The following is a 72,089-nucleotide window of genomic DNA, read 5'->3' on the forward strand; positions in this document are numbered from 1 at the left end:
TCTATGAGCAGTGATGGTGATATGCTCTTAGTTTCATCTAGTTTAGATGGTCTCATGAATTCTTGGATCTTAGATTCGGCATGTTTTTTATCATATAACGCCCACTTACATATTGGTGAATTCTGGTTTTATTCTAATGGGAAACGATGCTTCATGCAAAGTTGTCGAAATAGGGAACATCAGAATCAAGATGTATGATGGTGTGGTGAGGACGTTATGTGACATGAGTCATATACCAGAGTTAAGGAAGAATTTGACTTTGTTAGGCTCTTTAGATTGTAACGGGCTTAGTTTCAATTCTGAAAGTGGGATAATGAAGGTGAGTAAGGGTGTTCTCACTGTGATGAAGGGGCAGAAAGTACCGAGAAATATCTTGTTGACTCTACGAGTCCAATCCGTTTTTGATAATAACAAATCACTTGGTATTTGATCTGTGCATGGAGTTTGTGAATAGGAACTACAGGAACAATATTAAGCATGCATGGAACGACTACGAGTCATGGAAGCCTTCAAGTAAAGCCAACAAATCTTGGCAAGATCCATGGAACTCAAGAGTACGAGAATCAAGATGCAAGCGGCAAAGTTCAAAGAACATCTTGGGAATGGGTATTTGGAACTTATGTGCCTACATTGTCATATGATTTAATTTGAGGCTCAACATAACTTAGAATAATTTTAGGATTCATGCATTTCATGTACATCATTAGGGAACTTCCATGAACTAAGAAATGTTTTTAAAATCATGGAAAATTTGTTTTATAAAAGACCCAAGAAAAGAAGCAAAGCAGAATTTTAAACTGGAAATGAATAATTGAGAAAAATGGGACTTTGGTAGCCTGAACTCAACTTTAGTCGCCTGAAGAATTTCTTCAGTTTCCTGAAGATTAAGTTCAGTAGCTTGAAGAATTAATGGGAAACACAGAACCTGACAGAGGCACTTCGGTCGCCTGAACTGAGGACCTCAGGCGCCTGAACTTGTCACTTCAGGAGCCTAAACCCCACTTCGGTTGCCTGAAGTCGCGAGAAAGTTTAAAAAATAATATTTTTATTAAAAGAACTCGCGAACTTTTTCTTTGATCCAACAGTTGAGATCAATTCTAAGGATAAGACACTATATATGCTGAATATCTAAACCCCAGAACAAGAAGTTAGACACACAAGAAAGAGAAGAACACACCTTGTTGAAAGAATGTTGAAAATTTGCTCCTATTGCTATACGTTTGCCTACACTTTAATCTCTAATCTTTGACTTGGGCAAATCAACTCAGATTCTCAAAGGGAACTTGTTTACTCAACTGTACTTCAATCTAGTATTGAGGGTTGATCTTTCAAGTTACTATTCTTAAGAACTTCTCATCTCATCTCATTACGTGCTCTTGATTATCATTAGAAAAGTTTTGATCTTGAGTGTGCATATTCGTACAAAAATTGATTTTTGAAAAGATCATTACTTAAGAAAGCTTAATTAACTTGGTTGATTGATTTTTGATTCAAGAGTATATAAATATACATATATATCATTCATTGAGCTTATTATTGAAAAACCTATTTTGATTAAAAGGTTGATCTTGAAAGTACCTATACATATACATAGTTATTCTAAATAAGATCATTACTTGATTTAAATTGTGTGGTTGATTGAAAGGTTTGATTCAAGTGTGCGGTTTCTAAAGGAACTACATTTTAGTTATATTAACTACATTCAAGTTTTTGTTAACAAGTTCACTTCAAATATATTTGTGCATTTTTTGCAAAGTGAACCAAGAACCCTAGTATACTCCAAAACATTTTAAATATATCTTTACTTGGGAGTTTTGATTAAATAGGGATTTGTTTGTTGAAGCATATCATACATTAAAACGATTGTATCGTTTTCATACATTAAAACTATTGTATCGTTTTCATACATTCATGAGCTTCAAGCTATATAATATGTTAATGTATTAGGAAATTGAATTGTACTCACAAGCTTTTGTTAGAAGCATTGTTTTGAGTATTATTTTTCAGATTTTGTTATATACACGGTTCGGTGTGTGAACCGATGTGTGAGGAGAGAGTTGTATCTCTTGTAAACAGCGGAGTAGGAGGGAGCTATGCCTCTTGTAAGCAGCAAATTGTAAGGAAAGCTCTATCCCAATTTAAGGAGCAGGGATTTAGTGAATCCTCGAGTGGTTGCTCAAGGCGAGGACGTAGGCCAAGTCGGCTGAATCTCGTAAAACTATGTTTGTCTTCTATCTTCCCTTTACTCTTTAAGTTTTAGCACTACATTTAAATTGTGTATATTGCATGTATAGATTGGATAGCCTTACACATACCTAATTGAGTAACAAGAAGTTGTTGGTAAATATATAAGAAGGGTTTAAGAGGTAAATAAATGTCAAAGAATTTTTTAAATACCCAATTCACCCCCCCCCCTTCTTGGGATTACACCTAATTCAACATATCTATACACTGCTACGTGTTGGCCTTACAAGGCTTAAAATCTTGTTTTGATGATAAAAAATCAGAAGAACTTAACATATTTGATTAAGTGATGATATTTTAGGACTCAAGTATGTGAATATAAGGTCAAATGCTCACAAGGATCATTAAAAGCTAATACTCCAAAGAAAGATGGTCAAATAAAGCTTAAAGAATTTTAAGGCATGGATTCAAAGATGATATAATAAAGCTTGAAAATCATGAGAACATGAATATTAAAGAGAACTTGCTAAAAGCTTAAAGTATATTGAAGCTTGAAAAGAAGATGGAGTCAAAGAAAGACAAGCATGAAGACTTAAGTGCTTAGAATGTCAAAGTCTTAAGAAGTCTTGATGTAAGTACTTCATGTTTAAATATCTTATGGAAATATGTTGAAAGCTCTTTAGGGGTGATTATGGACTTAAAGACCTTATTTAAAACTCTGGAAAATGTATTATAAGAAATCAAAGCAAGAGAGCAAAAAGAATTTTTTGAAAACTAAAATGAAAAACCAAAAAATGGTCTACCCGGACAACTGATGTACACTGCCAGAAGACTGAAGAGTTGCCTCAAAAGTCTTCTGAAGAATTTCTTCAAAAGACTAAAGAATTAGTTCAGTCTGCTAGAGATTTTTCTATTGGAATACAGAATAGGAAGTATACCCTCAAAAGACTGAAGCCTTAGTTCAGTCGTCTGACCCTGTGTCCGGACTAAAATTTTCAGTGTTTTAAGGTACTTCAGAAGACTAAACCCGACACTTCAGTCTACTGACACTGTTAATGGATAATTTTTTAAAATGTTTTAAAATTCAAAGAATGGTTTCCTATGCCCCAAAATTTATGGAAACTTAAAAGATACTCCAAGTAATCTTGGGCAACACGAAATTACTTTTAGAAGCCTACAAATACATGGTTTTAGCAAGTTAAATTTTCCAAGAAACTAAAAAATCAGTTCATAAGCTGAAAGCCATCTTGGTCTCTAAAAGCTCTCTCTTGCTCTCACTCTTGCACAACTGATTTACTGAGAATTCTGAAGTGCTGAAGCAACATTCTCTAATCTCTATACTTCTGAGTTGCTAATTCTTATCTAGAAAAGATCCCAGTGATAAATTCTCTTGAGCTTCAATCTTATTTTAATTTGATATTTGAATATTGAAGTATATAGTATTTTAAATTGTAATAATATGCTCTTTGTGAGAGTGTTATTGTACGTAAAGATTATCTCTTGTTTCTTGTAGTTCTTTGATGATTCCAGGTTGTTCGATCATTGGACCGAACGTGAGGTATCGCCTAGAGAGGCATTACTCTAGCCCATTGAAGGAGTGACTAAGCGCGGGGTATTGCTTGTAACGGTTTGTTCCGCCCAGAAAGGAATGGTATAGTGGAATGTATTGGCCTAAGGCGAGGACGTAGGCTAGTGATAAGTCAAACCTTGTAAAAAACGTGGTGCCACTCTCTTTCCTTACTCTCTTTACTTTTCAACATATATAAATTGTGTGGTGTATGCAAAGTGCAGGTTGCTGAAAGTTGAAAATTGAGATTAAGAAGAACTTTTAATATAAGAAAGTACATTTTGATTAAACTTTTGCAAAAACCCAAAAGGGAGTACGTTGTTTAATCGTTTGTGAAAATCTTAGTTAAGAGAGAGCAAATAAATTTCATTCAATACAGGGCTTGAAACAAACTCATATATTCACAAGGCAAAAAAAAGCTAAAACTTGTCAAAGAGCTAAATACCATATCTTAATTGGGTATTTTGTGATTGATTATTTTAGTTGTTGATTGTTTAAGTTTTATTTACTTATGTTGTGATTGGTTTGTGGATTGAATAATTAAATAAGCTTTTGGTGTGTGTTTGATAAACTAACAAGAGGTTAAGAATTCATAAAAAAATTAAATTAAAATTTTTAATAACCAAATTCACCCCCCCCCCCTTCTTAGGACAACTCCTTAACTTTCAATTGGTATCTGAGCAGGGTTGTAGCAAATCCTAACTAGAAGCTACATAAAGATCTATATGGCACACTTAGGAGTAGCCCCTTTGGAGAGGGTCAATTCTCAACTAGGTCTCCCATCTTTTGTGGTATAAACTATACTTTTTGAAAACAAAGAATGAGGATATATATTCAAACCATGGATTGGAAAGCTTGGAAGGTTGTCACACATGGTGACTACATTCCTACTAAAATTGTAGATGGCAAAGAAGTTCCTAAAGAAGAAAAAGACTTGACCAACAATGATTACAAAATGATGCAAGTAAACTCTAATGCCATGCATGCACTATATTGTGTTTTAGATGTTAATGAGTTTAACAGGGTCATAGCATGTAAGTCAGCCAAAGAAATTTGGGACAAGCTAGAAGTAACCTATGAAGGAACTATAGATGTTAGATATAGTAGAATCGACATGCTCACAAGCGAGTATAAGGCTTTCAAGATGAACACGGATGAAACCATAATAAATATGTATACTAGGTTTACACATATCATAAATTCCTTAAATGCTTTATGAAAAATAATACTCCACTTATGAGATGATCCATAAAATCCTTAGAGGTCTTCCACCCATTTGGGAACCAAAAGCCACAACTATAACGAAAGGAAGAAATCTTAAAAATACATCCCTAGATGAGCTCATAGGATCCCTTCTCATGTATAAGATGGCTATGAATGAAAGAAGTGAAAAATCTAAAGCCCAGGAATCCATTGTTTTTAAATCATCAAACGAAAACTCTAGTGATGAAGATGAAGAAGAGATTGATGAAAATGAAATAGCCTTCATATCCAAGAAACTTGCAAAAATTCTTAGAAAGAATAATAAATTTACAAGAAAAATCTGAACCTCAAAATCAAATGAAGAAGAAGAAAAGGAAATTAGCAAAAAGAAAACAAAGGCTGAACCTCCAACATGCTATAATTGTAAGAAAGTAGGACATATAAAATCAGATTGTCCACAACTTAAGAAAGATTCCAAAAAGGAAAGGAAAAAGGCAATGAAAGCAACTACATGGGATAATATGAGTACAAATAGTTCAGATAATGAATCAAGTGACCAAGAGGTTGCTTGCTATATGGCATGGGACGATGATGAGGAAAGCTCCTCATCCAAATCAATTAATGACTCTTGCAATGATTCATCTGACGAATCCAATAATGAAAGTATACCATTTTATGAAGAACTTCAAAATGAACTATTCAATGTGCATAAGATCTTAGTTAATGTGACTAAAAGATATACATCATTGAAAAATAAGAATGAAGGTGTAATGAAAGAGTTGGAATCTCTAAGACTTGTTGAAAGAGAAAAAGATTTAAAAATCAATAGACTAGAAAACAAGAATGAGAAGGTAATAAAAGAACTAGAAGATTTAAAGTTCAAAACTTCTATGGATAAAGAAAAAGACATATATTTTTGAACTAGAAAATAAAATTACCAAGATGTCTCAAAACCAAGAAAAGCTGCAAAAAATGGGGTAAAAATACTCTAACCTTAAGAATCAATGATCTAAAGAGGAAAAATGAGGAACAAGCTAAAATAATTTACAACTTCACTAAAGGAAAAGAGAACTTTGATAGAATGATTAGTGCACAAAGAATGTGTTTGAATAAAGAAGGCATAGGGTTCAATGGAGTTAAAAATACAAGGAAAAAGAACGTCTATATGGGGTACTTTACAAAAGCCTCCAAAGACTATGCTAGCACCTCCTCTAATACTTATACTCACACTACATGTTCTCTATGTAAAAAGAAAGGACACATTAAGTTCGAATGTTCATTAAAGAGAAAAGATGTGAAAATTAGACAAGTTTGGAGAAAAAAAGAATCAACTTCTTCTAAACCATCTAGACCCAAGAAAGTATGAGTACTTAGATAAAAAGCCTAGTTCACAAATTAAGGACTCCAAAGATATTAGGATTAGTCATTTCCTTTTAGAAATTAAGAAAGCTACCTAATCCAATTCAATACAAGGATAATGAACTAGTTGATATAAAGAAAAGCTTATGAGATAATTGACAAATCACAAAATGTCATTGGTAGCCTCAAAATCAAGATAACCTTAATTGAACATGGCTTATCTTCAACGAACAAGGAAGCTATATGTCTCAAAAGGCAATGCTAAAAAGACGCTTGAAGCCTAATAATTTGATAAAGAAAAAGAGGGAAGAATTTATGCTTGAGAGAAAAGAGAAAATTTAAGAAGATGAGGATTTCAAATGACTAAGCTTGGAAGCTCTGACGATTGAACACTGTAGCACTGAAGGCTCAGACGACTGAGCCTGGACCTCAAACGACTGAGGTGCTACTACCTATTTAGTTTCCTAATTATAAAAATCTTCAGAAGACTAAACTAAATCTTCAGACTTCTGAGGTCGTGGGAACTATTGACGACTATAACATCAAGACAAATAAAAATAAAAATGACATTATTGGCCAAAATCATAGGATGATTTGTACAAGGCTTTAACTTAGAAAGTATTAAGATTTGAAAAGCAATATGAATTTTGGGAATTCATATGAAATCAAAAGAAAGAAAATCTGAAGCAAATTGAGCTTCTTGGATGAGTATTTTGATTAAGGAGAGTTATTTGAGCAAAATGAGAGGTAGTTAAGCAAAATGAGAGATATTTGAGAATGAGAGATACTTGAGCAATATGAGAATAATTTGAACAAAATTGTAGAACAATGTACAAATGATAATAATATGCTCCATGCTTATATGATATGTTGATATGTTGCATACTTACATGCTAAATGTTGATATTCTGATATGAATGTGGTGAGATACTAATGAAATGATAATATGAACTAAATACTGAGCTATGACTATGCTAAAATGCTGATATAAAAAGAGGGAGAAAGTTTAGCAAAATTTAAATGTGAACAAATTAAACATGAGCATGTTATGATATTGATATGATATTGGTATTATTCTTGATATTGGTATCCATGGGCACTTACATGAAATAATTGATATTTGAGTGTGGCATGATAAATTTAAAAGCACAATTGGTATCTTCATGAATACATAGTTTACAATTCACAAATGAAAGTCTGAATTTATTGAATATAAGATACATTTCATTCAAGTGGAGTTAGACTTGTTAAATAATGATATCATGATTTATGAAAATCATTGAAAATTATGATATACAATCTTTTGTATTTTTTTCATGCTACTTTGAGACCTTTTGTTAATCTTATTATGCATGATTGAATGCAAAGTTTCTGTTTTGAGCCTTCACTAGATCTATACTTTTGCTTATAGTTGCTCATTGTCTTAATATTTATACGTTTTTCTTGATATCTTACTCTTTTTGATTGATGTCAAAAAGAGAAGAAATTTTAGGCAAAAATTGAGCATGATACTACATACTTAAGTTAATATATTGGCTCAACTATGAAAGTACTTGATCTTACATGATGTGATTTTGATATATGAGCATGATATTGAAATTAATATTAAAATTTATCTTGATATTGCAAATATTGTTAAGTTGATGTTTATTGTAAGGGGGAGTCTTTTTAAGGCTTACTCAATTTTTTACAACTTGTTTGTCATCGTCAAAATGGGAGAGATTGTTGGTCTTAAAAGGCTTAAAATCTTGTTTTAATGATAACAAATCAGAGGAACTTAACATATTTGGTTAAGTGATGATATTTTAGGACTCAAGTATGTGAATATAAGGTCAAATGCTTACAAGGATCATTGAAAGCTAATACTCCAAAGAAAGATGATCAAATAAAGCTTAAAGAATATTAAGGCATGGATTCAAAGATGATCTAATAAAGCTTGAAGATCATGAGAACATGAATATTAAAGAGAACTTGCTAAAAGCTTAAAGTATATTGAAGCTTGAAGACAAGATAGAGTCAAAGAAATACAAGCATGAAGACTTAAGTGCTTAGAATGTCAAAGTTTTAAGAAGTCTTGATGTAAGTACTTCATGTTTAAATATCTTATGGAAATATGTTGAAAACTCTTTAAGGGTAATTATGGACTTAGAGATCTTATTTAAAAATCTGAAAAATGTTTTATAAGAAATCAAAGCAATAGAGCAAAAAGAATTTTTTGAAAACTAAAATGAAAAACCATAAAATGGTATGCCCAAACAATTGATGTACATTACCAGAAGACTGAAGAGTTGCCTCAAAAGATGAAGTTTCACTTCAGTCTATTAAAGAATTTCTTCAAAAGACTGAAGAATTAGTTCAGTCTACTAAAAATTTTTTTGTTGGAATACAAAACAGACAGTATACCCTCAAAAGACTGAACCCTCAATTCAGTCGTTTGACCCTGTGTTCAGACTAAAATTTTTAGTGTTTTAAGGTGCTTTAGAAGACTAAACCCTACACTTCAGTCTACTAAATACTGTTAATGGCTAATTTTTTTAAATGTTTTAAAATTCAAAGAATGGTTTCTTGTGCCCCAAAATTTATGAAAACTTAAAAGATACTCCAAGTAATCTTGGGCAACATGAAATTACTTTTAGAAGCCTATAAATACATGGTTTTAGCAAATTAAATTTGCCAAGAAATTAAAAAATCAGTTCATAAGCTGAAAGCCGTCTTGGTCTCTAAAAGCTCTCTCTTGCTGTCACTCTTGCACAACTAATTTGTTGAGAATTCTGAAGTGCTGAAGCAACCTTCTCTGATCTCTATACTTCTGAGTTGCTAATTCTCATCTAGAAAAGATCCTGGTGATAAATTCTCTTGAGTTTCAATCTTATTTCAATTTGATATTTGAATATTGAAGTATATAGTGTTTTAAATTGTACTAATCTGCTCTTTGTGAGAGTGTTATTGTACGTAGAGATTATCTCTTCTTTCTTGTAGTTCTTTGACGATTCCAGGTTGTTGGATCTCTTAGAGAGGCGTTGCTCTAGCCTATTGAAAGAGTGACTAAGCATGGGGTATCGCTTGTAATGGTTTGTTTCGCCTGAAAAGGAATGGTATAGTGGAATCCTTAGGTGGTATTGGCCTAAGGCGAGGATATAGGCTGGGGATAAGCCGAACCTCGTGAAAAAACATGGTGTCACTTTCTTTCCTTACTTTCTTTACTTTTCAACATATATAAATTGTGTGGTGTATACAAAGTGCAGGTTGCTGAAAGTTGAAAACTGAGATTAAGAAGAACTCTTAATATAATAAAGTACGTTTTGATTAAACTTTTGCGAAAACCCAAAAGGGAGTATGTTGTTTAATCGTTTGCAGAAATCTTAGTTAAGAGAGTGTAAACAAATTTCATTCAATACAGGGCTTGAAACAAACTCATATATTCACAAGGCAACAAAAGCTGAAACTTGTCAAAGAGCTGAATACCATATCTTAATTAAGTATTTTGTGATTGATTACTTTAGTTGTTGATTGGTTGGTTGATTGTTTAAGTTTTTTTTATTTGTGTTGTGATTGGTTTGTGGATTGAATAATTAACTAAACTTTTGATGTGTGTTTGATAAATTAACAAGAGGTTAAGCATTTTTAAAAATAATTAAATTCAAATTTTTAATAACTCAATTCACCCCCCCCCTCTTGGGACAACTCTTTAACTTTCACTAGGTACTATAGTTGTAGCTGCAGCTGCAGCTATAGAGTCTGAGTCGGATAGCATTGTCTTATGACATATGCGGTTAGGGCATATGGGTGAGTATGGAATGAAGGAGCTTCATAAGAGAAATCTTTTGAAGGGGTCAAATCATGCAAGCTGGATTTCTACAGGTACTACGTGCTTGGGAAATAGAATAGGGTTCAATTCATGGCAGCCACGCATAAGACGGAGGGAATCCTTGACTATATTCATTCAAATGTTTGGGGGCCGGTTAGAATAGCATCATGAGGAGGGCATATGCATTTCATGAGTTTTATCGATGATTACTCATGAAAGGTCTGGGTGTACTTTATGCAGCATAAGTTAGAGACATTTTCCAAGTTTTTATGAGAAGCTAAGGTGGAAAACTAGATCGGGAGAAAAATTAAGTGCCTCAAGGCAGACAATGGCACTAAGTACACAAATTCGAGCTTCAAAGAGTTGTGCGAGCAGCATGGCATAAGGAGACATTTTACAGTATGGAAGATACCACAACAAAATGGTGTGGTGGAAAGAATGAATTGAACCCTAGCTAAAAAGGGTTCGGTGTCTCAGGTTGAATGCTGGGCTCGCTAAGAATTTTTGGGCTCAGGTAGTGAGTGTGGCTTGTTTCTTGGTTAACCGATCACCAAGGGCATCACGAGATGGGCAATTTTCTGAGGAGGTGTGGATAGGTTATGAGGTAAACTACTCCGATGTGAGAGCATTTGGGTGTCCAGCCTATGTGCACGTTCCTAGTGAGGAGAGATCAAAGCTTGAGGTGAAGTCTAGACGGTGCATATTTCTAGGATATCAGAAATGGGTGAAAGGATTCAAGTTGTGAGATCCGATGGCAAACAAAATGATGTTCAGTAGAGATGTCGTTTTCGATGAGATAGTCATGTTGCATCGTACTTAGGAAGAAGAATAGAAACAAATGCCAGAAAACTACAGTAGCAATGAACGTGTGGTGTAGGTTGAATTAGAGACTCAAGGTGGAGCTTCCAGAAGAAAGGAGTTTATTATGATGAAATCTTCTCCCCTATGGTTAAACACACTTCCATCAGGGTAGTGTTGGTTTTGGTGGCACATTACAACATGCATTTGGTGCAGATGAACGTAAAGACAACGTTCTCCATGGTGATTTGAAGGAGCTTGTTTACATGTTACATCCAAAAGGGTTTTGCCTACTTGGACAGGAGCACTTGGTTTGTAAGATGAGGAAGTCATTTTATGGGTTGAAGCAGTCTTTGAGGCAGTGGTGTAAACAGTTGGACTTCTACATGGTCTGGATTGGCTACAGGAGGTGTGAGTATGATTGTTGCGTCTATGTGAGGAGTCTTGAGGATGATTCACTCATATTTATGTTTCTTTATATTGATGACATGCTGATTGTTGCAAGGAATATGACTGAGGTAAATCAGTTGAAGACTCTTTTAAGTAAAGAATTTGACATGAAAGACTTGGGTATGGCCAAAAGGATTCTTGGGATGGAGATTTTTAGGGACAGAGCTATGAGGAGATAGTTAGTTATCTCAGGACAGCTAAGTGGAGAAGGTGTTTGAGAGGTTTAGCATGGATAATGCTAAATCGGTAAGTATACCATTAGAGAATCATTTTAGGCTGTCTACTGCATAATGCCCAAATACAAACGATGAGGTTCGTGACATGTTAAAGGTTCCCTATGCCGGTGCAGTGGGGTGTCTGATGTATGCTATGGTATGTACAAGACCGAACCTAACGCACGCTATCAGTGTAGTAAGTAAGTTCTTTTTTAATCAGGGTCAATAGCATTGGGATGTAGTCAAGTGGATTCTCATAAACTTGAGGGGTACAACAGGCTATGGCATTATGTTCAATAGACAACAAAGTGATCCATCAGTGGTAGGTTATATGGATGCTAACTATGCAAGGGACTTGGATGGCATGAGGTCTACCACAGAGTACGTATTCACCCTTGTGGGAGGACCTATTTGTTAGAGGTCTAAGGTGCAGTCACTCGTTGCTTTATCTGCTATTGAATCCGAGTACATGGTAGTGGCTGAGGTTGCCAAGGAAGCGTTGTAGCTTACAAGATTGGTCAAAGAGCTGGGTATCTAACAAAGTGGAGTTCAGTTGCGTTGTGATAGTCAAAGTGCCATCTATTTGGAGAAGAACCAGGTGTATCATGCACAGACAAAGCACATAGATGTGCAGTTTCATAGGATTAGGGAATTGGTTACTTCTAGTGAATTACTACTTGAGAAAGTTCACACATCTGAGAATGTATCTGGTATGTTGACAAAGCATGTTACAATGGATAAGTTCAAGCATTGCTTTGACTTTATTAACGTCTCCAAGTGCTAGATGGGAGGCGTCCCAATCTATTGTCCTAAGTGGAGTTGCAGGTTATGCTTTCATATTTCTCCTAAGGAGTGAATATTCACGAAGGTAGAGATTGTTGGAGTATGCAGCTCATATTGAGTGGAATACATGCTCATGGAAAGCAAGGTGAAGCAAGAGCAAGAGCAAGAAAAAGGAACCGTCGACAGTTGGGTTGACGGTTTGCTCTCAGGGGATAATCATTTACGGTTTGCTCAAACCATCCACGATATTGTTTGTTGATGTTTACGAGATTTGAATCGAAAAGATCATTAGACTGGGGATTTTGGAGAATTTTCTTCCAGGGATTACCACAGGATTACTTTAGATAATTTCTAAGCCTTCTGTATGCATAGGGTTAGCATATAAACATTATTTTGTAACCCTTGTTTGATACAATAGTGAAAATCAGCCGCTTGCTCCTGTGGACGTAGGCACATTGTCAAACCACGTAAATTCTTTGTGTTGTGTGATTTATTGATTTCCTTTATTATCTTTGTGATTGATTGTTTAGGCATTGCTCATCATTGATTATTGCGTTACACGTTCCGATTCAATTTGTGTTTCCCCTGCACATTGGTGTATACTTTGCACAACAATTTTTCAAGTTAAGTTTTACGATTTTCCTTCCAAAGAAATCAAAGCTTCATTTTTAGAAAATTTAACTTTTTGATGGACCATCCCTTACGGGGCTATTGGATTGATTAAAAAACATTTTTTTCTAAAAGGCAAAATTAATGTTTTCAAGTTGGGTTTTATGGTTTTCCTACCAAAGAAGCAGAATCATTCAAATTCAAGAGTTTTTCTCAAAAAATACCTAGAAAATGATTTTAAAATGGAAATTAAAAATGTTTTTGGGAGCTACAAATAGTTTAATTCCTCTTTAGAGGAAATGTAGATAGTCTACTCTATAGATTCATCTATACCAATCAAAACAAATGAAGTTGCTTTCTTCTTCTCTTTATTTTCTATATATTTTTTGAATGTATTTATGTTTTAGAGAGGCACTAAGTAGTAGGGTTTTCATGGGATAAAATATTTTGTGTAGACTATGAAAGTTTTTTTTTCAAAAGGGTTTAAGGGCTGGAATATTTCTAAAAAGAATAAATAAAATAGAAGAAAATTTGCAGTGTGCAGTAAATCAACCTAAGCAGGCAATCAACACCTTCAACGACCTAATCCTACAACTTAAAATTTCAAGTTTTTAACTATTTAAAAAAAAAATACTTTTGAAAAAAGGGAGATACATATACAAAAGATAATTACAATAATCATGCATAGAATATGTGCTAATTCTTTGAATTCCACTCAAAAGAAAATGAAGGAATTAGTGAAGAGATTGAATTGTGCTTTATGTAACCAACTTAGAGGATTATATTTTTTTTGAAGCTTCTATATCAATCTACTAAGAATCGAATCTGACTATAATATTTTACTTATTTTAAAATATTTAATCATCTTAAACTCAATTAAACAAACCTTCTAGACATGAGCCTACTTGAGTGACTTATAAGGACTTCAAATAAGAGGTTTTAAATTCTTAGAGACCACATAATTAGTATATAGTAGATGTTCGGGATTTCTTGGCAATTACAACAAAAGTTTTTGATGTCTATAATTATTTTTTGAGTTATTTGTAAGCACAATCAATGAGTTCAAGTGCTCTTGAAATGGGACACTTTGATTCTCTCTTTTACCTTGAATGCAAGCTTATAGAGTAATTTTAATCAAGTTTTGGAACAGCGGGAAATTCTCTAGTTTCTAAAAGCTAGTCTTCTTCAATTATATAAGAAGCATGAAAAAATTGAAAGACTTTGTACTTCTAATGAAGTTTGGAAGTTAGATCTTGAGGTTTTGAAAGCAAAACTGTTTTGCTATTTCTGGAATTTTTTTGGCTACTAAGATAGTCACATGCACCCCCTCCCCACTTTTGAGTATTGATAACCACCGTAACCTACATCCAACGGAGTCATTAACTTCTATCAGTGAAGTCTTAAGAGAATAAGTTTTTATAGATGTCAAATCCATTTATGGCCCTTTGCTTTCATGGATTTTGAGTGATTTCTTTAAGAACCTACTATGCGATGATTGGAGATAAAATTTTCAATCTTGTTGAGATTTTGAGAACGTAGTTTCCCTATTACACTTTTCTAAACTCTAATTGTCCTTATTTTAAAGGAAACAAGCCTATATTCACCCTCTAGATTCACATATACAAGTGAGTGCAATGTGTTATGTAACTCTAAAAGTGTTAGAAAACATTTTAATTTTTACTTGGGACATTATTAGTCCCCTCTAGTGACCTTTATCCCAAGAAGTAGCACAAATAACATCTTTGTTGGTAAAAAAAGAATTTGCATCATATGAAGAAATCTAGAAGCTAAAATCTTTTTGTAGGTTTCAAAATTGATCTTGAGAAGGCCAATGACATGGATAACTAGGAGTTCTTCAAGAATACATTAATGGAGTTTGGCTTTTTCTGTAAAAAAACTACTGATTTAATTATTTTTTGTTTTAAAAGTGTTGCCCTCTCAATTTAGTGGAATGGATCTAAGGTTCCTAGCTTTACCCCTAATAGTCCTTAGCCAAGGTAATCCCCTCTCTCTTCATCTTTCTATAATTTGTATAGTATGATTGATGTTATCGTACCTTTAAAATTTATAGCTCAAGCAAGATATATCTCTTTAACTCTCCATGAGTTATGTAACGTTTTTACGCATGAAATTTAAAATGCTCAAGTCAAGGGGCATGGTTTCTTCAATGGTCTTAGGGAGAACAAAAAATTAAATCAATTTTGTTTTAGACATTTAGATTGAAATTGTTTTAGGCAAATATTCGAGCTCTAGTTGTTTTTGGTCGCAAAAAAAACAATTCATATGATGTTCTATTTAACCAAACTAAAAATAAAATTAGTCTTTACGAAATCCATCATATTGAACCTACAAGTGGAGTGGCCTTGATAAATCCTACTTCGACTACTATCCAATTTTTACATGATACAAACATCATATAACTTCCTCAATTAGTTTACGACTCTACATATATTAAGTTCAAAGAATTTATTTGATCCCCATCAAATACAAAAAGGGGGATTCATGTGCTAAATTAAGAAGAAAACAAAAACAAAAACACAAAGAATATTTGGGGGAGGGGGGGATTAGGCATTTGACAAGCTCATTGAAAACATGGCAATATTGGAAAACTTTAAAAAAAATATATATTGATCACTTTCAAATATCATGGAAAAAAAAAACAAAGATTAAAAACAAAAAAAAAAAAAGAAACAAAAAAACATATTAAAAAACATAATTAAATGTAGTTACATTTTTTTCCATTAAATTAAACAACAACAACAAAAATATGTTTAAAACAATGAAAATGTAAAAAAAAAAATTATAAAATATCATAATAAAAATAGAATTTAATTATAATTATTTAAGATTATTTTATTTTAAAACATTATTTTTACAGCTCTAAGAATAATTCTATTGAATATGACAATTAAAAATGGTAAAAATATTTTTCGATCAAATTTTACAATTTTTTTCAATTGTTTACAAAACTCATGGAGATTTTCATTTTAATTATAATTTAAATTCACAAAATTATTTTATTTTATTTTATTTATTGAAAATTGGTTATAGATGATTTTAATCCATAAAAGTTAATTCTAGCTATTGAAATATTGTGACCATAGATGTTAACAATAATTGAAAATTATAAATAAAAAAAATCTATTTTTTTTTTTGTTACAAACAACAGAAAATCAATAAATCAAAATTAAATTGGCAACATAAATATTTGGGAACTAACTTATAGTATATTTAGTCATGGAGCCTACTCATTCTACTCATGTGTAGATATCCACCATAAAGAGTTTTAAGAACATGAAGGACAACTACCGCCATTGGATCAGAAATTAAAATCTCCCTCTTTTTGGCATGATTGGTAGGATGAAAAACTTCGGCAATGAAACTGTTTCTTAATGAATGACATAAATGAGGACTTGTTAATTAGTGGCACCATCACAATTGGAGTGAGGAATTAAAATGAACCATTGGACTTATCATTTTTCTTGGATTACGTACCGAGTTTTCACGTGTCCATTTTACGGTCAACGTGACTAATCCCGCGCCCCTTGAAACCAACCCCACAGCTCCAAAGAGAGGTAAATTTCAGGAATCCAGGGGCGGAAACGAACCCGAGAGGGTTTGAATACCTAACCTCGTAAGAGGCACTCCCGCAACCCGCACTATCACCTGAACCACGCCTTGGGAGTTTATTGTCAGCCTTTTGAGTTTATAAGTTTTGGAATGCCAATACCTCATTTGGTGGAAATGAAATGTTGATAATCATTTTTTTTATGGTAAAAATGGTTTGTATGATTTTCTATTTAACCAAGAGAAATCCAACATTTTGAGCCTTGCAAGTGGAGTGGCCTTGACAAAATACTACTTCGACTACTATCCAATTTTTACATGATACAAACATCATAGCTTCCTCGATCAGTTTGTGATTTTATAGATTAAGTTGAGGGAACTTTATTTGATCTTCGTCAAATACACAAAAAACATAGAAGATGGGGGAGGGTGGCGGGGGCTGTAAGGCGTTTGACAAACTTATTCGAAACATGGCAATATTAGAAAACTCTAGGGTCATATTGATCACTATCAAATATTACGAAAATAAATATACAAAAAAATGATTAAAAACTAAAATAAAAAACTAAAAAAATATATTAAAATTATAATTAAATGTATGTTCATTTTTTTCCATTGAATTAAACAACAACAAAAATATGATTAAAAGAATGAAAATGCAAAAAAAAAAAAAAAAAATTATAAAATATTATAATAAAGATAGAAATTAATTATAATTATTTAAATTACTATATTTAAAACTCTATTTTAGAGGTCAAAGAACAATTCTATTGTATTTGATGATTGAAAATGGTAAAAATATTTTTTGAATAATTTTTACAATTTTTTAAGTTGTTTAGAAAACTAATGGAGATTTTTATTTTACTTATAATTTAAATTTACAAAATTATTTTATTTAATTTTTATTTAAAATTGGTTATAAATTATTTTAATCCATAAAAGTGAATACTAGCTATTAAAATATTGTGACAATACATTTTAACAATAATTGAAAATTATAAAAATCTAATTTTTTATTTTTGTTACAAACAACTAAAAATCAATAAAAATAAATAAAATTGGCAACATAGACAAAGGCAACATAATCACCTTTTTATTCGTTGTATGGTAATGAAAACAAGATAAATGATACAAAACAAAACCTTGTTTAGAAGTAAGTTTTTTGTTCGTATAAATCTTGGATTCAACTTCTTAGATATAAATATTCGTGGACTAATTAGTAGTATATTTAGTCATGAAGCCTACTCATTCATCTTATGCCTAGATATCTATTACAAAGAGCTTTAAGATGGTGAAGGACGGCTATCGCCATTGGATCAGCAATGGAAAACTCACTTCTTTTTTGCATGATTGTTAGGATGAAAATATTCCTACAAAGGAACTATTTCTTGATGAATGACATAAATAAGGATTTGTTAATTAATGGCACCATCACAAATGGGTGTGGGATTATAATAAAACAGTGGACTTATTCTTAGCCTTTTTAGTTAATAAGATTTCAAATACCAATACCTTGTTAGGTGGAATGAAATAGTCATTTATTTACCAAACAAACAACAACCCAAATGAAGATATAAATTTATATAAAACGTAAGGAGAAAACAAAATTCTTCACTAGGTGGTCGACTAGCCACTTTGGGCGTTTGACTGGCTATCCTCCATTTACTTTGTTTGGCACCACCCACAAGCGATTGATTGGCCTCACCAAAATTCAAATAATTGAGTGATCTTCAAATGATTAGCTGGAAAATTTAGGCTTGCCACGTACTCCAGTGATGCCACATATCAACCTCGGACATTGGTAGTTGATGGTTGGTAGTTATTAGAAATTAATTTTTGAATTTCAAAGAGGTCTTCCCCTCCATTGAAGGTCTATAAAAGGACCTCTTGGGGGAGAGAAATGGGCACATGCGAGTGGGGCAAGATGAATTTCTAAGAATTTTTTTGGGGTCAAAAGGGGATTTTCACTAAAAGAAGAAAAGGACAGAAAATCATACTTCGTTTTCTTCATTTGGGATATTTGGGGTGTAAATTGAAGTGAAGGTGTCCTCTATAGAGGATTATTTTTAAGGTCGGTGTTTAACCCTTTTCTTCATTCATTTTCATTTGTTCCATGGATTTTGGTGTGTTGAAGCATATTGATGATTCTTTAATTGTTATATTCAATGCTTCATGATTTCTCCATTAATTTATGTAAAAAAAAATATGTTAGGATTAATAGGACATGTTTTTATCTTGATTGTATAGAAAAAAAATATGTTTGAAACTCAAAATTTGGCATTTTGTGGGAGAATATACACAAGCGGTCAACTGACCCCTAATCATTTTGAAAAAGTAGTCATTGGCAACTACGCGATCAACTGATCTCTACAAGTAGTTGACCGTCATATCTCAAGAGTGCTATTTTTTTGCACTTTTTCTTGATTTTCTCTAGAATTTCAAGTGTTTTTTGGTCTTTACACTTGGGTAGAGTACATTTGATTGAATTGGAATGTCATTTTATTAGAATTTTTCAAGGTTTCTCCACAAAAATCTAATTTTCATCAAGAAATGAATTTGTGTGAAATTTTCATAAAAAGCTTCCGTACTTTAGCAAAGTTTTCAAAATATTTTGGAGTCATACATCCATGATGTGGCATTTGGATATTCTCCAACCTTTTTCAAACAATGTCAAGGCAGGTTTGTGATTGTCCCTCCAAAAATCTACACTTTAAGTTTAGTGGTTTTCCTTTCAAAGAAACCAAAACATCTTTTTAGAAAATTTAACTGTTTAATGAATCATTCATAATATGGCTGTTAAATAGATTTAATAAGTCTTTTTTTTTTTCTAAAAAGGTAAATCAAGAGTTTAATCAAGAGTTGGTTTTATGATTTTCCTCCCAAAGAAACTAAATTATGCAAATTCAAGAGTTTTCAACAAAACAAGCCAAAAAATGTTTTAACATTAAAATTAAAAATATTTTTTAGGAACTGCAAATGACTTGATTATTCTTTTGAAGATATGTAAGCAGTCTACTTTATAGATCTAGTTATACCAAACAATAAAAAACCAAAAAATTGCTTTCCTTTTTTCTTTATTTTACAATTTGTGCATTTTTATATGTTTATTTTTTCAATAGACATTAAGTAGTAGGATTTTCAAGAGATTAAGTCCTCTTTTATAGATCCTATGAAAGCCTTTTCAAAGGGTTAAAGATTGGAGATTTTTCTGAAATAAATAAACAAAAGAGGGAGAACTTGTAGAAAAGTAGTCGACCACCTAATCTTGCAACATAATTTTTCAAGTATTTTCATGATTTCCAACCATTTATTTCAGAAAATCTGCTGTCAAAAAGGAGAGATACACACGCACACACAAAGGATAAGCATGAGAACCATTCACAAAATAAGTGTTTTAGGGTGCTAATTCTTTAAATTTCAATAAAAATAGATTTAAAGTATTACCTTACTTATTCACAAAAATACTCTCAAATCTAATCTCTTTTCAAAAAGGTTTTCTTTTATTTTACCTTTTCAAAACTAAAATAAAGTGGCGACTCCGTTTTCTAAAATAAAGAAGCAAGTTGGGGAACCAATAGTTTGGTTGTTTATATTTATTTGATTTGTAAATAATTATCAAAATATTAACAACCTAAAGGGGTCTTCAAAACCTCGATGTCAACATGAAGGATACAATATATTGGAGGCTATTTTTTTTTTTTTTTAATAAAAGAGGGTGGCACCTTCATTTATTTATTAATATATCCTCACTTTTGGCGGAGGAATACTGTGGTTACAAGATAAAACAAAAGGGAAAATACAGAAAAACCCTCTTAAAAAAAAAAAAAAAAAAACCCACACCAGCAATCAACAAAATTAGGACAACAAAATTAAAATATAACTAACAAAGAAGAAAAAAACATAAGTACAACAAAAAAAAAAAATATCAAGCGAAATTCTAGAGATGAACTAACGACTAACGGAAACGAGACCCCACCTATCCAGAAAGATGTTCTCTAATCAAGTTAGTGTACAATTGGTTAAAGGATTTGAATGACAATTATATGAATCCAAAAGGTCAACTGAATATGGAAACTTCCACTTTTGAAAAGATTTAAGCTATTCTTATGGCTTGCTACACACATTAAGTTATTCTATAATGATTTGTGTTCTTAAATAGATCTAACATATTTTAATTATTGTGTTAGGTATAGGGACCCAATGAAGGACAACTAGTTGAAGGATTTGAATGGGAATGATGTGAATTCAAAAGGTTGATTAGATATGGAAACTTCCATTTCCAAAAAAATAAATAAATAGCAATTCTTGTGGCTTGTTACCCTCAATAAATTGTTCTATAATAATTTATGTTTTAAAATAGATCTAACATATTTTAGTTATTGCGATAGATACAAGGACTCAATGAAGGACACATTTCACATCCATTAAAATTATTCACAGGTTCAATTAATCTTGTTGGTTGGAGATCTTTATCATTCCCTAAATTTCTTCACGGTCCCTACCAAAGTTTGGATCAAATTGCTTAGTATGGAGAGCAATGAGGGCCTAGCTAGAAAAAACCTAACTAGGAAAATTTTCTTACAACATGTTGGCAGCTCCACAGTTTTAAGGTTATCTAATGAAAATGAAAAATAGAAAATGTCCAACTAAGAGAATTGCAACAGTAATGGATGATTTCACACATGCTTTTCACGAACTTGACTTGTCCTATAACCAATCAAGATTCCATTTAGTCAAATAGTGATACCACCTTGGCATATAGTCAATGTTGATGGCAGTGCAAGGCGTAGCCCTAGTCCAAAGGGATTTGGTGCTTATCTGGAATAAGGTGGCATAATAGATACACAATGACTCTTTGGTTTAACCTCTAACATGGTGGTAGAAAGTCTTGGTAGTTAAGATACAGACTAGGATAGTTTGGCAGGAATGATTTAGAATGGTAAGTAATACTAGAATCATGCTTATGGAATCATTAAATCCTATGCAAGCGAGCAAGTTCATAACTCATCCCGTTATAAGTTTAATATTAGATATTTTGCATCTGATTTGGGAGAATTAGGAAGTTTGTTTTGAGCATGTGCAAGGAAGGTAAAGAACGTGTTGTGTTGGCAAAAATTAGATGCCTTCAATGGTAGCAAGTACAATACTAGCACATCTATTTGCGACTTTTGAGTCTTCCTTTGAGGTAAGACTTATTTGGAGCTTCTTTTCTTAGATCTTAACTCTTCATCTTGTTCTATTTCTCTTTTATACCCCCCCTAAAAAAAAAAAAAAAAAACTCTTTCCGACTTGAAAGTGTGGATTAACTAATATACATGTTGAAAAAAATCATCCCAAATTAGTTTATTGAGTAGTTGCTAAAATAGGCATCAAGCCCCAAATAATCTTTAATTATTTTTGGATGATATTGTAATTTGCTTGTTGAGTTTAATATTTTTTAAAATATCTCATGAAAGCTAATTGTGTTGCAAATACTTTTGTTCACTTATACATACTTCCATTACATGATTTTCTTATGTGTAGTGTATACATATCAAAGCAAACAAAAGGAAAAAAGGAAAGAAAGGCACTACATTTCAATCGATTTTGCTTTTGTATGTCGTTCAATATTATACAAAGTTAGTTGGTATTAAAATGACACTATTTTAGATGCGAATCACTTTTAGTTTCATCATAGGTGAGCAACTAAAAAAATGTTATACCATTAAGTATTTTTGGGGTCCATTTAGGCTCAGCCACGAAATAAGAAATACCCAGTTTCCTATCTATCTAAAACTTCTACTCTTCCAACATAAGAACTAAAAATTTCAATATAAAAACCCATGCTCTAACTGCTAAACATGTTACCAAATTACAAAAAATACGAGTGCATGATAAAAAATCGATTTTATATATTTAGTAGTTAGTTGGGGAAATCACAAGTCATCGACCAAGCCAATCTAATGTATAATGGGACCCCAACATCCTCAACTTTTGATGAAGGTGATGCACTTATTCTTAATCTTAATTTTTTTTTTTTGGTAAATCAAAAATATGGAAAGCGGTCCACAAGAATCATGCTTGCTAGCAATTTATTTTCTTGAAAACAATTAGAAAAAAAAAAAGAACAAAACACAGCTATTCAATTTTTTTCTGTGTCTTTTTCACATCATAAATTGGGGGAGTGCACAACACAACTATTCCATTTTTAGCACGGTCTTTTTCACGTCATTTAATGAGGGGAGGCAGGGAGTCTGCCTGTGTTTTGTTTTTTGTAACGCCAGGGGCCATTTTTATTTTTTTTCTAAGTTTAAAATTTAAGTTTCCACTTTTTCTCCCGTGTTATTTCCATTTTTCTCGAATCACAACGTCATCAGGAGGACTCTTTCGGGAGGAAGATCCAACGTTAACAACAGATCATCGGGGTTTATCGTTCAATCCAAACCCTAGAGACTCCGCGCTTCGTTTCTAGGGTTTTTGTGTTTTTTTTTTTTCATCTCTCTCACCCTCGCGGATCCCAGGTCTCTTTCCCCATTGTAAGTTTGTCTTCGCTTTTCCTTCTGCAATTCATCGGTCTCTTCGTGCGCCACTCTTGTTTTCTCAAATTTTTATTTGAAATTACTTTCAGAGCGTTGGATTTCGATTCTATAGTTCGAGTTTTGAGCTATGAGCCTTTGATTTTGAGGTTTCGTGGGGTTGTGTTGTTGAATTGTGAGAATGGCTGTGTTCTGAGGCGTTTCGAAGGTGGGAACTTCTTCAATTGGTTTGCGGAAGAGTCTGGGCTGGGGGTTCGGGGTTAGAGTTAGATTTTGTAGATATGATCAAACAGATACTCGGGAGGCTTCCTCGAAAACCTTCCAAGTCCTCGCACAATGGTACGAACAACAGTGAAGGAGGGGTCGCGTCGATGAATTCATCTCAAGGGCATAATTTGAATTCTTTTGGTTCGGGTCCTAACAACTACTCGAAGAGCAATTCGGCTTCAAAGTCTTTGAATTTTGGGACAGGGGCCTCTCGGTTCAGCAATGGAACTGTTGCCCAGCACTCGTCTAATGTGGTTAAGTCAAATCAAGGGAAGAAAGCGGCTGCGGCTGCTGCTGCACAGGTGGGTGCGGTGATGGCTTCTGCAGCGTCATATGAGGCTCTCCCAAGTTTTCGGGATGTGCCAAGCTCAGAAAAGGGGAATCTTTTTATTAGGAAGCTGAACATGTGTTGTGTTGTGTTTGATTTTAACGATCCCTCAAAGAATCTTAGAGAGAAGGACATAAAGCGGCAGACTTTGCTTGAGCTTGTAGACTATGTTTCATCTGTAACTTCAAAGTTCAACGAAGTTACGATGCAGGAGATTACAAAGATGGTGGCTGCAAATTTGTTCCGAGTCTTTCCGTCACCTAACCATGATACCAAGGTCCCTGAAATGTATGACCCAGAAGAGGAGGAACCGACAATGGAACCTGCATGGCCTCATCTTCAAATTGTTTATGAATTTCTACTTAGATTTGTGGCTTCTTCGGAGACTGATGCTAAACTTGCTAAGAGATTCATTGACCATTCATTTGTCTTGAGATTGCTTGACTTGTTTGATTCTGAGGACCAAAGAGAGAGGGAGTACTTAAAGACAATCCTCCACCGTATCTATGGGAAGTTCATGGTGCATAGGCCATTTATTAGAAAAGCAATCAACAATATCTTCTACAGGTTCATCTTTGAGACGGAGAAGCACAATGGGATTGCAGAGTTGCTTGAGATACTGGGCAGTATAATTAATGGATTTGCCTTGCCTTTGAAGGAAGAGCATAAGCTGTTCCTTGTCCGTGCCTTGATTCCCCTCCACAAGCCCAAGTGCGTATCAATGTACCACCAGCAGCTTTCATATTGCATCACTCAGTTTGTGGAGAAAGATTTCAAGCTAGCTGACACAGTGATTAGAGGTCTTTTGAAATACTGGCCAATAACTAATAGTTCAAAGGAGGTTATGTTCCTCGGTGAATTGGAAGAAGTCTTAGAAGCGACTCAGGCTGCAGAATTCCAGCGCTGCATGGTACCCTTGTTCCGTCAGATTGGTCGCTGCCTCAACAGCTCACACTTTCAGGTACCAAATCCACACTGGTTATTTCTATATATCAAGCGTCATCTTTAGCACATAGTAGACATAAACCTTATTTGTGGACCTGGCATAATCATGACCAGACCCCTGCTCATTTGTTTGTTCTTTCCTCCACTTCTTTTTTAACTTGTGGCTTTTCCAAATTTTGCTTTGTCTTGCATTTTTGTGTTTCTATTTATGTGGTAATGTTTTTGATAGGTCTTCTAGGTAAGTTATTAATATATTTGCTGGGTAAATTGCACCAGACTTCCTAAGACTATTCCTTGGCAACACTTTGCTACCCTTGTTCAAAAAGTTGGAAAAGAAGCCTCCTAAAGTATTATTCATTGACACTTTGCTTCCTTCTATTGGTGATGGTTGGTTTATGTATTTAACAAAATGTGGTAACATGATGAGCACATGATCGCCTCTGAAAACTTTTATGACAATTTTGCTGTTTTCCCTGTTTATGAAGACTCTCCAGTCTCCACCCCTAATGCGATTTCCTAAAGACCCATCTATATTTTAAATGCTTCAGATACTTGCTATTATGGTCAAATCAATTTTGAAGAGCAAAAATTGGAAGTTAATTTTCAGGGAATATAGCACATCAAATAAATGACAATGCAGAATTGTTTTAGACTAGTAGGTATTTGATTAGCTTCTTTATCTGTAATTCATCTCCTTTCTTGTAACTGTTGTTGTTTCCTGATTTCTTGGAAAGCATTTAGTGAAAGAGTTCACTCAGGGGGCAACCAATCCCCACACTGCTGGAACGTATTACAGAGATGCTGGCTACATGGTGGCCCTAAGCTGTCTACGTCGTCATCATCATCATCATTATCTTCTTCTTCATATTTTTTCTTGAAAAAACAAAAAATAAAAAACTTGCCACTTTACTTTTTATCAACTCAGGCAACCAACTGCTAATCATTCTTCAAACCCCATTCCCATCTGTGGTTGCCAATTAGCCTGTATTGCTTTGGAATATTATGCAATTTCCTCCTACAGTCTACTACAAGTTGTTTGCTCAATGTGTAGGGGCTGAAATTTGAGGCTTTAATTTTGGATGCAGTTCATTCTAACAACCTTTTTGGATATTCCATTTGGGAGATTGTATTTTGCCATGCAGGCAGTGTTTTAGAAGAGGCTACTTCAATAGATACCTCTTTGGCTGGGTGATGATTGCTTTGTATAAATGATGGTCAATATTATTAAAATGACAAGTCATAATGGTCCTGCTATATTTTTTAAAAGGACATGCTTGGATTTGAAGCTCCTTTAACTTTTTCCATTATTTGCAAGATTGTTGAAGATGAAACAATAATGTGCTTAATAAACAATACCTTTGGCTACGACATGCTCAAGATCTTCACCAATGAGCACTCTTTAAGTGTGGACTCTTCCTTCCTCAGAAATTTGAAGAGAGAGTTGGAAATGAAATATGTGAATGCAGAGTATTCAATTGTGAATAAAACCTAAGGTTTATTGGATGGGATTGTGTCATAGACATGAGTATGGACGTTGTTAATGTGATGTCACAATGATATTTATTACAAAAATTTTGATGAATCTTTTTCCTTTACATGGTATGGTAGATATGGGCATAGTGCAGCTTCGATCTTGCCAGTAATGTTCGCCATTAATTATTGTGAGTAACAGGAGCATAGGCATGATTGGAAGTAGACAAATAGAGTTGAAACAAAGAAAAAGTGAGAATTAGACATTGAAGTATGTGAGAGAACCAATACTTGTGATGCAGTAAAGACATGATGGTATGAGGTGTAGTAGAGAGCAGCACTTTTGTCATGTTTCTCTAGGCTAGGTTTATGTAGGTGGCATAACATGATAGAAAATGATGCTAATTGAGATTGGATGAATGTGGTGAAGAAAGTGTTGGATGGGCTGAATGTGATAGACCAGTTTGATACTTACAACTAGTAAAACTTGTATGCACTTTTGTGAGTTTGAATTAACAAGACACTGGCTTTATCTGGGTAACAAGACCTGATTTTTTTACTATATTGGAAATAAAGTAAATGTTTATAACTTTTCTTTTAAAGCCCTTTTCAATCACTGTAATTATTCTTTTCATTAATAGATTCATTTTTTGTTATAAAAAAAGCTCTTTTCATTTGGTTACACAAACCACTTTTGACACTTTGGACTGCATTTGAGATCACACAGTCTTTAAATCAAGCTTGTTAGTCAGGGCTGTTCAAAGACCTGCCCAAACCATCCAAACTGAACCAACTCAACCCAAAGAAACAATTCCGAACTGCATGTGAGTAGTTGGCGGGCCAAATTTATGTATAACCTGAATATATGGGTGGGTGATGGCTTAAATGCAACCCACCCAGTCCAATCCATATTGAATGTAAATGACATAAATGTAAAATAAAATAACAAGGGGACCTAAATATATAAGTTGGTTGATACAATTTTTTTTTTTAATGATAAATCGACATATTTAGCTTGATGACATGTTTACACTAGTTTTTTCAAGGTGACATATCTTATTATATTTTGTAATTTTTTAATCTCGCACATTCCTTTGCGTTAATATTTCTTGTTTTTCTTATCCACAAATGCTAAACTGTCAATCTGAGCCAACTCACCCAATAACCATGATGACCTAAATTGTATAGTTAATGGTTCAACTAAGGATTGGATTTTACTAAATCAACGAGGTTGGGTCGGTTGGAATTTTAAGCCGAATCTGATCCAACCCTACCCATGAACACCCCTATGTCAGTGGTATTCTTTTGCACAGGTATAAGTCTTAGTAATTCCACTGGACTGGCTCATCTTTGGTTTAATTGGTGCTACTACTTCTAACTTCTCTTGGACTTGTTGATTTCTTGTTTTTTTTCATATATTTTTATCCTTCCATTCAACACTGTTGTGTAGCTGTGATTTAATGGGCATATAAAGTAAATTTGCTTTATGAAATCAAAACATTTGAACTGATAATATTTGTAATAGAGAATATTTTCTTGGTTTTCCTCTTTGCATGCATGCACACCTCTTTTCACCCCAAAACTCCTTTTTTCACTAATTATCTTTCAAGACGAACTTGTTTTCAGTGATAGGCTATCGTTGTTTGCCCCTCCCATCCAAATTTATTTTGCACATGGTTGTCAAATCAAGATTCGAATTGTGAATCGAAATTCCAATTTTGGGATCAAGAATTGAAAATGGAATCCAATCATAATATTTGGTGTAAATTTTCAAAAAATTAATTTTAAAGAGCATGCATATATTGATATACGAACAACAAAAAACATGTATTTAAATTTTTACAATAGAAAATCATATTTTGTGTGTATGCTTTCCCTAAACAAATGAAAAAGTAGGGAATGAGCCGAGAAATATTAATAAAAATGAACTTTATGCTATGTAAGGGAAGGAAGAAAAAAATAATAAAAAGTGATCTTTGTGTTTATTAACAATTAGAAAAATATTTTCATGCATATTCTTTCTCAAATTAAAAAGAGAAAATAATTAATCTATAAAAGGATTATAATTAAACAAACTACTAAAAAACAACTCTCCAATCTTAAAAACACAACAAAACATGAGTACCGCCTTAACTAATGAGTGTTGCCCCATACTCTCAATGGTAGTAGACATATTTTTTTTTTAATTAATAGTAAAAGAAGAGATTTCATTAGAAAGAGAAGAATTTACAAAGCAGAGAATAAGACATCTCCCTAAAAATTCTGGAAAAATCCATATAAAAGAAAGAAACTAAAACACAAAAAAAATACTTCGAAATATCAAAGCAAAAAATTTCTCCAATCTCACTGAATTTCTGAAAAGCTTGCTCCCTTAAAGCAACCAGAGCCAACGCACCATAAAGAAGCCAAATAATGAATCTTCTCCCAAACCAGCTGTCCGCTCAAATTTATCCCTCAAAATATCTGAGCATTTTGTTCCGACCATAAACCCCACTGATCTAAAGTAAAGAGTGGTTTCATGAAGGCAACATAAGATCTTAAGTTCAATTTTTTCCTCCTTTTTTTGGCACAAAATTGATGTAGGCTAGGAATAGAAGGTATTTGTGTAAAAATAAAAGCAATAAAGAAAAAGAAAGGCTGGTTTTGGTGTTTTAAACTAGTTGGGTCTGTCAGGATATGATAGGTCTATAATCGTGTGAATCAATAGATTCTGCGACAATTCATTTGTTTTTAGATTCGCTAGTAAGATTTAAAATTGATTTTGATGTGGAATTGATACAAATTTTCGATCCGCGAATCACAAGATTCTCACATCTATGATTGTGCATATTTTGTAATTGCAAATTTGCGCTTGTGTATTTTCATTCATGCCTGTATTTATGTCTGACAGTCTGATTAGTTTGACTTGTTCTTAATTTGAACCAAATATATCTGAAAAGTTTCTGACTGTAACCATTTTCCTAAATCAAATCTTAGTGGATGGGGCTATGATTGCTTTCTAGTTCACTATTGTCATGCTGTTTCAAACTTTCAAGATTGGACTTGGGGGTCATTTGACAAAATTAAGTGTTACATGCATACATTGAATCGAGTTTTGAATTTTCTGAACCAGTTCAAGTACTAATAGCTGAATCTGAATGCTGAATGCTTAGTGCTCCTTTGGAAACTGAACTGCTTATTATCTGAATATGTATATTTTTTTCAACTTTGTGGACTATAGGAAATATAATTATTTTATTAGATGATGTATGAGTAATGAGAGAGTTATAAATTCAAAAGCAAATTTTTCTATTATATTTTCTCAGTTTTGCAAGAGGCAAGTGGATGTAGAGCCAAAAAAAATGTTTGTTTACTTATTTCTTGTAATTAATGTAATCAACTATAATCAATTTCCCCCAAAATTCTGCAAACTAGTAGAAATTGCAAAATTAACAAACACAATCAAAGAAAGTGGATCAAATTGGTAAAAGAACAATCATATAAAAAAATAGAAACAAGACAAAAGAAATGAAGCTGATACCAAGAACAAAGAAATTGGAAGAGCAGATGAAAAGAAATTAAAAATAACAAAAAAAATGTACATATGAGTTTGATAAAAAAAAAACTTGTCTGCATCTCATCTTCATCTTCATTTCTGTTCTATGATTTGCTTTGATTATTTATTTTTAAAAAATCATAGACACGATCTTCTTTGAATTGTGTGATTAATCATGTTATCTTGGTATGTGATCTATGCTCTAATGATTTTTTCTGGCATTGGTCATCATGTTCAATACAATTTCTCTCAATAGTAGCAGGTGTTCGCCATCACAAAAAATCTATCATTCCATAGATGCCATTTATTGCATTCCTATTAATGGGCTCATGGGAATATTTTTTTTTTGGTTTCTATTTTAAGATTCCTAGAAATGTATGGAGAACGCCAATATTAGTGCTTTGTTGAGCATCAGAATACTGGCTGCGTTTGATATTGTGCAAGGAACAACATATGAAGAATAATCATATTTTGCCTTATAAAAGCTTGCTATGCTAATTCCATATCCTAAAAATTTCAACCATCATTTTATTTCCAAAACATAATAATTCTAAAATTAAAAAAAGTAATCTTAACCAAAATAGTGGGGGGCAATATGTTCCCAAAACTTCAGATGCACTTGGCACACACATTTAATGAGATTATAATTCTACAACATGTTGTAATTATAGTTTAATATAATATTATTGTATGGTATTAGCTATGCTACTTTCATTTTTTATTGGTTTCTATTTTTAATAATATAATAATTTCTTATTAGAAAAATAATAATAGCTTGTATAACACGATATTATGAGGTCCTTAATATCCTATTTGTTTTTCCCCTTGGAGCCACTTCATTTGGAAGGATAAGGTTCCTTTCAAGGTTCAGACTTTAATGTTGACGGTGACTCTGAACAGGATTAACACGCATGATTTGTTACAGAGTAGAAGGCCCTTCAAGGCCCACAACCTTAACATGTGTATGATGTGCAGCGAGTCCAATAAAACAAATGGCTCACCTCTTTGTTCATTGCAAGGTGGCATCTCATCTCTGGAGTGCTCTCTTTTTCTTATTTTAGTGAAGCTTGGGTGTCTCCTCGGCGGTGAGTGATTTCCTATTGATGAGATATTAAGGTTCTGGCAAGAGTAGGAGGGGAGGAATTCTATGGCTTGACACAGTCTTATTCTATTTTGTGGACCTTATGGATTGAGAGGAATGTGAAAATTTTGGATTGCACTTTCTCCTTGTTTGTTGTGGGATAGAGCAGTGACTTTGCCTCTTCCTGTGCCCATCCCTTGGTGTTTTTGGGGGATGTACCACTGCCTTGTCTAGTTAGGAATTGGAAGGAAATGTTATTGTAATTCTATAATTGTCTTCTTTTGTTTGTTCTTTGGGGGTTATCTTGTTCTCCCCATTATTGTACCCTTTTGATAGTTGTTAATACATTTTTCATTTTTTCCTAACCAAAAAAGGGGGCAAAAGTAATGGGGACAATCTAGTCCCAAAAAATAGGATGCCCATGGGAATGGGATTCCAATGAAATATTGCCATGGATGAGCATGGAATGGGATTCCTACATTTTGTGGAATCTTCATTCCTAGGTGTCATGAGCTAAGCTTGTTCAGGGCATTATGCTTGTCTGTGACCACTTATCTTGTGTGCTTGGGATGAGTTTTCATCTTGTAAATACTAGTGTAGGGTTATTTTCTGCTAGTAGTGTCTTTGTATGCCAAATAAGGCAGTATGACTCCTCGGTCACTTTGATGTTTCCTAGTGCTAGAGTGGGAATGGTCTAGAAAGTTCTTTAGGGGAGGGTCAGTGTTCATCAGTTATTGTAAAACTCACTAGCTTTTGTCAACGTGTTTAGCTTACTTGCCTCCCTCGCTAAGCACACAATGTCAATGGAGGAGGTGTTAATGAATTACGTTTGATTCAATGTTTACTGCTTGCTTGCCACTGCTTTCATGAATGCTTACTATTTCCGCTGCCATTTGATTGAATACTAATGAAAGTGTTTCGTGGATGAATGTTGGTAAATGATAGGTTGGCTAGTTAAACAAGAGTGTTTTAGCTAGCGCCGCACGGCCCTTCACGAGGGTGTGAAAATAGTCGGACTGTGACACTAGGCAATGTGAGACTGCCACCTCGTCGCTTTTCAACCCCAAAACATGAGATGCCATGGCCATCACATTCCTAGGCAATGTGAGATCGCTCTCTTTTCACTCTTCAGCCCTAAAGCGAAATGCCATGGGTATCGCATTCTTAAAAATGTCTGAATATCCCATGAATCAAATGCCCCCATAATGCCATTTACTTTCTTGATGCATCTTTGGCTTTACCACTGTCATAATTTTCACAAAATTGTTGAAATTTCTTTCTGCTTTCCATTACCCTCGAAATTGAAATGCCATTTGATTTTTGTCTATCAAAATTTCTGTCAAAATTTCAAAAATTCATCCGAAATTTATTTAAATCTTGAAATTTTGCAATAGTTTTGAATTTTCAATGAAATTCCCTTGGAATTTGAATGTGAGAAAAAAACACAAGTGACATTTCTCTCTTAATTAATCTATTTATTTTATTGAAACTAGAGATTATTACAAGGGTTTTTGAAATTATATGAAAAATAAACTTTAGATATTAGCAACAACATTTTATTAACCATTTATGTATAAATTATCTTTATTGTATAAGTAACAATATTAAACTTAGTTTATAAATTTCTTATATATATTTACTGAATATGTTTAATATGAATATTACCTTGCAGCTACTGCATCTTATTCGCAACATAGCTATCATTAAAGTATTTAATTTATGATAATATTAGTTCTATTACTTGCATTATTATGTCTATTAACCCTTCTAAAGTATCATATAGAAGAATTCTGTGCTTTACTTCTAATTTCCATCATTTTTTCTTAAAATCGAAACTGAAAATTCCATCGAAATTTCCGCACTTTGAATCTTTGAAATTTAGTCGAAATCAAAATTCAAGACCTTGGCAACTGCTTCAGCCTCAGCCTTGGCCTCCTGCTAATTAAGCTCCCTTTGTTACCCTCTTTCTCAATGTGCAACCTTTGGGCAAATGATGTTTGGTCGATGCAGTGCATTATAAATTTATAACTGGACCGGACCGGACCGGACCATTTGCTGTGGCTGGCCAGATGTGGAATTGAAGCCCTTGGTTTGGTATGAAGATGCATATTGATCAAAGTAAAACTCATAGAAAACCAGCAAACCTGCTAACGTTGAAAAACTGTACCAGTTCAACGTCTATCTTATGAATACAGCGTTCAAATTTTTTATTCTTGCCTATTGGGACTTAGAGTTTGTGAGTCACAAATCAAATTAGCCATCATGTTCTTTGGATTCAATCTCTCACCCCTCTCAGCTGCTGAAACTCTTACCTTGAGATAGCATCCCCATGCCCCTTTCTCACTCTCTTTCTGCAACTATTGCATTAATAATTGATTTGCTGGGCTCTTCTTTGCTTGCCTGATCACCGGATTTCATGTGGCACTGCCAGCAGTCCCAGCCTGTGGCTTTTCTTTCAATTGAAACCTGCTTCTGTCCTTCAAATCACAGAGAGAGAGGGGCGCCATCTGCCAACACCCTTGCTGTTTCAAATTAGTTCAAATTGGTGATTTTGTTCCCATAAAATAGGGGAAAAAAGAGAAAAAAAACAAAGATTTGCAGGAAGTTCCGAAGAAGCTGTTTATTGCATTCAGATCTGGTAGTTGCCAAAGTCCAGGGTGCTGCCAATAGCACTTTAGGTTAGCCTCTGCCAGTTTCGTCTACCTCAAAATCTGCCAGTTTCGTCTACCTCAAAATCCATCCTCATTGTGGTCAGATGCTGCTCTTATGCTAACCTGTGAAGCCTCATCTTTATAAATTGCTGGCCTGTCACCTTGTTTGTAGGAGATATTCCAAACTCCCTAGTTTCATTCCCCTGCCATTGGTTTCTTTTGGTTTCGTTCTGGCTACTGTAACAAATCTGTTAGGATGGGAAGCATTGAAAATATTCGATCGATTGAAAGCATCACATGACCAATGGGCAGAGTCAGATTGCAGGACTCAATCTCATGAAAAATTGATGAGCGAGGGAGAGATTTTGACCTGCCTGTGAGGATTTGTGTCATCATACAAGAATTTCAGAATTTCACATGAGAAAATGAATCTATCACTGAGAATTTCTGAAATATTGGAAAAAAAATTAAAAATGCCTGCAATATTTTGACCAATTTCTGTGATATGTTGTTGCCACTTGCTAGCTAATTAACAGGTTTGGGAGTTCTCATATTCTAGTGCTTGTGTGCCAAATTGCATGATTCTTTGTTAGAAATCTCATGAAATTCTCAGCAATTGATTGTCAACAGCTGCAGCAAGAAATTGATGAAATTTAGCAAGAAGTTCATTGTTTCCTGTAAGAATTCAATAGAATAAAGGATCACTACAGATGTAAAAGCATGCACGAGGGCCTCTTGTGCATATACTACCACGAAAACTGATTTAATATTTCTTTTCTAATTGTGCTCATGTGAATTTGCATGCAATCGATCCTCTTTTTGTTTTCTTAATTTATTCCCTTGCTCTGCATCAAATCTTAATTTTGTTTCCTCTACTCCTTGCTTAACAATTCTTTTAATAAAAAGAAATGATGGCCACTCCACATTGGTTACCAAATAGACAACAATTCTCAACAAATGATGGAATGTGTGGCCTGTGGGTCATTTGATGTTGATGGTTGTTTAGGTCCTCACTCTTTCTTTTGATTGGTTAGTCAGTGGACATGAAGAATTATTTTAATCGATGTGGATTTTATAGCCGTGAGTACATGCACTTTGCCAAATTGAATTTTTTTGGTTTAGTGAAGCAATATTTGTGAAAGATTGAGGAACCACTTGTTACCACTTGGTTTGAAATGAAATACCATTTAATAGACGAATATGTTCTGAACTTTTACCAGAGACAATTAATAGAAAATTTGTGTAGCCTTTAGAAATTTCTTCCAATGTGTCTGATATTTTGCAAAATTTTATGGTATCGTGTTTAAGTGTGATATTGAAGAGTGTGCAGGGCCTCATGGGCATGTTTGAAAAGGGTTGAAACAAGAAATTGAGACACAATTTACTTGATAAAGCCCAAAGAGTTCTGCCATGTTTGATGCTTGTCACGTGGCTTTGGAAGCTAAGAGATTTCTCTAGTTATCCAACAATAAGAACAGCACATCAAATTCAAAGTGGTCAAGAAGTGACTATGATGTTGTCCAAAATGTTCAGGAGTGGACCCACATTGTTGAGACTTAAGTACCCCATGTTTTAGATCCTCATGCAAAGCATTCCATAATTGACTATCATGACTTCATTAATGATTTGTGTATTCTTAGTGCAACTCAGTGCACATAGTCAAGTGTCTTTTTCTTAGGATGTTGACTAGGCTCTTTTGGTGATATCTCTAAAATTGCCTTCAGCCATCCAAGGAAACATTGCTGTTTCTTCTCATCAAAACATAGATCCACGGCTTTATGACTCTGATGTGTCACAAGACTTAATAGTTGAGACCTTTACTGACTCACATGAGTTGCCAACTATTGACAGTAGATATGCTTCTTGATGACTCAATTCTCCAACATCAATTTTTTCGTTCCTAACCCAAGGAATGAGTCACGCTTGGTTGCTTAGAGTTTGTTGAATTCTGAGTCTTTGAGACTTTTGTTGAGAATCCCCTTGAAATGTTTTTTCTTCCATCCATTGAATATGTGCCCCTATCACCTACTTCTTTTTCCCTCCGCATATTCCTTAACCAAATCTAATGAAACTTCTCTCATCATTCTTGAATACAGACCATATGCATATTTGCATGAGTTGCTAGTAGATTTGAATGTTAGTTTAACTTCTTGTTTGTACCTTATGGGAAGGCCTTCTATGTTGCTTGTGGTTGGAGGATCTTTTTATTACTTGCCCATAGTGATTGAGGATGCAATTCAGTTCATGCTGCCTTTTATTTTTGCAGTATGTTAACTTTGTTCCAGCTTATGGAGTTGCTACTAGCGTGCCATTTTAGAATTCAAAAACAAGATTTTGCAACCAGGGCAGTTTGATGGAGGACTGCCAATGGAGAATTTTAGAAATTAGGATTTTAGTGTTAGTCAGAAATACTTTAGAAGTTTTAGTTATGGTCATTAGGAGTATTTTTGGTTCTTTTCGGTTTGTTTTCTAAGTACTTTTTTCTACTTCTAATATTGGGTGTACGGAAAACATGTTCACATGTCATGTACATTTAATTGCTTTTGTGCAATTTGAATTCAGAAACTTCCTCTCTTGCTTCTCTCTGCCTACAGTTTTGCCTTTTCTCCATGGCTCCATCTCCATCTTCCTCTTTTGTTGTTTTTCATCATCATATCCTCTCTCTCTCTCTCTCTCTCTCCTGACATTTCGCGCCAATAGCTCCATAGGTGGTGAATGTGGAAACCCAAGCTTCAACATATTTGTCGAGTTGATGAACTAGCAAACTAATAATCCATGTCTTTGTACTCAACTGGTTGCTTCGTTCTTTCCCAAGGCAGAAAATTCATACCAGCTAAAAACATGGTTATCATGTAATAGATCTTTTATTAGATGAAGATTCAGCCCTATCTGTGTCTATGCATCCCTGAATCGAAGGATGATCATGGTTCTGAAATTGCAAGCCTTGGCTGGGTGCTTTTAAGGTACACCTCAAGATTCTTAAAACTACTTCTAACTAAGTTCACTGAAAGTCTATGAATTGACTGACTAACTATGTGCCAAGCAAATAGCTGATCTGGGAAACTTAAGATAATTCAGTAATATTTTAAAAATGAAGGTGCAAGGCGAGGCATTTTACTGCCAACAAGGTGAAGTGTAAGTGGATATGCATGATAGAATAACGACTGGAGTTTGGACTGCTGGAGAGTCTATAGGTTTTCCAATCACATAGGTGTACATCAAGGTTCTACTTTGAGCCCTTATCTATTTGCTTTAGTGATTGATGAACTTACGAGGAATATCCAACACGAGATCCTATGGTATCTGTTGTTTGCAGATGATATTTTTTTGATTGATGAAAGTAAGAGGGGTAGAATCTAAGTTAGAACTTCGGAAAAATGCTTTATAGTCTAGAGGTTTTAGGATAAGTAGAAATATGACAGAATAGATGAAATGGAGTGATGCAGGAGCAGCATTGAGGGTCTGCAGCCATGGGAGAGATTAGAAGAAATTGAAGAGGAAGGGAAAGGGTGGAGAGAGAAGATATAGGGGGAACTCATGTGCACAACTCAATTCAAATTCAACATCAATTGTCTAGAACATGGCTTTCACACACTATTTAAAAGAAAGCCTCTAACATATGAAATTACACATATATACCTAATATTACATAAAACTACATACAAACCCTGAAAATATGCAAATATTACATAAATTACCAAATACACATAATCATATACTAGTTATAATACTAAACACAGAATAAACTAGTAACAAAACCCTCAATCATAAATCCAATTCTTCTTAAGGTATTCTCTAACAAAGATCTTCCCAAGGCTTTGCTTCTTGTCCTACATTAACTCTCCCCCAGTTAGAAAAAAATTGGCCTCGAATTTTGAAATGTTTGAGGATCAAAAGTAAGAAGCAAACTTGGACTTTTCAAGAGCCAACGTTTGATGAGACAAGAAATCACATTCCATTGGCAACACTATAGACTTGATTGGAGAATTAGCATCAATGAACATATTAGGGATGACCGGATGACAAACTCAATGAGATGAATGTTTGAAAGACTTTAATGTTTTTCAAACACATGTAATTTGACCGCATTTATGAAAACTACATTCATTGGACATCTTCCATCAATGATGATTTTGCTAGTCTTTTCTTCATATTTGAGAAAAGTGTTGGAAAGCTTGAAATTGTGCCCAAAGTCTAGCAAATGACATTCTTTTTTCCTATAATTTGTCACCATGTTGCTGAATTTATATATGCATACATACATACATATATATATATATTGCAGCTTTATATCACCAACAGCCCTTTAACACAATTTCCCCAAAATTCTATCTAATCATGCAAAACGACAAATTTGACTCCTAATTTCTCAAGAACCTTCTTCAATTCACATGTAGTCTTGATTGTAGTGTTGAATTGAAACAAATTCTCTTAGAAAATTTACAAAATGCAGCCATAAAACCTGATTCTTGATGTTGGTAGTTCGAATTCATTGCGCTTGGTTGCAATATATTGTATCCACCAAAAAAATATCTCCTTGCAGGTCAAAACATCATGGAGAAAACCCACAATATCGTGGCTGGGCAATTTCTTACGAGACTGGAAACAGGAGAAGATTCTGGTACACACACCCACTCACAGTTGCCAGTGTGTGGAGCTCATGCCCTGCCGGCAATGGTGCTCCAGAAATTATTTTTCAGGCGAGGATAGATTAGGATTTAGGGGGTGGGGATTACAGGTGGCTATGCGTCCAATACCTTCAGCAAGGGTGGATTTTGAATAGGTTGGCTTCTGGAGAAGTTTGATTGGCGCGTGGGGCTCCTTGAGTGGTTGGACAGCAAATAAACTTTTAGGGGCTAGGGTTTTAGAGGGTTTTATTTTTGTGGGTGTGGGTAGTGTTGCATAATTGTGTCTAGAAAGTGGTGTTCGAATAAAATGGGGACATGACTGAAACTTCAGAAAAAGTTAAGAAATTGCTTTTCAGAATCTTTTTTTAAAATACTGAAGTTTGAGAACAGAGATGATGAGATGAGAGACTAGTAGAGAGGGAGAATGATTGATGGAGAGAATGGACGATGAAGAAGAAGGAGGAAGAGAGAACAAGTAGCAAGGCAGAATAGAACAGAGATAGATAAAGAGAACAGAGCAGAGAAAGAAAGAAGAAGAGAGAAGATGAAGAGATGGGGAAGAAGAAGAGAAGAGGAGAAGAGTAAGGGAGAATGGGTGAATTGAAATGGACGGATAGAGATCGTGTTACGCTCTGATACCAAATGATGTAGGAGCAGCATCGAGGATCCGCATCCATGGGAGGGATTAGAACAAATTGAAGAGAGGAAGGAAGGGGAAGGGAGGCGGGAGGAGCTACAGCGAGAACTCATGTTCACAACTCAATTCAAATTCAACATCAACTGTCTACAACATGGCTTTCACCCACTATTTATAAGAAAGCCTCCAAGACATGAAGTTACACAAACTCCTAACATTACATGGAACTACAAACAAACTCCTTAATTACACAAATATTACAAAAACCCCCTAAATATACATAATCATATACTAATTAATACTAAACACATAATAAACTACTAACTATACCCAAAAATCATTGATCCAATTCTTTGTAAATATTCTCCAACAAGGATCTTCCCAAGGCTTTTCTTTTTGTCCTACATCATGTAGTTTCAGCCATGTAGGGGGGAATATTAAAGACAATATTAAGCCTGATAAACAAGAAACCAATAGTCCTAATAGATTTCGGTATCTTGAATCTCTTATGCAAGCGGATGGAGAAATTGAAGAGAATATAGTACCTAGAGTTAAATCAGGTTGGGTAAAATGGAGGAGTGTGTTGGTGTGCTATATGATCATAAGATACCATTAAAATTAAAAATGAAAGTTATGTAGGATAGCAATAAGACCAGCCATACTCTATAGATTAGAATGCTGGGTAACTAAGAAACAACACATTAAAAGTAGTCGATATGCGCTTGCTAAGGTGGATGAGTGGTATAATATTAATGGATAAATTAAGGAATGAACATATTCACAATAAGTTAGGCATAACACCAGTATAAGATAAGAGAAAGGAGGGGCAGCTTAGATTGTTTGGGCATTTCAAGCATAGGCCAAGTAGTGCACCAGTGAGAAAGAGCACATTAGTCATTGTAAATGATACTTGGAGAGGAAGGGGTGGACTTAAAATAACTTGGATGAGGTAGTGAGGAAGGATTATAGCTCTTAAGTTGGAGGAAGAAAATGCCCTCAATCACGTGAATTAGTGGAAAATGATTCATATAGCGAACCCCACATGATGGGACTTAAGGTTTGCTATTATTGTTTTTAAGGTGAGGTGTAGACCTTTTGGGAATGTATTGTTTTAATTTTAACTTCAATAGCATCTTCTTCCTCATATAGCCAATCCCACATAATGGGACTTAAGGTTTGCTATTATTGTTCTTAAGATGAGGTGTAAGCCTTTCGGGAATGTATTGTTTTAATTTTAAAAATAAACAATGTATATATTGTAGAAAAATCTTCTTCACCAAACTCATCATCTTCATCTAACTCATCGGTTGTAAGGGACCTACCACTCTCCTCCCTCTCCCACTTCAATAACATCTTCTTCCTCAATGTGGGCAATTTCGCCCTTGTGCCTTTGATTTGAGTACCTATTATATTCAACGAAGTTATAACTTAGAATCATAAAATGATGATTAAGGTAGTGTTTGGGAGCATGAATTTTGGGGCTCAAATTTGAATTCATGTGGATTTAGACAAAATGCCATATTAAATTGTATCGAGTTTCTTTTAAATTCACACGAATCCAAATCCATGCTCCCAAATGCAGGGTTAGTAAATTCCAAAATACCTGTAGATCTTTGATTACTTAAGTTTTCCGTACTCTTCCTTTTATAAGGAATTTAGGAATAAGAACATGCATCAACGAGTTTGGATCCTAACATTGTTACACTGATAAATCCAGCACATATTTCCCTTGTTACAGAAATATCCTTGTACATGATTGGCTACCTCAATGCCCAAGAAGATTTCAATTGTTCCAAATACTTAGTTTGAAATTTTTTCTGTAAGAATAGCTTCAAGTCCTTTGTCCTTTTACTATCATCATATGCAGTGGCAATTTTATCAAGATAGACAATTACTAGTATTTTTCTTGCAGATGTATTATCGTAGAAAATAGAATGGTCAAATATGAAGGTGACAACTGATCATTAGATAAAATTTGATATTGGTTGGGAAAGCAGGTTTGCTTACCTCTTTGAGTCAGTAGGAACTGGGTCAAAGGACAAGAGAGTGGCTGATGGAGCACTAGAATCTATAAATTGAGCCATTGCCTTTCAACAAGAGGGGAAGTTTTGTTTTCTGTTGCCAAGGCACATCAAGTCCTGGTGTCCTTGTCATTTGCTGGAACGCTGACATTATTTATTTAGTTACTTATTTCTTTGACAATAGGTTAGCCTCCCTATGTATTTTCAAATGTGTGGCTGTGATACAATATAGTTGAACTCAAGAACCATTATGGGAAAAGCAAAGCACGTAATTCTCATTATGTGAGTAATTTAATGATTGGTGTGTAAGGAAGCAACATTGTTGCTGCTTTACCATTAAAGTTGTGGTGTGAACTTTTTTATAGTTTGTCGACATGCAAATCATGCATGCTTGGGCTCTGTGCACATTCTAGATGGGTTTCTTTTTGTGATTGTGTTGTTGAGAGAGTAGATAAGTCCTGTAGTTATAGCAGATAGGGTTCAGAAAATTATGGGGTATTTCTTGTGGCAGGAGCTAGGGATGGGAAGAGGGATCATTTGGGCTGCTGTGATAGGGTTAGTTGGAATAGAGTAGAGGCTCTTGGTGGCTTGGTGTCTAAGAATAATTGTTTTGGTTGGTGAGTGGTTGTTTTGATTTCCCTTGGAACTTGATTCTTTGTGCCATAGAGCTATGAGGTGTAACTTTGTAAGTTCTCCTTCATTTGAATGGGTGCAGCTGCCTATGCCACTTGTGCAAGTCCTTGGAAGTTTGCTTCGTAGGTTTCTATATTCTATCACCCACTTATATGAAATTGAGTGGTCCTTTTGTTCAATTTATAGGAGGATGCTTGGATTGGAAGAGATGCTCCATTGTGAGTTTCATTTCCTTGAATTTTTTTGCTCTTATCCAATGCTCGCATTTAAAAGAAAAAAAGCAAAATTCTTTGGAGGGACATTTATCTTTTCATATTTCATTTTCCTAGAAATCTCACTAATAGGGGAGTGGGAGGAGTTGGCTTCCTTTATTGCTTATTCTGTATCTGATGTAAAAATTGAAGAGGGGAAAGTTCTAGTCTATTTTCATGAAAATCTTGGTTGATGCATTTGTTGAATGCCTCCTTTTCCTTTTCCCCTGGCTAGAATCATTTGACAGGCAAAATATCAGTTTGAAATCGAAGCTTTCATCTAGACTTTGATTCTTAACATCATTCACGCTAATGATCGTTATAGGGCAGGAGGCCTTACAACAGCCATACCCAATCTAGATAGGGTGTTCTGACTTAGGACCTTTTTCTTTTGGTACTAGGGGTATTTGGGTGAGGGTGACATTGATGTAATTTTTTTAGTTTCCTTTTCTCCGAAAGGTCTTTTGTCACTACTTTATTTTTAGGACGATACCTTGTTCTCCCCTATTGTATCTCTCCGTTGAATAAAATTCTCTCATAAACAAAAGCATCCGATGAGACTATTTGGTTGGACTCATGGATTACTGAACAACTCAACATATGAACTCTGCTCTCCCCCCCCCCCCCCCCCCAACCCACTGCCAAAAAAATGTGTTGAGAATTTTGTATATTTTATTTTTTAAAAAATAACATGTTTTATGTATCGTGCATATTGCCTGCTAGTGAACATGCAAATTGAACCCATAAAGAAATTTTCTGCTACTTCTGCATTAAGGAGCAGAGGGTTTAAAATATGTAAGCCAACTTCAAGCGGAAAATGGTGTAAAATTTTAGTTTCACTAGTTTTACAGAATATGGCTAATTTTCACTCTGTTTCTCTGGCAGGTAGCTGAACGTGCTCTGTTCCTGTGGAACAATGATCACATAAGAAATCTGATCACACAAAACCGCAAGGTGATACTCCCTCAAATATTTCCAGCTTTGGAGAAAAACACGAGGAGTCACTGGAATCAAGCTGTTCAAAGCCTGACACTTAATGTGAGAAAGATATTTTCTGATGCTGATCAAGCCCTTTTTGATGAGTGCTTGGTCAAATTCCAAGAAGATGAACTCAAGGAAAAGGAGGTGCAAGAGAAGCGGGAACTAACATGGAAACGACTGGAAGAATTGGCAGCCTCCAAGGCCGTCAGCAACGAGGCTGTGCTTGTCTCGAGATTTGCTTCTTCTGTTGCCATTGTGACCAGTCCGCGAACAACAACAGCAGGTGGTTGAGAACATTCAGCATATGCTTGCGAGAGTTTGCCCTCTTCAGCTATGGTTGAGTGATACAGGTTGGGACCCAACAGGTGCAGTTCTGGATTGTTTAGCCCCTCCCCCTTGGGTTTCTCTTGTCATGACCCTGCCTGCCTGATGTGAAAAATGAAGGTGGGGTTCTGTGGATATTGAGGTTGCTTTGTTCCCCCCGGGAATCTCTTCTTGGGTTCCTAGATTACCCCACACATTCTCTTTTTCTTATTTCTCTCCGGCCATGGAGGTGTAAGTGTGTGTATCATAAGGGAATTGGTTTATAGAGCTAGTGTTTCTTAAGATTTCCGAGCTGATAATATTTATTGTGTAATGCAAAAGAGATTGTTCCCTTTGTGCGTGGTGATTTGTCGTCCAAGTTTTAGCCCTTTTGGCTATTACATAGATTATATGCATCTGCTATTGTGATATGGGGCCATGTCCAATTGGTCAATTGTTGACTTGATGCTTTTCTCTGTTAGGAGTATGCAATGGTCCATCCCCAGTTTTTTTTTTCGCTAAAAACCATCTGTAGCAGCTACCCTTCTTGATGGCAATGCAGTCTGTTAAATGACCTGTTTTCTCAAGCTCGAAGAATCAGCCTAGCAACTTTCAACTTACAGATTAAGCTGTTAAAAATAATCTTTTTCCACTCCCTTCCACCCAAAGAGGATGAGATGCTGTTCAAAGACTTCGCAATGGATCACTTCTCCAGGTTGAATGCAGTGACGTGGCTACATGCACTTCAACTGTACTGGTTTTTCAAATTGGAATTCCTACAAAAGCAACCTCAGTGTCTCTTTCTGATGGTTACTGCCACAGCTTGAATTCCTTTCTCCATTTATTGGGGAGGGTGATGTCCAAGGCCTACTCCACGCCTTTTCCCTTTTTGGCTGCTTCTATTTTTAGTTGGTATATGATGAAATTCATTGTAGTGGCACCAACTCCCAAATATTGGCTCTTAACCAAGGACTTGAGTGCACCCGAAAAAAAGAAATGAAATTTCAATATGTAATTCTATACTAATGCCCTAACAGTTGTGTCCATTTTGGGTGATGGGGAAATTAAAGGCTTCGCCTAACACCAATCCAACCTCCGTCCCCCACCAATCTATTATTGGATTTTAAAGCTTTCTTCATGTGTGCATGTGGCCATACTTATTTAAAAGTGTTTTATTACTTTTGAACTGACACCTATATCCAAAAAAGCTCCTCTCTTTTGTTCTTCATCCTCTGGCATTCTACATGCAAGAGAATTGTCTTTAAAATCTGGTTGCATGGGCTTTGAGATTTTCAACATTAACTTTATTGTAAAGACTTAGGCGTCCACACATATTATGAAGGGAATCACTCCTCAATAATCTTCAAAATGAAATGTATAGGTAAGACTATTAACTCTTTTCTTCTCAAGCCTTAATTTTGTTTTTTTCTTTTCATATTCATATGTCTAAGGTCTCTTACTTTCTTCTTCTAATTTTTGTTGATATTTTTTCTTATTTGCAAGAACCCTATATAGTGAACCTTAAGTTGCTTAACAGGTCCCTAAATTCATTCTAATTTATTTTACTGGTTTAATGGTTGGAGGATTGGTATACATTGCTTCTTTAGCTCTCTCTCTCTCCCCCCACCCCCCCCCCCCCCCCCAAACCTTCTTTTGTTTGTAGAAATTTTGTATGCAATCTAATATAGGGGGGTGGGGGAAATCAGAAGCTAACATAAATGAATATGGCTAGTTGCTACTATAATTCTACAAGGTGGTGAAATTCTCTAAGTATTAGCTAATACTACAAGCATAATTTGTTCTTGCTTTTTTTTTTTTTAAATATGCATATAGTTCTTTGATATATTTATTATATTTTAAATATATTTTCAATATCTCAATCATTGAATGTGTGTTTTTTGTGTGTGTGATTTTATACTACCTATGCGGACACTTTTTGTTTCAATGAATCACAAATAAATCTTAGATAAGTTATTTGATTTGAAAATAAAAATTCTTGTTATTGTTCTCAATTTCTAATGGGATGTTCCTTTGTGCAATTTTATAGTTATACAAATGTTTCAACTAATTTTAGAAATCTTATTCACAAACAACATCAAACTAAGTCTTAAGTCCCATTATGTGGGTTTCTACCAATTTATGCAATTATGGATAATTTTCTTTGACAAATTTAGAATTATTAAATCTCTGCTCACTATCTCATTCCAAGTTATTTTAAATCTACCCCTACCCCTTCTACTACCCCTCACCATAACTAAATCACTCTTTCTCATTGACACATTATGCGACCTACATTTCAAGCGCACAAACTATCTGAGCTGTCTAATCCTTATATTTTATATGAGTTACACCGAACTTATCACGAATATGTTCATTTCATAACTTACATTTTAAGTCGCATTCCACTTGATGTATTTTCTACTAGCTTTGTAGCTAAAACCCTAGTGTTCTTTTCAAATTAATTATAAAAATAATATTCTTTTATTAAAAAAACACAAATATATGATAATCAGCTGAATATATACAAATTGCATGAAAATGTAACCAGGTAAGCAAAAAGTGAAATTTGACTTTTAGAAAGTCAATCTTATGTGTAAATTTGAGGAGGGGGAGTGTTGCCACCTTGCTTCTTGTCCGCCCCCTCCCTCTTCAACTTTGTTTTTCTTAATTGTTATTATTTTTTTACGTATTGAACAATTGGTCTAATGAATTTCTTAATTTTGTCCCACTACATTCCAGTTTGATAAGTGCTCTAAAGATAAATTCATTTATCATAGGAAGCAGTACCACTTCCAACACTTATATAGGTAGGTTTATCAAAGATACCCCTATAATTAAAGTACGTCACAGAACCTGTTATAATCCTATTAAGAGCTTAAGCTCAACCTTCACCTTTTTCACATTACAAGTACAAAGCACTATTTTCCTTTGGATGGATTATGTGACACATATATATTTTAGTGCTTCCAGTCACTACATATGATATACTTTACTCATTGAACTCAAGAGCTTGAAATTTCGAAATTTCAAGTGTTGAGTCGAGTTTCCATCATTAGTGACTATAGGTTATAGATTTAAGTCCCATCCTCTTTGATGTTTTCCAGACCATGTCTCTTGCAAGTCCTTTTGTTAATGGGTTAGCCAAATTTTGGCTTGATATCACAAAATCTATGGTAATTACACCATCAATAGTTAACAACCTCACGTAACTATGTTTTAGGCCAATATGTATGGATTTACCATTATATATATAACTATATGTCCGTGACAAAGTTGTCTCACTGTCACAATGTAAAGATAATAGGTGGCATAGGCTTCGGCCGAATTGGAATTTCTAATAGCAGATTCATAAGCCATTCTGCCTCTTTGCAACAAGAAGCTAAAGCCAACAACTGGAATCCTTCTAAAACAGTAGGATATCCTTCGTAATGTATGTGAAGACCTGCTTAATTTTCACATATTTTTTTTCTATCATAATATAGTAAAACCAACATAACAAACCTAGTAGATCATAATTAAACTGAACCCGTGGGTACCAAGGATACATCAGAATATAGTACGGAAGCCTAAGCAGCAAGAAACATAAATCATAAATACCTCATAATACCATATACATAACACCATACATTATAATACCAGAGTTACTACATCCATTGTAATTATATTTATAACCCAAAAGGAGTCCTAGGATCATCTCTCACAAAGTACATCCGACCCTGCCAAAACACTTACCTTTCAAAAAGGGCAGACCAGCTGTAACTATCTCAATGGAGCTTTATCCGCTCTTCTATCAAGGGCTCCCGAAAAGTTCATAAAATTTGGGGTGAGACACCTCTCAGTAAGGGAAATAAACTAATACTAGTGTGTGGCAACATGAGTATTTCCATGTTATACATAAAACCATACATAAACATATTAATATAACTGTTTATATCATATTTGGGAAAAACATATATACTCATATCAAAGCAGAACGTACTGAATTTTCATAAAAACAACCCTGGTAGGTTAGCTGACTGTTGTCATGTATTACCCCCACATGACTGGGTTGTGTGTCCCGAAAGCGGGACCTGACAATGGTTGGCCGACCACTGTCAAGTCAAAAGTACAGTCTGTAAGTAAGATGGGTCTGCCAGACCTGGTCCATACACCAAGGGCGCTCACACTTCTTAAAACCACATTGACTATCCGTACTCATACCGCCCTGTACGACAACATTAACACAATATCATAATGATCATGAATACATAACAGCGGTACCGTGCAAGTGTTAGCATAAACCAAGCCAACCAGGTTCTGATAACATATAATAAAACTATGATACATGGATATTTCATACTATTAATTTCCAAATCAATATCATCACATCATTTTACATATATATACATCATGAAAATTATCGGCCTGTACGTCGGCATTTCATATTTTATCAATTACGACCGGTACGCCGTATCACATATCAATAGCTCGGTCCATACACCGGCATAACATATCCATAGCTCGGCTCGTACGCCAGCAAATCATATCCATAGCTCGGCCCGTATGCCGTAAAATCATGTCTATAGCTCGGCCCGTACGTCGGCATAATATATATACAAAAACATCCACGACCTGTACGCTGGTTTTTCCATAGTAAAATTCTATATCATTTAACATTTCCCAGAAAATAGTATTTCATCATAAACTCTACTCATGCCACACATAATGGGTTTCACGTATATTTAGAACATATCGTCATTTACAGCAGTATTTCCCAACATAGTGTTTATATAAATATATTTATTTTTTGAAATCAAATGCTGTAATATCATATATATATATATATATATATATATATATTCATAAAATAACTAACTTAGTTTATCCCCTTACCTGACTCTTGGAAAAACCTCTAAAATAGTCAATCCAATTCCTGCTGGGTTTTCCATTCAACACCCTGAAAACAACATCTCCCCGAACAAAAATTCAGTATTTCTATGCGTACTACGTTTTATACAACTATAGGGAAGGCCAAATACTGAATAAGAGTCTTACCCTGAATTTGGGATGAATTCCAAGCTCGTTCCACCGACGATCCACTCCAGCAAATATGCAGAGAACTTCTCCAAGAGCATCGTGGTGGCTTCGAATTGTCGATCTGGCAAAGAACGGACCCAAAAATTAAGAGAGAAGGATGTGAAACCGCATAGGAGAGAGAAAATGGAAGTTGTGCGAGAGTTTTCGGCCAAAAATGAAGATTTGATCTATTTATACACTGACCTTCATCGACGAGCCACGACACCTCATCGACGAGGTCTAGAAGGCAGTTCGTCGACGAACTCTCCCCTCATCGACGAAATTCAGAATTGCCAAAACATCCTCTCGGTTCTTTCTCGTCGACAAAACGCTACCTCGTCGACGAACCCCTCTTGTGCACTCGTCGACGAATCTCCTACACTCGTCGATGACGCTCTATTTAAATATAAAATTCAATTCCTTTTTCCCCCTTCTTTCATTATTTAAATATTATAATTCCTCCAGGTCACTACAATGTATGCCATAATCCATACTATTTTTCAAATACTTTAACACTATATATAGCACACTAATGAATATCACTAGTATATCTACTAAGTTTACCTACGGTAAATGCAATATTAGGTCTACTCTAGTATATTCTAACTAATTTACTGCTCTACCTGTGTTAGGATATAATTTCAAATTTGCATCGAAAGGTGTGCTAACAGGTTTGCAGTCATAGTGATTAAACTTTTTCAATTTTTTTTCAATATAGTGTGGTTGGGTGAGAATCAATTTATCATTGTTTCTAATTATTTTAATACCCAGAATCACATTTGCATTACCCATATCTTTCATATCAAATCTAGATGACAAAAGTTCTTAGCACTTTCAACACTTTCAATATCAATACCAAAAATTAACATATAATCAACATATAAGCAAATAATTACACCTTTATTTCTATTGAACTTACTATATTCACATTTATCAGATTCATGTATTCTAAAACCATTAGAAAGAATAACTTGGTCAAATTTTTCATGCCACGGTTTTGTTTCTTGTTTAAGTCCATAAAAAGACTTAACCAACTTACATACTTTAGATTCATTTCCAGGCATAATAAAGTCTCTAGGTTGTTCCATGTAAATTTCTTCATCCAATTCTCCATTCAAGAATGCAGTTTTTACATCCATTTGATGGATTTAAAACTTGTAGATGAAAGTTAAGGCAAGCAAGACTCTTATAGTTGCAATCCTAGCAACTTGGGCATAAGTATCAAAGTAATCTATGCCTTCTTTTTGTGTAAAGCCTTTAACTACTAACCTTGATTTAAACTTGTCAATTGTTCCATCTACCTTCATTTCTTTTTGAAGATCCCTTTACAACCTATTGGTTTTGAACCAGGAGGCAAATCAGCCAATTTACAGGTTTTATTACCCATGATAAAATCCATTTCATCATTTACAACTTCTTTCCAAAATGCAGAATCTTGAGACTTCATTGCCTCTTCATAAGTAAGAAGATCTGATTCCATACTTGGTGAAATTATAGTTTGTCTAGAGTGTGATACTCTAGTACCTTCTACTAGGTAGATTATAAAGTCTAGTTCAGAAGACTTTGTTGTTCTCCTCCTCTTAGTCCTCCTAGGTTCACTAGGTTCAAAAGGTTCACCACTAGTACAAAGTGGTTTCAAAGTCTCCACTGATTTATTTTGATCATGAACCTTTTGTATAGAAGTGAACTTATTTTCAAAGAATTCTGCATCTCTAGATTCTAATACTGTATTAACTCCTATAGAATCATTTGGTTCAATTACCAAGAATTTGTAAGCTTTGCTATGTTTAGCATAGCCAAGGAATACACATTCTATTCATCGCTCACCTAATTTCCTTGTTTTAGGTTCAGCAAGCCTTACAATAGCTCTACAACCCCAAATCTTAAGATATTTTAAATTAGGCTTTCTTTTCTTTCATAACTCATATAGAGAAGTCTTAGTCCTCTTTAAAGGAACTCTGTTTAATATATGACGAGCAGTTAGTAAGGCTTCACCCCAATAACCACTACTTAGCCCTGAATTTGACATCATGGCATTGACTATTTCAGCCAATGTTCGGTTTTTCCTTTCTAACACTCCATTTTGTTGTGAAGTATATGCTGCAGAAATTTCATCATACCTATTGATTCACAAGAGGCGGGAAAGTGATATTCACGCCCTCTATCCGATCGAAGACACTTTATCTTAGTGTCACATTGGTTTTCAATTTCTGCCTTATAAACCTTAAATTTATTAATTACTTCGTCTTTAGTATGCATAAGATAAACATAACAAAATCTATAAAAATCATCTATAAATGCCACAAAATATTTTTTGCCTCCTATGGTAGGTGTGCCATGCAAATCACATACATCACTATGCACTAATTGAAAGTAAAGAAGAAATTCTAGTAGTTTTGTTAGGAAAAGGTTTTTTGGTTATTTTGGTTTTAATACATACACTGCACTTATCATCCATGTCAATTACAAATCCAGGAATTAATTCCATATTAGCCATATCATGCAATTTTGTAGTATTAATATGTACTAAACGATTATGCCATAAAGAAAGTGAATCAAAAATATAAACAGAAACGTTCACTTTATTGATATTAAGCTTAAACATACCCTCATACATATAGCCTTTTCCCACAAATACTCCACCCTTGGAGAGTACAAATTTGTCAGATTCAAACACTAACAAAGCCAAACCTATTAAGTAGGCTTCTAGAAACTAAATTCTTCCTAATTTCTGGTACATGGTATACATTAGTAAGAGTTAAACTTTTTTCCAGAAGTAAATTCAAAAGTAACATCTCCTTTGCCTTTGACTACAACAATGGATGAATTTCCGATGTAGAGGACATTGCCATCTTCCACTAGTTCATACTTTGAGAATGAACTCTTGTCTTTGCAAACATGTCTTGTTGCACTTGAGTCAATCCACCATGCACAGTCATCTTCAACATCATTGATTTCAAAAATCATAGCCAAAAACTTGTTAGAGTTTGTTTCATCTTGCTTTTTCTTGAGAATACGACATTCACTTTTGTAGTGTCCAGGTTTTCCACAATGGAAGCATGAACCTTTTTTTTTTTTCTTATTTTGATTCTTGACAGAATTGCGCTTCTTCACATTCCCTTTTTTAGGATGTTGGGGTTGTTTAGAACTTCCTCCTTCTTCCATCATATGCACTTTGAAAGTATGCTCTTCTGCACCTTTTTGGTTCTGCCTAAACACTTCCTCAACTTGGAAATGTTGGCCCAATTGTTCAAGATACATATCATCCTTCCTGTGCTTCAAATATTTTCTAACATCCTTCCAGGATGGAGGTAACTTATCAATAATAGAAGAAATAGAAATGCATTCATCCATTTTCATATTATGCTTATTAAACTGGTTAAGGATATGCATAATTTCATGAAACTGCTCTACAACAGACCTATTATCAACCATGGTATAATTGAAAAAATTTCCAGTTAGAAATTTCTTACTAGTTGCATCATTTGTGAAATACTTAGCCTCAAGTGCATCCCACAACTCTTTTGCAGTAGTCATATTCTGATACAGATCAAACAGATTGTCTGACATTGAATTGCAAATGTGGCCTTTGCATATATAATCATCGTGTTCCCATTTAAGTCTTGCACGTCCTTGAGCCAAAGTCTCATTCTCATTCACAGTAGGATTGGGGGTGGTCAAAACATACACCACTTTGAGACCCGCAAGAAGAAAGTGCATCTTTTTCTACCAGCACCTGAAATTGCTTCCATCGAATCGTTCAAGTTTGAAAAAATCCACAGCGAATTCCCTCAAGGTTGAAGAACTAGCCATAACAAAATAACATTTTAAGATTGTAAGAAGAATAAATCAAATACTGCAGATTAGAAAATACTTCAAGGCACGTTACAAAATACCCAAAGATTTGATAATTTGTGTGATATGTATTCGATTAATCAAAAGAGGATTGCTAGTTCAAAGTTCGTCTACTATGTAATCCTGATTAACTTTGATATGTTTTCACTAAGTGAAGGTTCAAGTTCTAAAAATATCTTCATTTGTGCATAAATTATCTCTTATCTGAATAAATTGTTTTTCATCTATATTTTAAAAATGGTGGGGCAATGTTGAAATATTTTCTAAAATACATGTTTGTATGGGTTTTTAAAGTCTTCCTTTTATGAATTTTTTAAAGCATTCATAAGGAGTGTTTAATGTTATGTGGGTTTGTTCGACATTGGAAAAAGTGGAAAAGGAAAGATCATCAATAAATGATAAGGTGGAATAATCGTGTTAGTGTGTACTCCAGTGCTCGCATTGCCGGCACACGCACTCGCATGTATGCGCGGCGTGGGCTATAGGGCGCTAGTGGCGCATTTAGTGAGCACACAAGCACTTAGCACTTAGCACGCTTGCATCATTGCGAGATCATGACTATTGATCATGTTCGGATGACTTAAAATTAATCTTATATTTTTTAATATCAAGTGGTGTGACTAGGAGACCAGGTGCGACAAGGTCGATGGTACCATCGACTAAACATGAATTCCTAAGAGTCTTGACCAGGGGCGCTACCAGGTCAATGCCTGGTGCAACCAAGTCGATGCCTATTGCAACCAGGTTGAATCTGCTTCACGTTTAAACAGATGGAACCTTTCGAAAAAGACATAATTCTGTTTATTTAAAGACATAATTAACTCCACGAAATAGACAGAAAATTCATCATTCTCTCCTTCTCTTTCTTACATAAAGCTTCCACAAATTATATCTTTTTCAAATCTGGATTCAATTTTCTACAAAAATAAAATTCTAGAAAATTTGTTCAAATTATTCTAAGGGTGTTTGTGATCTATTTTTGTTTGTGTATAATGCAAACTGATGTCAGATTATATTCTGGATTTCATTGTATCCTAGAAACATATTTGCTGACTCAATACTCACTAATCTGGTGAGAGCACATAATGTTTTAAAGAAAACAACATTGTAACGTGCCTTGAAGCATTTTCTAATCTGCAGTATTCTCTTTATTCTTCTTGCATACACTGAATTAATACTTTTATAAACAACAATTTTTTCTTGATTAGTGCCAAGTATAATCTATTTTATTCAATTTTCTAGTTATTTTTTTCCTCTACTTTATTTTTTGGTATTTAATCTTTATGATATTGAACTTTTTTATCTCTAATTGAGCAAAAGCCACCATGCTAAAAGAGTATTTAAGGTCATTATTGCTAATTGTTTGATATTATTTGAATTCTAAATTATGTCATTAGAATGGCATGGAATTTCTCGCACATTGCACGGGTTATAATTTGGTGCCTGTGTGTGTATATGTATACTGAATTACTAATACAAATTTGAATTAGCATCTAGAAATTGGTGAGGACTTTGTATTCAATGATTTCGTTGATGAATGCATGTTGTATCCATATTCTTAAATGGAAATCTTAGTTTGAGGAGGGGAATGCATGTAACGACCCGAAGAATAATGGTATTTAAATAATAAAGAGGGAGGGAAATGGAAACAGCGACAGAAGAAGGCAGCAGGCTTCATCGATGACATTACACTTTGAATGTAATAATTTGGAAAAGTTTACACAGGGCCTCGTCGACGAACACGGGGAGTTCGTCGACGAACGCATAAGTAGGCCTCGTTAACGAAGCCACACCTCGTCGACGAGAAGTTACCGAGAGGGGGTTTTTGGGCAGTCTGAATTTCGTCGATGAGGAGGTAGGGTTTGTCGACGAAATTACTGAAGGACTCGTCGACGAGGTGACGTGTCTCGTTGACGAATTCGACTCTATAAATAGTGAAAACCTAGATTTTTCAACATTATTTGGCGCAAAATCCTTCCTTTTTCTCTTTTTATGCCCCTCTCTCCTTCTCTCTTCGGTCCTGGCCTTATTTCTCGCCGGATTGAAGATTTGAGGCTACCACGACGCTTCTGACAAAGTTCTCTACAAGTCTATCAGAGCTGATCATAGGAGAAGTTGGTTTAGAATTCATCTAAGATTCAAGGTAAGGTGTTTTATTCAGAATCTACTTTCCCTACAGTTATAGGAAATGTTGTATGTAGGGAAATATTGATGTTGTGTTCTAAGGGATGTCGTTTTCAGGGTGTTGAGTGGAGAACCCTGCGGGTGTAGGTTTAGAGTATAGTAGGGACTTTTAAGAGATAAGGTAAGGGAAATATGCTATGCTAGGAAATTTGAATGTGTTAATAGAAATTTTATCAACATGTATGTATATCAGTTATTATGTAGTTTTTCAGAATATGTGTTTTTAAAGTATGTGAGGCCTATGTAGATAATATTTGATGTAGAACTTTATACAATTTTTCTAGTATATGAAGTTATACAGAACATACAGATATAGCCATATATTCACAGAGATTATACAGACAAATATACATACATATACAACTTTTATTCAAATAGTTTCACAAAACAAATATATATATATATATATATATATATATATATACATATACATATATATATGTATACAGATGTTTACTCAAATCAGTATGATATAGTTTTATACAGATCAATATATTATAGATGTTTATCCAAAATAGTATATTACAGTTTTACTCAAATCAGCATATATAAACATTTACAGTATGCCATGTTTCCTATTACCATAACATTCAGAGTATACAGACAGAGTATATAGATATATATTTCATAGACAGATATACAGAGATAGCATCAAGATGCTACAGATACAGAATATAAAAATTACAGAATTTACAGTACAAAAAGATAGCATTATGGTAATTTTGGAAACATGATGAAAACAGTAAAAGAGTATATATGTGTATATATATATATATATATATATATATATATATATATAGTATCAGATCCCAAAGGAATGATTACAGACAGATATAGATAAAGAATACAGAGTACGGTACCGTTGCTATATACAGATAAAGTGCAACCACATATCTCAGATAGTGTGTGGGTACCGTCAAACTGTATTCAGAGAGTATGTAGCTCCCTAGTTCGCTGGCTTGAGGGGGCCAGTTTGACAAGGTAGAAGCCAGTCCCGCGCTTAGGAGAGTATGCAGTTTGATCGGACTGAGGTAGTGTAGAGTATATTGACTTATCTGGAGGGCCAACCAGATTAAATCCCGCCTATAGACCGCACAACTCTGTCGTGAGGGGTCAAATTATGACATACAGAATTCCAAGAATAAAACACAGTTATGTATATGTATATAGTTTTACAGTATTTGATGAGTATAGTATGATATTAGTAGTATGAAAAGTAGAAAATACAGATGATATAGTTATATTTTAAATTGTGAAAATGAAGGACATGCTTTACAGATTTACTATTTTATTACAGTTCAATTGTTATTTTAACAGTATGCAACTTAGTCGCCACACACTAGTAATAGCATATTTCCACTTAATGAGCATTGACTCACCCCATGACTTTAACATTTTTCAGGTAAGCCAGCTGGGCGAGCAGATCAGGCTCGCGGTTAGAGAGTTTATTTGATTACCTTGGTTTAGAGGGTAAGTTTGTACAGGGTTTTGTGTTTTAGGACAGAGATTTATAGAGAGAGATGTATTATATAGTTATGGTTTAGAAATACAGATTTCTGGTATTGTATAATGTGTATGGATGTATGGATTACGTTTTCGCTGCATAGGTATGATTTTATATTCAAATTTACCTCGGTGTCTTTCGAGGCTTGAGTTTCATAGCATGGGGGGTATCATTGTAGTTTATATATGTATAAGGGGTCATTTCAATGCATGCCCTTTTTACACAACAAATAGGTATGAAGCATTCATTTATACACTGCAAGCTAGGTTGCGCAGGGGAAGGCATGCCCTTCTTACACGACAGACTGGTATCTTCATAGTGGCAGAAATCTCAGTTCGTACCTAGTGTGTGAAATCCATCTCCTTAGTTCCAACATTTACATAAATTTGAGTAACATGTTTTAAATGTATACAAGTGCACGATAAATATCAACAGCAACAACAAAAAGAAGAACCCAAATATAGTTCTAAACAAAACCTAAAACGTAGCTAGTACTAGTCATCTCTATACACTTGGAAACCATACTGGTCTTGATAACAACCATTGAGGTAACGAAAAAGGTCTCCTACCACAAATCTCATATATCATCTGCTCCCTCCTTAATGTGCACCAACTGGACAACATGCCAATCCTATGGCAACTATGACTAGCTAGTCTTCCATATCAACCATCAAGAAACCCTAAGGTCTGCTAGTTGTTTCCGTGACACTTTCTGTTCAACTTTCACATTGTACAGTTATTCCAAAGGTTTATCTATCCTCATTGCCTGGATCACATGAGATTGCCCAAAAGTACCATTTAATTTCTCACACCTATTGCCTCTATTTTTATTTTTATTTTTATTTTTATAGAGATTGAGTTGAAGGGGGAAGCAACAAGCGTGTCTGCCATATCTATAATATTATAACTTCTTCTTGCCTTTCCTTACCTATATTGCCTGCTAGAGTTACCAAGTTGCATCTACAATTAAAGACAGTTGAGAATTCCACTTGTGAGTTTGTCCCATATTGGAAAATTTGAGTAGATGATGGGTACTTATATACATGGTTGGGCCCAAAATCCAATAGGCTTAAACTTTTGGATCAAGTTGGTATTCACCCATGTGTATCAAGCCCACCCATGGGCTTCTCCGGTGATAACAAGTGGTATTAGAGCTAATAGTTCATAAATATGGGTCAGCAACATCGTAAAAGTCGAGACATGAAGCAAATTCTCCTGACATGCTAATAGTTAGAGGACCAAGTGTGTGACCGAGGCCAATAAGTAAAATCTAGACCTGGGATGGATCCAAATAGAGTCAAGATGTGAGAGGTAAGATCGGTTCGAAGGCACGTGGAATGCAATTCGAGGCATGTAAGGCACTAACGGTAAGGCCCACTTGAGCAACTGTTGGGGAATTGGGTTTACTCCCATAAAGAAGACAGTTTCCATTCAAAGGGGAGCAGTTGGAACTCACAACTGAAGGGGAGATTGTTGAGAATTCCACTTGTATTTTGTCCCACATTGGATAATTTTGGATGATGGGTGCTTAAGTACATAGTTGGGCCTAAGACCTGATATACTTTAACTTTTGGGTCAAGTTGGTGTTCACCCATATGTATCAAGCCCACCCATGGGCTCCTCCGATGATAACACATACCTCAGGGGAGGTTTGTAACATTTTTTAAACCTCAAAATAGGTTTATGTCATTTTTGAAATATAAGGAGAGATATCTATTTTTTTGTCAAACCTTATAGGTGTCTTGTGTCTCTTTTTTGTTTTTCTATTTTTAAAATGAAATTCCTTTTGCCTTTTTTTGCAAAGCTGAGTTTGGGAAGAAACGTGTGTTGTTGTCCCTTGTTTTATTCTAGCCAGTGGTAGGGATAATATGAACTAGAGAGGGCAAAAGCTGAGGACTCGAGGGACTTACACCTATGCCCACAAAGGCTCTTTTTCTTCGTTCTTTGTCCTTTTTGTTGTGAATGATCTCGGAATTTAAACGCAACGCCCAATGAAGATCAAATATGGAACACACACACACAGTATATTTGAAAACAAAACTTAACAACGCAAATATTTACATGGTTTGACAAAGCCTATATCCATGGGAGCAATCGACAAAGGTTTTCACCATAAGAATGTTAAAGGACACAAAACAATACAATACTATGATCTTCCATACTCAGTATATACCTAGAATGGTATATTTATAAACATTTCAAAGGCTTCCATCCAAACACCCAACCATATTAGCATTCACATTGCTGTCCTAAACAAATCAGTCAACTGGTCAATACAATACAATGATCTTCTACACTCAAAATATACCCAGAATGGTATATTTATAAACACTTTGGAGGCTTCCCTCCAAACACCCAACCATATTAACATTCATATTCAAATTTTGAAATCTGCCTCACTGCTCCAAACAAATCAGTCAACTCATTGGGCCAATCAGTCAACTAGTTCAGACGAGAATGTAATTGTATGCATTCTAGATTAATCAGTCGATTGATTTGGCCAATCAATAGACGGTTTATTGCTTCTCCTCTGCACAAGTCATTTCAACTATGTTTTCTTTCTTTGTTTATGCACTCCATCAAGTATATGAGCAACAAAAACACAACAATGTCCACCTTGTCGAGTCTACACCCCTTAAGAGAATCTGAAAACATATCTCATTGCTCCACCTTGACCTTGGAACATTAGGTTGGGTTTGTCTCCCTTCTAACACTTGGATACATGAAGCAAGTCCAAGCAATGCTTGAACTTTTCAGTAGTAACCAATTTTGTCAAAATGTCTACTGCATTTTCAGATGTGTGAACCTTCTCCAATACAAGTTCACCCAAAGTAATTAATTCCCGGACCCTATGGAACCTTACATCAATATTCTTGGTTCTAGCATGGTACACTTGATTCTTAGGTAAGTAGATAGCGCTCTGGCTGTCACAACATAGCATAACCCCATTTTGCTGTATACCCAACTCTTTGACCAAATCGGTAAGCCATAAGACTTCCTTTGCAACTTCGACAACTATCATATAATCGAATTTAGTTGTAGATAATGCCACCACGGATTGTACCATGGAGCTCCAACATATAGGTCCTCCTGCAAGGATAAATACATAACCTGTTGAAAACCTTTTGTCATCCATATCCACTGCATAATCATCATCAACAAATCCCACAGCTAATGGACTATCCTGTTGCTTGTCGAACATAATGCAACAACTAAAAGTATCTCGTAAGTATCTGATAATCCATTTAACGGCTTCCCAGTGTTGTCTACCCGGATTAGAAAGAAACTAACTCACTACACTTACTGCATATGCTAAGTCTGGTTTCGTACACACCATGACATACATTAAACTCCCCACAATACTAGCATAGGGGACCTTTGACATGTCCCAGATATCATCATCTGTACTTGGGCATTCAGCAGTAGACAATTTAAAGTGACTCGCTAGAGGTGTATAAACTTGTTTAGCATTAGCCATGTTGAATCTTTCCAAAACCTTCTCCACATAACCGCCTTGAGATAACCACAACCTCTTTGCAGTTTTGTCTCGGCAAATCTCCATCTCAAGTATCTTCTTGATTGGACCAAGATCTTTCATGGCAAATTCTTTATGCAACATATCTTTTAACTGATTTTGTAGAGTCCAAAAACCTTAAAATAAGGAAAAGGGTAAAAAAGGTAATTTTAGAAGGCTTCGTCAACGAAGCCAAGGTTCTTGTCGACGAAAGCCCTTTTGCGGTTCGTCACCGAAATTTAGAACCTCGATAACAAAGAGATCCCAACTGACAAGAAAAATATCAGAAAAAGGTTCGTCAATGAAGGAAATATGTTTGTTGATGAAGAGCCTTCCATGTCTCGTCGACGAAGGCACCATTCATCGACGAGTTTGACCGGGTCAAGGGGTCTATAAATATCATTTTTCATTGCTTCATGGCTAAGAAATTCAAAACACTCTCTCTTTCTCTTACTAGAACTAGTGAACACACACACACACACTCACTCTCTCTCTCTCTCTCTCTCTCTCTCTCTCTCACTCTCTCTCTCTCTCTCTCTCTCTTCTCTCTCTCTCTCTCTTCGATTCCTTTGTTGTTCATCACCCGAATCCACGATCCAACGTTACTACGTGGATCAGAGGGAAAATATCTATTATTATAGCGGATTGGATCTTCATTTAGAAGATTTTCGAGTTTTATCCTGAAATCGAGGTAAGGGTCTGATTTAGTTTCTGATTCAGTAGAACTATAGTAAATAGAAAATATCGATTTTACGATTTTACGATTTTGGTAAAAATGAGGGTTTTGGCGTATGATCTCCAAACTTTTCAAAACTTATTTATTTGTATTAATCTTAATGTAGGAGATGCTTGAACCCCTTATTTTCCATTTAAATGATATTTATCGAGTTATATACTATATAGCAGATTTTTTATCAAACCAGTGTGACATATGATATAAAATGGAATATGTAAATCTGTTTAAATACGTATATGAACTATGAGATCTGGAGTTCCATTTTGCTATCTAAAAATGTGGAAAATAGTTGTCGGTTATATACCAAGCTTTATATGTGAAAAGGGTTAAACCGAGAGGATGTGTGTCGGTTTATACCACAATACGATTGAATGAGTTTGCGAAAATATTGGAACTATACAGGTGATTTGTGAATTTGAAACAAGTTTATTCGTTTTATTATAAATTATATATATGATATTTGAAACCGCAGCTTGTTACTATTAGAGCCTTAAAAAGCTCACCGTTATATTAGAACCTTAAAAGCTCACAGTTATATGAAAGTCCTAAAAAACTCACCGCTATAAGAGAGCCTTAAAAAGCTCAAAGTTAAGTGCGATTCCATTGCTTTATATATATTGGATACAGTGCAACCACACATATGATTTTCAGTGTGGGTATCGAGATAGTTGGCTGGATATTGGAGTGGCCACTAGTGGATTAATGGACAAGTAGTACCAGTCAGACTATAGTAAATTGCATAACCCGAAGCCAAGGGGTAGTGTTGGAATTTGTTATTATTGTATCTAAGTTGGATAGTGTTCTAAATATGCATATTTATGATTTGAAAACTAAAATGGGAAAAGTCAGAGGTTTGAGTACCGTATGGAGGGATTGTACAGTGTATAGGCTTGTACCCTACCCTAACCTCGAGAACTCTCGCTTGCAACGATACTTAATTATCTATCGTAGGGATTATATCGATATATCTTCTATATTACAATATTGACAATATGCTATATATACAACTGCTTTCTACTGGTTTGAATACGTATTGTCACACACTGATGTAATATCTTCCACCTTACTGAGAAGTGTTTCACCCCAACATACAACCTTTGTTTTAGGTCCTACAAGATGTCAGTCCTAGTTGCTAGAGGAATTTGAAGGGTTATTTTGTTTTTAGCTTACGTGAGTGTTTGTATATATAATAGACATAGTTCAAAATATCTTTTGGGATTATAAGAATAGATTATGTTTTAAGTATTGATATATGTATTTGAGGATACAGTTAGAAAACTCTGGTATGCCTTTTAGATTTTTCATATGGATATTTATGTTTTCCGTTGTGCATGAGAATTTCATATCAGTATGAAATACCTGTATGTCCCTATTCAAGGCGGGTTGTATGTGTATGTTTGTGAGAGACAGGTATATTATATAGGTGTAGTAGCACTCTAGGACCGTATAACAGGTCGGGCATTACAGTTGGTATCAGAGCCTTAACCAGCTAGAAGTGTAATATGTTTCACACTACTTGGTTATGGTAATGCTCAGATCTTAGGTTGCTAGGTTCTGTAAATTAGACTATACCAGAGTTTAGGATATGGATAAGACATTGGAGTTTTGCTTTGTATACCTGGAGACAAAAATCCATTGACAAACTTCTGTGTTTTTCTGAATCAATCGAAAGGTTCAAAAAATCACAATCTATTGACAATTTTGTTTCTGAGTGGAAAGGCAGAACTTGAGTTAGAATGAGAATGTTAAATTATTGGAGTACGTCAATATTAAGAAGGTGAATTTAGGAAACTGGGTCTATAGTATTGTAGTATTAGCTCATACCTAGGCTATTAAGCTTCTAATGGATGTTCGCAATTGCTTTTTATGATGGAATCCAGGGACAATATTGCCAACGTGAGAGGTAGTAGTAGTGAGGGTGCCAGCCATGAGGCTGGTAATGACTCTACAAGTGTATTGCGGTATTTCACAGAACAACTTATGGCTGAGGTGGTGCGAACGAATAGAGGGTAGGACCATCCCACAGCTGAGATGGGATGCTCCATTGATTAGTTCACTAGAATGAAGCCTTCGATTTTCAAAGGAAGTGTAGATCCGATTCAAGCTGAGAATTGGATCTAGGAGATCGAGAAGATCCTGGATGTTTTGAAATGCATAGAGAAGCAAAATGTGACCTTTGCAACATTCAAGTTATCAAGGGAGGCAGAGAGATGGTAGGTGTCGATAAATAAGATAGAGGCGCACCGATCGATACCAGTAGAAATGACGTGGGCCCATTTTAGAGAATTATTCTTTGAACCGTACTTTTCGGCCACGGTTAGAAATGCGAAGATGGAGGAATTCATGAGCCTGACACAAGAGTAGGTTGCCAGATTCTAAAAGCTATCCCGATTTGCTCCATTCATGATACCGGATGAAGCAATGAAGGCCTGAAAGTTTTAGAGGGGTATGGAGAATGAGATCTAGAGGCAGATGTCGATCTTGAAATTATAGGACTTTGCTACACTGGTAGATAAAGCCACTATAGCAAAGGAGAGTCTGTTGGAGGATGCAGAGGTCCAAGTCCCGAAGAAGAGGCCAGCGCCTCCCAGTTCTTCTTCTGGGGAAAGGCAAGGTAATTAGAAGAAGAATAGTAATGGTATATCTCAGAGCACTACATCCTATCGTGGTTGCCCTACGTGTGGTAAGGGGCACTCTAGGAAGTGTTGGAAGACTACAGGGGCTTGTATGCGGTGTGGTAAGTAGGGACATTTGACGAAAGATTGTCGTATGCTGGGGAACAGCGAAGCCGCACAATAGCCATATAGAGGAGATACGTAGTCGCAACGTGGTGGTCAACAAGGGGTACAGCGCAGGCAAGGGTGTATTCCCTGACTCTAGGTGACGAAGAGAATGCTGGTGATGTTGTCACAGGTATCATTTATATGCTTTCTTATAAAGCTGTTATATTATTTGATTCAAGGGCAACGCATTCCTTTATCTCTCGGGGATTCATTAAACTGTGTGGATTAGAGGTGCAACAGTTAGATTATGAACTAGTAGTGGTTACGCCATCTGGGTCTGTAGTCGTATGTAGAAAAGTAGTTCGTGATTTCCTAGTAGAAATTCAGGAGAGGGTACTACCAGTTAGCCTTATTGTGTTTGACATACATGGCTTTGATATCATCTTAGGGATGAACTAGTTATCTGCCAGTTATGCCAGTATCAATTGCCACAGAAGAGAGGTGATGTTTAAACTGTCAGGGGAGTAGAAGTTCAAGTTCCTAGGGTCGCATGTGCATTCTGCACCACAGATCCTTTTAGCTAAGCAAGCTAAGAGATTACTCTTGGAGGGATGCCAAAGGTACCCGTCATTTATGAAAGACACGCCAAAAGAGGAACATAAACTAGAGGGGATTCCGGTAGTGTGCGAGTTCCCAGATGTATTGCCAAAGGACTTGTCGGGATTATCTCCACATCGCGAGGTGGAGTTTGTTATAGAGTTGGTTCCAAGTACAGCACCAATATCGAAATCTCCATACCGTATGGCTCTAGCAGAATTGATAGAGTTAAAGGAGCAGTTACAGGAGCTACTAGACAAAAGGTATATTCGATATAGTGTTTCACCCTAGGCGAGTGTTTCACCTTGGGAAGCACTTGTGTTATTTGTAAAGAAGAAGGACGGGTCGATAAGGATGTGCATCGACTACAGAGAGCTTAACAAGGTGATGGTAAAGAATAGATACCCGCTACCTAGGATTGATGATCTATTTGACCAGCTACAGGGCACACAAATTTTCTATAAGATCGATTTACGATCTAGGTATCACTAGCTGAAGGTGAAAGCGGAGAATGTTTTAAAGACAACATTTCAAACCCGGTATGGTCATTACGAATTTATGATTATGCCTTTTGGTTTGACTAACACCTACGACATTTATGGATCTGATGAACAAGGTATTTAACGGATACTTAGACCGATTCATCATGGTATTTATAGATGGTATCCTGGTGTATTCTAGTAGTGTTGCAGAACATGAAGTTCATCTGAGATTGGTATAGCAAATGCTCAGGGAAAAGAGGTTATATACGAAGCTAAAGAAATGTGAAATCTGACTGGAACAGATTGCATTTCTAGGGCATGTAGTGTCCAAAGAAGGGGTGTTAGTGGATCCGAGTAAAAATAGAAGTGGTAGTGGACTGGGCGAGGCCAAAGAATGTTCAGGAGGTCAGAAGTTTTCCAGGTCTTGTAGGATACTACCAACGGTTAGTAGAAGGGTTCTCCAGTTTAGCAAGTCCATTGATGCAACTCACGAGGAAGAATGTGAAGTATGATTGGATTGATGAGTGCAAGTTGAGTTTTCAAAAACTGAAGCAACGGTTGGTCTCTACTTCAGTTCTAACCATCCCATATAGGGATGGTGGATTTGTTATCTTCAGTGACGCCTCTAAGAAAGGTCTCGGGTGTGTTCTAATGCAGCATGGAAAAGTGATTGCTTACGCTTCTCGTCAACTCAAGGAGTACGAGAAGAACTACTTGACATATGATATGGAATAAGTAGCTATAGTGTTTGCATTGAAAATCAGGAGGCACTACCTGTATGGTGAAAGGTGCAAGATTTTTATCGACCATAAAAGTCTTAAGTACATTTTCACCTAGAAAAAGATGAATATGAGGTAGCGTAGATGGCTTGAGTTGATAAAAGACTACTATTGTATCATTAGCTATCACTCAGGAAAAGCAAATGTGGTAGCAGATGCTCCGAGTCAGAAGTTAGTTGATGCATCAGTCCCAATAGTGGGAGTTCAGCATCAGATCTGTATGGACCTGGAATGGTTGGGTTTAGAGGTTATGGAAGGAAATCACCAGGCTCTTCTTACTAGCTTGGTAGTATATTCGACCTTACAAGAGAGGATCAGAACAGCTCAGAAGGAGGATGAAGAACTGGTAGAAGTTATGGAAGGGGTACAAAGTGGTTTAAAGCTGGACTTCAATATCTCAGATGATGGGATGTTGAGATTTCACAGCAGGGGTTGTATACCGAATGATGCTGAGATTAAATAGGTCATTCTGGAGGAGGCACACCATTCGCTTCACACCGTATATCTTGGAAGTACGAAGATGTATAGAAACCTTAAGGAATCTTTCTGGTGGTCAAACATGAAAAGACAGATTATCTGTTTTGTAGAGCAGTGCCTGACATGTCAGCAGATCAAAGCAGAGCACCAGAGGCCAGTAGGACCCCTTCAGCCACTTGACATTCACAAGTGGAAATGGGAGCATATCTCGATGGATTTCATATCAGGGTTACCTATGGCGGTGTATGGGTAGAATGCTATATGTGTAATGGTTGACCAGTTGACGAAAACTGCACATTTCATTCCAATTAGAGTCAACTACTCTCTGAATAGGCTAGTAGAGTTATATGTGCAGGAGATTGTACGACTCCATGGTATCCCAGTTTCTATCGTTTCAGATCGAGACCCACACTTTACTTCTTGATTCTAGAAGAGTCTATAGGATGCCTTGGGATCACAACTTACATTTAGTATGTCATTTCACCCACAGACAGATAGACAGTCTGAGAGGACTATTCAGACGTTAGAGGATATGTTGCGGGCATGCGTACTAGATTTTGGGGATAATTGGATACAGTATCTACCTCTTGTGGAATTCGCGTATAACAACAGCTACCAAGCCAGTATAAAGATGGAATCATATGAGGCATTATATGGTCGTCGGTGTCAATCTCCGTTGTATTGGGATCAAGTAGGTGAGCGGTAGATACGTGGATTGAAATTGATTCAGCAAGCCTCTATAAAGGTCGAGCTGATTAGAGAGAGAATCAAGGCAGCTCAGAGTTGGCAAAAGAGTTATGCTGATATTCGCTGACGAGAGCTAGAGTTTAAGGCAGGAGATATGGTATTCCTGAAGATTGCTCCAATGAAGGGAGTAATGAGGTTTGGGAAGAAAGGGAAACTAAGCTTTCAGTATATTGGGCCATTTGAGATCCTAGAAAAGATAGGTCCGGTCGCTTATCGAGTGGCATTACCCCCAGCATTATCCAGAGTTTACGATGTGTTTCACGTATCAATGATGAGGAAGTAAATGCTTGATCCTTTGCACGTGTTGAGTTACGAGCCTCTAGAAATTAGTGATGCATTAGCATACGAAGAGGTTCCGGTGCAGTTATTAGATCAGAAGGTACAGTAGTTACGGACTAAGGAAATACCGTTAATGAAGGTATTATAACGTAATCACACAATGGAAGAAGCTTCATGGGAACTAAAGTCAGAGATACACCAGAAATACCCTCAATTATTTAGAGATAGTTAGAATTAGAGAGGTAGGTAAGATTGTATGTATGTATGGTGGAATAAGTGGTTCATGTTATTATTGATATGGTTTTGGGAGAGTTTTTGTATGTGTATTGTAATCTCCCGAAGCATCACATTGTAACCACGGTATTCCTCCACCATATGTGAGGGTATGTAATAAACTTGGGTCGGAGCCGCTACATGGGTGGCTGCCGACTCTTCTGTAGAACTAAGTAATGAGGAGAGGTTATATTTAGAAACAGTTAATAAATTTCTAGGACGAAATTTTTATAAGGAAGGGAGATTGTAGAGACCTGAACCCAAAAAATAAGGAAAAGGGTAAAAAGGTAATTTTAGCATATTCGTTGACGAAGCTAAGGTTCTCGTTGACGAAGACCCTTCTGCGATTTGTCGCCGAAATTCAAAGCCTCGGCAACGAAGAGATCTTGACCAACAGGAAAAATATCAGACAAGGGTTCGTTGACGAAGGAAAGATGTTCGTCGACGAAGAGCCTTCTATGTCTCTTCGACGAAGGCACCATTCGTTGACGAGTTTGACCGGGTCAAGGGGTCGATAAATATCATTTTTCTTTGCTTCATGGCTAAGAAACTCAAAACACTCTCTCTCTCTCTCTCTCTCTCTCTCTCTCTCTCTCTCTCTCTCTCTCTTCGATTCCTTTGTTGTTCATCACCTGAATCCACGATCCAACGTTACTACGCAAATCAGGGGGAAAATATCTATGATTATAGCGGAATGGATCTTCGTTTTGAAGATTTCTGAATTTTATCTCGAAATTGAGGTAAGAGTCTAATTTAGTTTCTGATTTGGTAGACCTATATTAAATAGAATTGTGTTGAAATATTGTTGTATGGTTTTTGGGTTTTGAGAACTCGGTTTGTTGTTTTGGAGCCGAGTAGTTAGTATTTCGAAATTCGGAAAAAGGTAAGGGGATTTTTTTACATCAGTATTTTTTTAGAAAACTAAATCGCTAAAAAGTTAGCTTATGTTTATATGTATGATATAACTGCTTATTTGCAAAGTTTCACTGGGTAAAAATGCCGATTTTAAGATTTTACGGTTTTGGTAAAAATAAGGGTTTTGGCATATGATCTCCAAACTTTTCAAAACTTCTTTATTTGTATTAATCTTAACGTAGGAGATGCTTGAACCCCCTATTTTCCATTTAAATGATATTTATCGAGTTATATACTATATAGCGGATTTTTGATCAAACTAGTGTGACATATGATATGAAATAGAATGTGTAAATCTATTTAAATATGTATATGAACTATAGGAACTGGAGTTCCATTTTGCTATCTAAAAATGTGGAAAATAGGTGCCGGTTATATACCGAGTTTTATATGTGAAAAGGGTTAAATTGAGAGGATGTGTGCCGATTTATACCACAGTACGATTGAATGAGTTTGCGAAAATACTAGAACTATAGAGGTGATTTGTGAATTTGAAACAAGTTAATTCGTTTTATCATAAATTGTATATATGATATTTGAAACCGCAACTTGTTACTATTAGGGCCTTTAAATGCTCACCATTATATTAGAGCCCTAAAAAGCTCACCGTTATATGAGAGTCCTAAAAGCTCACCGTTATAAGAGAGCCTTAAAAAGCTCAACGTTAAGCGCGGTTCTGTTGCTTTATATATATTGGATACAGTGCAACCACACATTTGGTTTTTAGTGTGGGTATCGATATAGTTGGTTGGATATTGGAGGGGCCACCGGTGGATCAATGGACCAGGTGGTACCAGTCATACTATAGTAAATTGCATAACCCATAGCCAAGGGGTAGTATTGACATTTATTATTATTGTATCTAAGCTGGACAATGTTCTAAATATGCATATTTATAATTTAGAAACTAAAATGGGCAAAGTCACAGGTTTGAGTACCAGGCGGAGGGATTGTACAGTGTATGGGCCTATACCCTACCCTAACCTCTGGAACTTTCGCTTGCAACGATGCTTAATTATCTATCGTAGGGATTATATCCATATGTCTTCTATATTACAGTATTGATAATATGCTATATATATAACTGCTTTCTACTGGTTTGAATACATATTGTCACATACTGATGTAATATCTTCCACCTTATTGAGAAGTATCTCACCCCAAAATGCCCAAGCCGCATATGCCACAAAACAGTTTCATCAAATTCAGTATTTATGGCTACAGCTCCACCTACAAAGCAGTTCCCTGCAGTGTATAAATATTTCCATCTAACTTTTGCCCTTTCATCATCGTCAGATTACCTTTCCACACTTTCATAATCCCACTTTCAAAATTATAATTAGATCCATTACAATCCAAAGTGGCAAGTGAGATAAGACTCTTCCATAGGTCCGGTATGTGTCTTACATTACTCAAGGTTCTCACAACACCATCAAACATTTTAATTATAACACTTTCAATGCTAATGATTTTACAGGAGACACCATTGCCCATAAGAACTGAACCTAAATTTACTAACATGTAAGTGCTAAACCACTCCTTGTTTGGAGTCATATGGTAAGAACATTCCGAATCTAGAATCCATGAGTCCGTAAGGCAATTCGACCCTGACGAAATTGAAAGTACATCACCATCACTGCAAACTGAATTTCCTTCTTGAACTACATTTGTTGATTTTGAAGTCCATTCATGCTTTTCAGCATTTCCTTTCTTCCTATACGGACACTCGGATTTAACGTGCCCCTTTTTACCTCACTTATAACACCGAATATCCTTTTTCTTCTTGGATTGAGTTTGGGATTTTTGACTCGATCCATTTTTGAATTTTCCACTCCCACGATCATAATTACCTTTCACCACAAGTCCTTCTTCATGTGAATTTTCATCATAGATTTTCAACCTTACCCCAACAAGGCACTTGTCACCTTTTCCAAGTTTAGGATCTTTTTCCCCCACGTAAGAGTGATAACTAGATTTTCATATGTGTGAGTCGCTGGCAAGGAATTCAGTAGCATCAATGACTTATCATCCTCTTCAAATTTCACATCAACACACATTAAGTCACTTATGATTAGATTAAATGTGTTGATGTGTTGATTCAAGTTTGAACCATCCACCATCTTAAGCCAATAAAGACACTGCTTAAGAAATAATTTGTTAGTAAGCTATTTGGACATGTATTGGCTTTCAAGCTTTTTCCAAATAGTCGTAAGAGAATATTCCTCCATGACATGATAGAGTACTTTATCGGCCAAACATAATCGTATTGTAGCAACAGCCTTTGCCTCTTATTCTCTCCAATTAGTCTCATCCATACCTTCCAGTTGAACACCATACATAGCCTTCACCATCCCTTGCTACACAAGAAAATCTTTCACTCTCCTTTGCCATAAACTGAAGTTTCTAGTTCCATCAAAATTGACAACATAAAACTTTGCAGATGAAGTGCCCGATGCCATAACAACAACACTCTGATACTAATTGTTGTGAATGATCTCAGAATTGCACAACATAATTTAAACGCAGCAACCAATGAAGATCAAATATGGAACAGACACATATAGTATATCTAAAAGCAAAACTTAACAATGCAAAGATTTACGTGGTTCAGTAAAACCTATATCCACAGGAGCAATTAGTAAAGATTTTCACTATAAGAATGTTAAAGAACACAATACAATACAATACAATGATCTTCCACACTTAAAATATACCTAGAATGGTACATTTATAAACACTTCAGAGGCTTCCCTCCAAACACCCAACCATATTAACGTTCACACTCAAATTTTGAAATCAGACTCGCTGCCCCGAGCAAATCAGTCGACTGCTTGGGCTAATTAGTCGACTAATTCAGACAGAATGTAATTGTATGCATTTTGGATTAATCAATCGACTAATTTGGCCAATCAATCGACGATTTTCTGCTACTTCTCTGCACAAGTGATTTCAACTATGTTTTCTTTCTTTGTTTATGCACTCCATCAAGTATATAAGCCACAAAAACACAACACGTTTGTACTTTTACGTCCTCAAAATCTGATTGACTGGGCTTTAAAATTTTTGGGATTAATGTTATTGTAAAGATTGAGGCGTCCACACAAATTATGAAGGGAATCGCTCGCCATAATTTTCAAATACAAATGTATAGATGAGATTCACTCTTTTCTTCTTAAGATATAATATTAATTTTTATTCATATTTATTAGCAATACACTGTCCTCAATTAATTCCATTCATGAAGAAATCAATTCCACCCATGAAGACACTTCAATTCCGCTCACATAAAGAAATCAATTCCACCCATGAAAACACTTCAATTTCATCCATGAAGACACTTCATCAAATCTCTCACCAATTAAAGAAGAATTCAAGCATTTAAACCACTGTTGCACACTTATTGAAGATCTGATTTCAATCTTCAAGGAGCCTCAAGGAGCCGAATTTTTAAAATTCAAGATACTACAACAATATCATTCATCCCCTATAAATACCCATGCTTGTGTCTTCTCTAATGCATGTAGTGTTCACAACTCAATTATTTGAATAAAAATATCACCGTTCTTCATGTTTCAGTTTTTCTTTATGGTATTAGAGTCATTGTGAACATTATGTCAAAAAAAAAAAGAAATTCTCAGCCCTTGTATTATCCATATATTTTTTTTACCATTGTATTATCCATATCACCATTATGTACACTACATCGCAATGCTATAGCATAGCATGGCTCAATTACAGATGCAAAAGTCTTCAACAAATCAACTACCTTTGCAAAGAAGATCAGGCAACAATAGTCGAACATATCCGCACCATCAAAAGCCGTTCTTCATTATATTCGCAACAAACTTTACCTCCAGCCCGACAAAGTTTGTGGGAGGATATTAGCAACACATTCCCATCAATCAATTTCATTCGTGAATAAATCAATTTCACCCATTAAGACACTTCAACAAATCCCTCACTAATTAATGAAGAATTCAAACATTCAAACCGTTGTTGCACACTTAGTGAAGAGCTTATTCCAAACTTCAAGGAGCCAAATTTTTTAAATTCAAAATACCACAACTGTATCATTCATCCCCTATAAGTACCCATGCTTGTATACTCTTTAATGCATGTAGTGTTCACAGCTCAATTATTTGAATAAAAATATCATCGTTCTTCATGTTTCAATTTTTATTTAATATTCATATACCTAATCCCTCACATTCCTCTCTCACTCTCTTCTAATTTTTGCTGTTATTTTTTCTTGTTTGCAAGAATCTTATGTGGTGAACCTTAGATTGCTTAACAGGTGTAGCATCTTTACCTAAATTCTTCAAATGTGTTTTATTGGTTTAGTGGTTGAATGATTGATATATATTGCATATTTAGCCTCTCTCTCTCTCTCCCCCCCCCCCCCCCTTTTTATTTGCAAAAATCTTGCATGCGATTCGCACAAGAAAAAACAATCAGAAGCTTATGTAAATGAAGATGGTTAGATGCTATTGTAATTCTAAAAATAGATAGAATTCTTCCAGTATTAGCTAATACTACAAGTGGAATCTATTTTGGCCCTCTCTCTCTCTCTCTCTCTCTCTCTCTGTAAAAATCTTGCATACAATCTCATAAGAAAAACAATCAAAAGCTTATATAAATGAAGATGGTTAGTTGTTATTGTAATTCCATAGATAAAATTCTCCCAGTATTAGCTAATATTACAAGCAGAATCTATTTTGGCCTTCCCTCTCTCTCTCTCTCTCATATATATATATATATATATATATATATATATATATATATATATATAGTTTATATTTTTTAGGTAATAGTAAATCATAACTATTGTCACTTTATACTTGTCTTTTACAGCTGGGCAAATTCTAACAATACTTCATGAGTTTTTAGAATATGACGCTCCACTTCTTGAGCTTTCAAAAACCATCAAAAAATTCCCCGATATTTAGTTTTATTGAAAAAATTATCCTTATGTGCAAAAATTAATTTTACTCATATAATTAAATAATATTTTAAATTGACGTTAATTTAAAAAATTGATCAATATAATGTTTTGAAAACTAGTTAAGTGAATCGAAAGTCTAACCAATTCTTGAAATGACCAATCCAATTGGCTCAATCACTTTGGATCAACCTATTTACATAAGCATGACAAATAAATTTCATTATTATTTTTAATTTTT

At 35.1% G+C, this 72,089-nt stretch overlaps 1 protein-coding gene across 3 annotated transcripts; it reads left to right on the forward strand.

Moving 5' to 3' along the window:
* Window positions 1–22,721: 22,721 nt before the first annotated feature.
* Window positions 22,722–43,141, forward strand: LOC131148905 (serine/threonine protein phosphatase 2A 59 kDa regulatory subunit B' gamma isoform-like). Of its 3 annotated transcripts, XM_058098868.1 has the most exons (3): window positions 22,780–23,058; window positions 23,151–24,614; window positions 42,391–43,141. In XM_058098868.1, the coding sequence occupies exons 2-3, from the start codon at window positions 23,340–23,342 to the stop codon at window positions 42,775–42,777; spliced, it is 1,662 nt and encodes a 553-aa protein (XP_057954851.1). In that variant the 5' UTR covers window positions 22,780–23,058; window positions 23,151–23,339; the 3' UTR covers window positions 42,778–43,141. The 3 variants fall into 3 exon arrangements, with proteins under 3 accessions (XP_057954850.1, XP_057954851.1, XP_057954852.1); XM_058098867.1 differs by having other exon boundaries at window positions 22,722–24,614; XM_058098869.1 differs by lacking the exon at window positions 42,391–43,141 and adding an exon at window positions 25,914–26,180 and having other exon boundaries at window positions 22,790–24,614.
* The last annotated feature ends 28,948 nt before the right edge of the window (window positions 43,142–72,089 follow it).

The sequence above is a fragment of the Malania oleifera genome, chromosome 2 (assembly GCF_029873635.1).
Source record: "Malania oleifera isolate guangnan ecotype guangnan chromosome 2, ASM2987363v1, whole genome shotgun sequence".
In the NCBI taxonomy this organism is placed as follows: domain Eukaryota; kingdom Viridiplantae; phylum Streptophyta; class Magnoliopsida; order Santalales; family Ximeniaceae; genus Malania; species Malania oleifera.

Coding starts and splice junctions, on each gene's coding strand:
- LOC131148905 (XM_058098867.1), top strand. CDS start 23,340: ATGATCAAACAGATACTCGGGAGGCTTCCTCGAAAACCTTCCAAGTCC. Junction 24,615..42,390: donor TCAACAGCTCACACTTTCAG/GTACCAAATCCA, acceptor TTTCTCTGGCAG/GTAGCTGAACGTGCTCTGTT.